Raw genomic sequence first — 60948 nt, 5'->3', positions numbered from 1 at the left:
TTCCGCCCATACAGGTCAAATCAAACTCATCTTTTGACACTCACCGTCCAACCATGCAGCCTTCCTCCTCGGCTTCCCTGCTGTACTTGTGTCTGGCGGCTGGCGGTCCCAGGGCATCAGATGTGCCGAAGAACACTGCAGAGGAATACACTGCTATTCCAGATCTCCCTGCTCTGACGACTTCATATCCTGGACTGGCTGCCGTTGAAGACGGGGGAGATGAGGAAATCTGGACGCTGTGAATTCCCTCAAAAGCATCCATGTCTCTCTCAGGCTCCTCGGGAACTTGTAGACGTCTCCACTGAGGTTACAATCAGTTTGTCAAATGCTTTTAGTGGTGTTTAGTGATCCTGATATACCTGCGGGTGCCAAGCACAGACAATTCAGAAGAGAAAGAGTTTCATCCTGGAATTTGGAATCGCACGAAAACTAAAAAAGTTTCACTCAATAAACCTCACAGTCAAAGTCGTTCAGTAGCCAGTGGACGAGTCAAGACCTCTGCAGTGTTTGAATAACTTACACACGTGCCAGAGGAGCTCAGGCTCTTTTATTTGCCGGTTCTCATGCTCAAGGAATGTGTTTCTTTGTGAGATATCCAGTGTAAACATTACTTCAACTTAAGTTAGGACAGTATCATACACGAGAAGCTGCGAGAAACTTAATCCAGGATGATTTAAGGACAGCAAAAATGCACAGAACATACTCACCAAAGTGTTCAAAATTGATCTCTAGTCGTTGCAGGAGCATCACAAATCTGTCAAAACAGCTGAAATCGTGCTTTAATAATCTCAAGATTGAACTCTGTCCGCACTTCTCTCTGCTTTTTGGTCTCCTGGTTAGACAGGAAGGGTTAATCACTAACACCCTCTGGCCAGTTAGAGTACAGCTGTACACATTTCTTCCAGCAGAGAGAGAGGGGGGGGGGGGGGACGACACACAGTCTCACCTGATCAAGAGGTTTCCATGAGGAAAAACCGAATGACACAAAATGAATCAATGTTCCCTGTATAGGTGTGAACTGAAATCAAGAAATGAGAATACGTTCAAACAGGTTGTGTGTTCACCAAAAGCCAGAGATAGTTAACTGGGTGTTCCACCTTGAGTAAACTGCTTTCATAGAGTTATATTTCAAAAATGTCAACACAACTACTCAGCACTCGTGCCTTTCAGCAACCAATTTGTGGCAGTGTGGGCGCTCTGCTGTCCTCAGATTTGTTCAGATTAACAGGACCTGGCCTCACAATGCAGCTTTGTTGCTGAAGCAGATTAACACATCAAGTGACCGGAGGTGTAGGAGTCCCCTGCTCTCTTTTTCTTTCCGGCTTCCTTTTTTTCCCCAACATCATTCCAACGAACGCTGCGGCTACACATCTCGGGCCACAGTGACTCCGATGGACAGACGTTTTCATGTTGCGTGGTAGGTAAAAACTTCACAGCTTTGTGTTTGAGGCCCTCGCATGTTGCATTTGCCTGTTGTAGCCCCGCGAACATCTCCTCAGATGTATTGGTGTATTTCAGATCTATGAAATAAGGGAAAATATTATTTGAAATGGTTATTTAAATGTGCAGAAAAATGGAAAATCAGTATCAGTTGATTAAGAGAAACCAAACATATGGATTAAAGAGTACGTAGAGAAAATATATGTTTTTTTTTTACTTTATCATTTTAGATTTGTGACCAAACTGGCCTTATGAGATCCAGGCTGATCGCTGACGTTGAGCTGAGACGAAGCACAGAGAACACAGCCACACTGGTTTGCTTCATGTCACAACACAGTCACCCAGCAAGTTGGCCAGCAAGCAGCAATGACTGTAACGTACTCTCGCAGGGTTGCCGATGCAGGTCTGGGGACCTTCTTTCACCTGCTTCTGCGTTGGAAGGGCAGCATTTATAAACTGCTCTATAGAGAGCTCATCATCTTCACTCTTCTCTACTACTTCTTCAGCATTGTTTATAGGTACTCTCATAGCAGAACTTCAATCTTCTATATTTTTTTTTACCTAAACATCTTTGTTACGGGTCACTTAGATTTAGTTCATTGAAGAAGTGTGACCGAGGTACTAAGGAGGACATTCTGTAGTTGAAACTTCAAACTACGTAACAGAGACACGGTTTCTAAATAATAATAATTATTTCTTTGGCATTTCTGTACTGAAATTTTGTGTTACTTATCGGCCGATATATACGCCCGATATTGACGATAAGTATCGGCTAATATCAGAACCCGGACCGATTTATCCGCTCCAGTGGCAGCGTTACTTAAAGGCGCTATGTCTACGAGATTGAGAGCATTTCTGTTGCCTCTCAGCGGCTCTAAACATGGCTGAACAATGCAATGTTCTCATTTTAATTTTGAGATCCACTTCATGTTCTACACAAGAGTTTTTGAGTTTTTTATTAAATGGCTTTACTTTATTAAAACAGACAATTTTCTCATTTTGATAACATATGGAAGTCATTACAACATGCCTATGTTACAATGAGAACACATTTTTTGTTTTAATAGGATAAGTTGGTGTGTTACTTTAGCAGTAAATGTTTCTTGTTTGTGATACAACAACATACAAAAATTGATGTAATAAGAAAAGTTTTATGCAAAAACGGATTCATTTGGGATGTTGTATGTTGGACCAGAAAGTGTCACAGGGCTCACCTCCCTGTGTTTTAGTTGTAATGGGCTCAATAGATGTTTCCTTCACCAGGTTTGTGCTTACCGATGACCAGAAGAGGCTGTTTGAGAAGCTGTCGATATACTGTGACCGCTATGCAGAGCTCATCCCGGTGTCTTTTGTGCTGGGTGAGTTGAGGCTGACTGTTTCATGGATCTACATCTCAATCTAAGACCATTCTCCTGGAAACGATCACAGGAGGTTGGCATGCACTTCTGTACTTGCAATGTTCTTTTTTTTTTTGCCAGGCTTCTATGTCACCTTGGTTGTGTCCCGTTGGTGGGGCCAGTTTGAGAATGTCCCCTGGCCGGACCGCTTGGCAGCATTAGTGGGTGGTCATGTTCGGGGAACAGACGAGGCCTCCAGGCTGACCCGACGGACTCTGATGCGATACGCCAACCTCTCTGGTGTGCTCATCTACCGCTCCGTCAGCACGGCCGTCTACAAGAGGTTCCCCACCATGGAGCATGTGGTGCGGGCAGGTACAACGTGGCCACGAAACCACCAAAACTCACTGTCGCTGGTACCAGTCATAAGACAACAACATCAAAATCTGCTGAATCTGTTTGCACTATTTAAAAGAAGAAGAAAAAAGAAGAAAACTGTGTAAGGTGGTCCAGCATGGAACCGGTTGAGACTCAGTGTGTTTCCATCTGATGTGGTTGAACTATTTGTATGCTACATGCTACTGATGTAACGGCTGAGTAAAGAACTACAAACATGGAAACAAACGTCTTAAATGCTTTGTCTCTTCGTGTCATTCCTTTATTTCCATGCCGTGTTTGTGTCTCTCAGGTTTGATGACGTCCGATGAGCTGAGGCACCTGGAGGACTTGCGCTCTCCTCACAACAAGTTCTGGGTTCCCTGCATGTGGTTCGTCAGCCTGGCTCTGAGGGCTCGGATTGAGGGTCGCATCAACAACGACGTGGCTCTCACAGCCATTCTCACTGTAGGTCATCAAGTGCATCTGTCTGCAGGCCGAAAGAGTTGAACATCATCACGTTCTGAAACATTTTTTAAAATTGCTCCCCCCCCCCTCATTTGGCTGTTCTGCTTTTTTCCCTCTGTTCAGGAGTTGAACAGTTTACGGGCAAAGTGCATGAAGCTGTATGGTTACGACTGGATCAGCCTGCCTCTTGTCTACACTCAGGTTTTGTTGATATACTGTGTTGTAACTGAAATATCGTAGATGCATTTGCGATTGAACAAATTGAATGAACAGTTCTTGTGTTGTGATAAATGTGCAATGATTAGGTGTCTAAAAAGAGATAACACTGCTAATGGCGATGTAGAGCTTATATTAGGCTGCTGGTGGGCGATAGAGAATGACATTTAGTGTGTCACTCTAATCCGAATCATCGTGGACCTAAAATCATTAACTCAGTTTGTCAAATTAGAAATCTGACCAAGCAAAACACAATGAGTGCACAACAATAATGCAAAGACTTGACAAGAGACCGTTTCCTCAAAGGGAGTTGTGAAACACGCGTGACTCGTGTTTTTTAACCAGGTGGCCACAGTGGCGGTCTACAGCTTCTTCCTGGCTTGTCTGATCGGTCGTCAGTTCTTGGATCCAGCTCAAGGCTACTCCGGTCACGATCTGGACTTCTACCTGCCCGTGTTCACCCTGCTGCAGTTCTTCTTCTATGTTGGCTGGCTGAAGGTGAGGTTCAAGTCACGCTGATGCTGCACAAGAAATGCTCTTCATTTGTCCTGCCGAGCTGTATTGTGGTGTCTTTCTGCTCGTGGTCTCAGGTGGCTGAGCAACTCATCAATCCTTTTGGAGAAGACGACGACGACTTTGAAACCAACTGGCTCGTCGATCGCAATTTACAGGTTTGGATTCAAACTATTTGCCACTTTCACATCAGCCGCAGACAGAGGCGGTCTTATTCTTCCTGTTTTGATTTGTCTCTCAGGTGTCCTTGCTGTCGGTGGACGAGATGTACGACAGCCTGCCGCTGGTGGAGAGGGATATGTACTGGAATGAGTGTGAACCTCAGCCTCCCTACACTGCTGCCAGCGCTGAACATCGCAAACCCTCCTTCATGGGCTCAGCCCTGGATATCAGGTTCAGTAATGTTTTTACTTTCTGGCAGACAATTCTAAATACCGAGAAATACTCTCCCAACCATATAACCACTTATTTCATCTGAACTAGTGTTCCCAAGGAGGAGATGGAGTTTCAGTCCAATCTGGAGCAAATTAAAGAACACGAGGAAGCCAACTACTCCACCCCGCTGCTCGGAGGGCTGGGTCGTGTCCTCGGTGTCCAGTCCCCTAACTTTCCTCGCTCCTCCCGCGTCTCTCTGCTGCGCCGCCGCCCTGGAGCGCCACTGAGCCGCTTCCCTCTTTACCTGCACCCAGAGGCCTCATTGACTCCACCGCAAAGCCGCCAGCCTCTGAACCACGAGCGAGATCCAGACTATGCCTTCTCCACCATGCCCCTGAATGAGAGACCGGGTTTCTACAGCTGCCCACAAACACCCATCCACTGTGTGCCCCCCGCGGTGCCTCGCCCTCGACCTGCCCGGCGAACTCAGAACGAGTGGAACCGCAGCTGCAGCTCCCTGGCTCCTCAGATGGCGGGCTCACAGCCGCTGCCCCCCGACACCCCCAACCACGTCCCCCCACCGCCGTCCTCTGCTTTCCCCTGGCTGAGTGAGGATGGCGAGGTCCAGAGTGCCCCTATGTTCTCGTTCCCAGACCCTCCGCCTGAACTCAGACCTGAACACAGACCTGAACACGGCCTGCTGTCTCGCCGCCCTCCACCACCGCGCCTTACTCTGGACACCCTCCCCTCAGCTGACAGCCAGCCCGGGCCCCCGAGTGCTCTGACTGCAGGAAGCGGAGGAGAACGGGTGTTCTCGTTCACTCCTCCTTCCCGAACAGCAGCTACAAATCCCCATAATCCCAACAGCAGCTCTGGCAGCATTAATGCAACAAGCACCAACGTGACGGGAAGTCTCTGCAACGGTACAAGTCACACTCATTTTAGTAGCCATGGGAATTTCAGCACCAACATGAGATCAAGCAACGGGGGCACCAATGGTGGGCTGAGCAACAACATGGACACCGTTTCCACTTCGGCGCCATCGCAGCAAGAAACCAATCAGCAACACTCGCCCAATGACTCAGGAATCTCATTGGCTGAAGGAGAGCTGCTGGGCGTTTTGGTGGACGGTGGCGTGAAGAAGGCGGCAGGAGGGAAGGAGCAAGAATGAGAACACAAGGTGTGACAGACCGTGGGTTTTGTATAGATGTGGCATTCAAAGTATTTCACACAAACGCGCACGAATTCATGTTACATCTGAACTGTATTAGTCATCTGGAGCCCTACACACAATAGATACGTATGTGTTGCAAACACAGTAGTTAGGCTCTACTTTGTTAAACTGTTATAGAACAATTAACCTACTTGTAAGAGATTTAACCCTCAACATGTGAAGGAAAAATAAGAAACTAGTTAGGTCTGAAACTCGACAGGAAAATGTGTATATTCTAGTCTTTTCAGCATTGTTTCCATCAGTGCACTCTTTAATAAATCATATGCATTTCATGTTTAGTTAATTTTTTTAATAAAAAAAAAAGTGTAGTCTTGAAATTACTTACTATTTTTATTGGATTATATAAGGAAACGATGTACACATAACAAATAGAGAACCGATGCATTTCTGCTGGAACAATATCGTTATGCATAAGCTAAATGTGGATCATATTTGAAAAATGTGAAATTCAATAGCAGAGGACTTGGACGGTGTATGGAAGAACTTTACAAAATGTGGGAGGGATTTATCATCCCTATTGAAATAGAATGCCTGTGAATAAAGACATTTTGTTTTAGTAATCTCCAAATTTAAAGGGACACAAAAAGCAGTGGGCCAAAAAAAAAGAGCCAATCTGAATCAGGTAAAATAATGTGTAAGTGTGCACTGGCCTTTACAGCGAATAAAATGTTGCGCTGAATAAGCTTTTATTAGGCTTCACAAATAATCAAATCTAAAAACCTACACAAGATTTCTTTTTTTTTTTTGTTCAACCATTTTATTATAATTTATTTATATATAATATATATAATTTACAACAAACAAAAAAAAAAACATAAACAGACATTAAAACAAAGATGAAACTTTATACAGTAATATAATATGTGTATCTGCAGCAGTGTACAGACATCACTTGCCTCCAAAGGGAGGAGAGTGCCACACAGCCGAGCTGGTCCGTTTGAAATAACGAGGCTTGCTCTTGTAAAAGATATTTTCCAGTTTTGGTGGCGCAATTGTTCCAAAGAGAGAGTCTAGATCAGGAGGGTTGAAGTACTGCTTCATCATGTTGTGCTGCAGATTGAGAGCTGGAGGGGAACAAATTAAAGACAATGTTGTGATTTAAGACGACGCATGAGACTGACGGCACACTGTGCAAACCCAAAATAAGTCTGGTAAAAAGTATTAGTGGAATTAACTCAATTTGGAACAAGTCACAATATTACAATTGACTGACCTCAGCAGGCCTGCGGGGCCTAGCTATGGGTGTTAAACTATGATTGGACAACAGAGGACTTGGTCAATTTCAGCTTCGTGCATTACAAAAAATATTACTAAAGTGAATTATAAACAACGCTACAGAAGGCGAGGTAAATAGGTTGATCATCATAATAAATGACCGTGATATTAAATCATCTCTGCCCAGGATGGAACGGGCTTCCTTGGGGCAGACTCGTCATCAGTGGAGTCGTCACTGTTTTGGTCCATCCCGTAATCGTCCCCAAATTTGGGCAACGGTTTGTTGCCGGCCTTTGGAGTGATGGAGTACGATTGTGGCGATCGCTGCAGAGGATAAAACACACGTTTCCATAGTGTTCAAAGACAGGAACAGATTCAAAACATCCGCCAAGAACGCATTATTTAAACTTACCACAAAATCCACTGTCTTATTGAGGTCAGCACCTTTTCCTACAGGCGGGCCCATTACAGAGTGCTGCAAGAATTCGGAAAAGTGGTAAATATGCCCTTCACTGTTGCCTACAGGTTTCTTGCTGATTTTAGAATATTAAACGCTATGAAGCAGTTATTCAATGAGTGGGATCAAGTCCAAATGTAGCCAGTGTAGATTCTTACCTCGATATCCACAGTCACATTCAGGCAAGAAGCCGCCTACAGAGGGGACAATCAAGAGGTACATGTGACTCCACTGGGGATAGAATCGATTCAAGTCTTTGTGTCAACGTTTGCAGGTGTACCTAAAGTAAATGTCCCCCTGTTGGTTTACCTTTTCAGAAGCGGCCTTTTGAGCAGCAGCTTCTTGCTCTTCTGCAGCTTTCTCTTCTGCAGCTAATCGCCGCTCCTCCTAGTGGAACAGAAAGCTTTCAATTAAGCCAAAACTAGTGGTGTCACGGATCAGTTTGGGAGCATTTTGGCTTCCCTGTAAATTATAATGACGGGGTATGGGTGGTAGACAAAACCATTACGGTACATAGGCATTGTTTACAAAGAAAGCCATACGAACACGGCAATACATCGAGCATGGCCACACATTTGAAGCGCCACCATCCTGGTCTATCAGCGACGGCGGGAAAGCCGCAGCAACAAGGTATCCTCGCAGCATTTAAGAAACAGTTTGTGGCAGAGTCAGACCGGGCTAAAGCCATTACAGCATCAAGTGGGGTCTTTATTGCTGCGGACATGAGGCCATACTCAGTGGTAGAAAACAAAGGATTTCAGAATATGCTTAAAGTGCTTGAGCCACGTTACGAAGTCCCCTCACGCAACCACTTCAGTGGGAAGATCGTTCCAGGCCTATATGAAGACGAAAAGATCAAGACGAGTTATCCAAGGCATCCTTTGTTGCCATCACCAAAGACGGGTGGACCTCCAGGGCAACGGAGAGCTACGTGACTGACCGCTCACTTCATCACGGCGGAGTGGGAGATTCATAGTCCGGTGCTGCTGTGAGAGTCACACAGCCACAAACCTGGCACAAGTGCTGACAGAAGCAGCAGCAGAGTGGAAGCTATATTCCAAAAGCAATATTCCAGTCACCACAGATAATGCCAGGAACCAAACAAATGCAGTCATAGAAGCTGGACTGGGACCACAGATACCTTGTTTTGCACATGTGATCAATTTAGCATCACAAAGGGGAATCTCAGTGAACCAGATGGACCGCCTCCTTGGGAGAATCAGGAAAGTAGTTTCATTTTTCCACCGAAGCACAACAGCCACTCATGTGCTTCAGACCAAGCAAGAAATGCTACAGCTACCGTCCCACAAGCTCATACATGATGTCCCAACAAGATGGAACTACACTTATGACATGCTGGAGCGTTATCTTGAGCAGCAGGCAGCTATTTACTCTGCACTGACAGACAAGACGCTGAAGAAAAATATCAGAAACATCGTCACCTTGTCCGATGCTGACGTGAAAATTGCAGAGGATGTCCTCCAGGTGCTCAAACCCCTCAAAACCATTACAACCCTATTGAGCACTGAAACTACACCATCTGTGTCCATGATCCTACCTCTGAAATCCATGGCCCCAAGTGAGGATGACTGCACAGTCACTAGAGATGTGAAGGCTGCCATTAGAGGGGACCTGAACCCCAGATACATGGCCCCCCCTAATCTACAAGACTACCTTCATAGATCTACTGCACTAGATCCAAGGTTTAAGTCCCTGTCTCACCTAGACCCTGCCCTATGCTTGAGAACATACAATGATCTCTCCACTGAGATTATGGCCACTGAAGAGGTAACAAAAAAATGAATGAGAGCGATTTATTTCATTGTAGTCATCCCAATTATAGTTTCATGAAACATGAGATAATTAGTTTTACAGATCAAGTAAGTGCAGGGTCAAGCCACAGAGCACGCATTGACAGGACCAGACTCAGAGGCATCTCCTCCACAGAAGAAGTCAGCCATAGAGGAGCTTTTTGGAGAGACCTTTGCGAGCAAGGATGATGACCGCCACACCTTTGCCAACACGATCACAGAGGAAGTGGCACTCTACAAGGCAGCAACTGGCATTCCAGTGGGGGGTGATCTGCTGGCATGGCGGAAAAGCAATCAGTGTAAATACCCTCACACTGCCATGATGGCAAGACGCGACCTCGCTGTACCTGGCACTTCAGTGCCTAGTGAGAGGGTGTTCTCCACAGCAGGGGGCATAGTGACTGCAAAAAGCTCTACCCTCTCCCCAGAGAATGTAGACAGTCTCATCTTTTTGAAGAAAAATTTAACATTGTAGATCATTTCATAGGAACGGTAGACATTCCACGTTTATTGCAGTGTATTTGAATGGAAGGAAGTAAATATAGACAAATTGTTGCCTCGCAGTTCAGTTCAGTTAACAGTGTAAGCCAGCGCCGGTCTGCTCTGCTTTCTTTTTCACGCTGTAGACATTTGCAGTTTTTTTTCTTTCAGTATTGACTAAAAGAAGAGGGTATCAAGTCAACATAATTCATGTTTCACTTAAACAGAGTTGAGTTTTATTTATTTCATTTTGGATACCATCAATATTTTTGTTTTTATGAGAGGCTATAGCCCAAAGTTTTTTGCTTTCAGTGTTCTTGTACTTATCTACTTAATAAATGGAAAGCAAAGTTACATTTGACTCCTCCCCTTTTCTTTGCTGATCCGAAAAATTATCTGAACTCCTGAACCGTGATCCGAACCGAACGTGATCCGTGACACCCCTAGCCAAAACATTCGGCAAATTTCAAACAGTTTTTAATTTCATTATGGGGTTTTCCAGGAATTAGATGTATTTTGACAATTAGCCTGCCGATGGCCAGATGTTTCAGCTGACATTTAACATACGCTATCTATTAAGAAAGGGCACCACTACTGCATTCTGTGCCCTTCTTTAATGCTGACAGCACTGTGGAGATAGGCTAGAAATATCATGAAGAACATTTCGATAAGAGGTAAAAGGTATTGAGGAATCTTTCCAGATGTGAAGTTACCCTGACCAGAGACATATACATTTCTACACTTTCTTGCTTTTAAAGCTCTTTTCTACCATCAGATTATGTTGCTCTTTGGCAGTCAGTAGAACATCTGTTTTATTGGACAGTTCTCAGAAGTCAGTGTTTTCCATTTTGTTTGCAGGTGTACCTAAAGTAAAGTAAATGTCCCCCTGTTGGTTTACCTTTGCAGAAGCGGCCTTTTGAGCAGCAGCTTCTCGCTCTTTGGCAGCTTTCTCTTCTGCAGCTAATCTCCGCTCCTCCTCCTAGTGGAACAGAAGTCAGTGTTTTCCATTTTTTTTGGGCTGCTAAATCAAACACCGTTTGACACGCGTTTAAGACATTCAATTTCTCACCAGTCTTTTCAAACGTGCCTTTCTTTTCTCCTCCAGTTCTCGCCTCTCTTTCTCTTTCGCTGCTCTCTCCACTTCCTGCTGCAGAGCAAGAGCTTTTTCTTTTTCCACTCGCTCCCTGAAAAACAGACATTAAGTCAGGAACTGTTTTATTGCTTTCACCAATGCAGCTTTCAGTTTAATCCACCTTTACCGTGTTGAAAAGCTAATCAGATTACTTGGTGTATAAAGCAGCTGGTATGGTACTATTGATAGGAGTATTGAAGGCCACCAATAACCTTTCAGCAGCAGCTAGGCGCTCTCTCTCCAGCTCCAGCGCTCGGCGAGCTTCAGCCAGCTTACGAGCTCGCTGGTCCTCCTCCTCGGCCTTCTTAGCCAGTAACTCCTGCTGCCGCTTCTCTTCCTCCTGGAGTTAAAACAAAACGCGTACAACATTTAAAAAAAAGGCTGATTGCAAACCGAAGATTATGTTACTTTATAAAAAAGAAAAAAAAGAAGAAAAAAAACTTCCCGCTACATGACAAGATGAAAAGTTGTACTTTGGACACAAACTGAACATTTTGTTGCAACGTCTCGAAAAATGCACCTAAACGGTCACAATGCGACAGCCTGCTATGCGCCATGTAGTTCTCAGCTAAATTCTTTGCAGTCACACAGACTTGATATACGGCACCAAACTAAGCCCAACACAAATGACAGGAATGAATAAGACGGCGCCGTCTCACCGCTTGCTGAATCTTCTTCCTTTTAGAGTCTTCCTCCAACTTCCTCTTCTGCTCCAGGTCGTCTTGACGTTTAATGGCCTCCTTCTTTTTGGCCTTGTCGTCTGCCAGACGCTGCACCAAGAGACCCAACACCAAATGTTAGATATGGGGTTCAATCTTTTTTGGAGGTGAACAAATAGAGTGAAGTTGCCAAATACCTTATCATTCTTCTCATCAATCTGAGCCATCTTTTGCTCAATCTTCTTTTTCTTCTCCACCTCCTGCTGCTCTTCTTTTACTTTGGCCTCAAACACTCTTCTCAGCCTCTCATCTCTCTTCCTGGACCACAAAAATTAAAAGTCGAAGCACAAGAACAAACTACGGTTCAGTCAGAGGGAGTAAAGATGTGGAGCGTTAACCTTTTGAGATTGTCTCGTTTCCTTTTCTTCTCCTCATCCATTTTCTTCATCCTTTCTTCCTCCAGCTCCTGCTTCTTCTTAAGTGCTTCCAGTTTGTAACGCTCCTTCGTCTGAGAAAAGAGAAGACAAGGTTTAAGGAAATGTGTGTTGTCAGAAATCAACTAATTCTAACACATTGTTAATAGGCAGCAAATGTCAAAGGAATACAAGGAGCAGGTGGAGCGCATGCATGTGGAAAAAGATCACCATACCAGTGAAGCAAAAATCCACCGTGACAGACTGATTTATTTCCACCGACTTAAAGAAGTTTGTGCTCACACTGCTGGACTGTGACCATTAGTCTCTGTGCAGACAATTCAACAGAGCAAGTGTAGAGAAAGGCCGCGCTGGAAGTTGCCGTTAAAATAAGAAGCGCTCTTTAAAGACGGCTGTTAACGGATGAGTGATACGCAAGAAGACAGATCTTGTGTCTATTTTTAAACAAGCTATATCACAAAGCAATAGTTTGCTACCATCATGTCTCCGGTTTCTATTTATTTAAATTGTTTATTTGACACAAAGCAGAGAAACAGAGTCAGACACTCTGTACACTACGACAAGTGTAGCTGGATGTCATGTGATCACGAGAACAAATCATTTGTACAACAAGACCCAAACCCCAAAAAGTGGACAAAGACATTAATTCCAGTGTGATCTTCTCACCCAATAAATCACAATCCGCTGACACGAGTTTTAAGAACAAATAGTGTCACGGCGTCTGGTTCAGATGGATTTTTACTTCGGATTAAATTCATTTTACAAAGTCAAACGGTGAAGCTACCAAAGCTGTTTTATAGGATTGTTGGTTCAAAAGTTCAGAGACACCATCGACTAACTAACACATGCCGTTTGGGTTGTTGAAAGCGGCTCATCTAAGGTGCATGTTACATGAGGAGACATTGAATCAAGGTCCACTATGGGATGTTAGACACCACAGAATGCCCACAAACAGTCAGTACTTCCACACTACACTTACCACTATACCAACGCTCAACTGAGGAGCGAAAACACATCCAAACAAAAGAGGATGTCAGCCACAATATTTCAAAAACAATTGCAATTCAATTTGTAACACGTTTTCCTAGTTTATTTGTCCAACAAGATTTGGGCTTCAGGAGACACAACTGAGATTGTAATTCAGTTCCCAAGGAGAGTTATGCACGTATAAAACAATGTGTTTTCAATTCACTGCAATACAACACGCGTGTTTAGCTAATGCGTTTACAGTAAGAGATGTGTCCGGTATCGCCGCAAATCCAAACACATTTTAATTACGACTGCAGTCAAAGATAATCTTAATCGACTGAAATTCTACCTACACCTCAACCAATCGATTGGGATCTGCATGTTAAAAAAAAAAGCTATTCGAAATATTGATACCCCCACAACGCCGTCCCGCAGAGCACCCACCCTCCGGTTGCCCCTCTGGTAAACACCGTTAGCTACGAGCTCAGGCATCGCAGTCCTGAGAATCATTGAGAGGCAGTCAAAATGCCCCCACTCTTGTATCCTGCGCCTTTAAAGTAAAACTAGTGATTGTTCGACCAAACAGAATTTGGTTGGACAAGATCATATCAGCCAAACAACGAGACGGTGTCGGCTCTAGTTTTAATGGATCGTATCGGCGATAATAAAGCAGATCAAAATCTGATGCTTTCTTCACTGAACTAGTGTGTTTTGTCCAGCTCAGCCTGCTACCAGTGTATGACAGAGTTGAGGTGTACAGCTTACCTTGGGGTCAATCCTCAGAGGAGCGACTTGTCTAATGAAGGACTTCATGACAGCAGTCTGGCCGAGGGAAGTTGGAGTCATCATCAGCATCTGATTCCTCTGCACAGTGTGGCGAAAAGACTTCATGTTGGGTCTTATTGCCTATGTGTTCATAAGAAAAGAGAACAAGTTCCAACATTTGAGCCACTTATTATTTTAACACTTGGCAAAACCTCTTTTTTTCTTCCATCTTACACTTTTCTTGGGACGAGAGGGCCTCTTTGTGGGACTTTCCACGACAGTATCTGGTGCTTTGCGTTTGGTACTCTGGCGTGACCTTCTCACAGACACACAAGAATTGATTTAACAACAGGTTGACCAGTGCAGTTATTAAGTGCAACACACACACAGCACTCACATGCGACCTGACTGGGAAGTCAGCTGCTTCTCAATAACTGAAACACAAACAAACATGTATTTAGCACACACAAGTACCATTACATATCAATTCACGTTTATGTTCAACAACAAATCAAACAAAATCGAATTCATCAAAAATATATATATGAAATGCTCAGTTTCCACACCTGTTCTCTTGTTGAGAGTGTTGACTGTTGACGGGGGGGCCAGTGTGGCAGAGTTTGCAGCCACAGATCGAGTGATGCGTCCAACAGATGGACGGAAGCTCTGGTTAATCTGGAGCTACATTTGTTTCACAAAAAAAATAAAAGCAAAACAAAGACATTAGTTGAATAACAAATACAAATTAAATGAGTTTCACACTTAAACAGACAAAGACATGTATTCATACCTCCGGCATTTCCGTCCATTCTTCAGCTGCAGCATTATCCTCAGAGTCTGCACTTACATCTACCGGTAACAAGCTACAGCAGTGAAGACATTTAAAAACATATAAAGAACATTCAATTCATGTACAGTCACGTGTGACTGAGTAATTAACCAGTCACCGTTACCAATAGTTTAAATTATAGATTCAAACACATGATTTTTTTTACCATTAAGACAATATAATCACCTATACACACAGACAAATGTCAGTCATTACTCACACTGCGCTGTCCCATGCAGAGTCCACACAAGAGTCATCTGCAACCACAAACATGATATCCAGATTAACAACAGAGTGTGATGTCTAATGGTTGGTATTTTGTTATTATAAACCAAATACGGGTCATTTCTCACCATCAACATTGCTGCTACATGTGGAGTTGCCCATGCGAGCCACCTTCCTCTTAAGCATGGAGCGGCGCGAGGCACGGCGCACAGACTCCTGAGTCATACTGTGCCGTAGACCGGCCAGCGAGTGACGCAGCTTGCGGGAGCATCGCACGGAGCTTCTCCGCGAGCTTCGCGCTGCGCCAGCGATTGCAATTTTAGCAGCTGTGCGGCCGGGAGAAGGCAGCGGATCTTTAGCACACTCGGCAGCCAATTGGTCCGAGGAAGCGATTCTGACGACGATCCCGGGCGAGGGTATCGTGGGTGGGGACGGGGCGAGGTCCAGCTCGTCTTCTGCATCGTTCACCTTGTTATTTTTGGCCATCTCTTCCTCCTGTGGCTTCTTGTTCTGCTCCTCCACGGTCTTCAGACTTCCACATGACTGGCTCGCATCCTCTGCCGCCTCAGACACCGTTTGTTTGTTTTTACGGGTGGTGCGTTTGGGCCGTGCAGTAGAGCCGGCGTCAGAGGTGGACGCGTCGGGAACGGTCTCTTCCTCAGCGATGAAGTTCAGTGATTTGACAGAGGGGCCACGGAGGTTACTACGCCTTCCCTTTGAAGATCTGGACAGGAAGAGTCAGAAGCACACTTTAAAACCCCGTCACAATTAAAATGTGAAACTTTTACTTACTAATGAAAGCAACAAACCTTCGTCTGGCTTGATGTTCTTCTTGATGCCCCGTGGACATACGCTTCCTGCGCCTTTTCTGTGATGGTGTTTTTGGCATCAATTCTGGCTCAGCAACGAAATCTCTGAAATATAAAGAAACAGCTTCACTTGTAAAACCGTAAAGATAATTTTAGAGACAAAACTGATTTCTAAAGATCGAATCTTGTGGAAACAAATAATAGAGCAAACATGTTTTATATTCCTTCAAACCTACCCTGAAAACATGCGGTTGGCCTCTTGTTGGATCTCCACAAGCCACACCATGTGGTCAGTCTCGATCTCACTGGTGAACTCTTTTAATTTGCCATCTAATTGTTGCTTGAGGGACTGGACAGATGACCGGACGGTGTTCATGTTGACGGCTTGAGGGAAAGATTGCACTGTTAAACCAGGAGAAGCTGGATCAGACTTGAGATGGAAGTAAACAATGATTATTTGAAGCGTCGCCATAAAGACTCAACTAGCTGTCCATGTTTTAACAGTCTTTATTTTCCTTTTAGCATAACCATATCAGATACATTTTTCACTCGTCTGTGTAAAAGCAGCTAAATGGTGCACATGCGCAGTGTCTTCTATTCTCGCGGTCGAGTTGGGTTGCACAAAGTAGCTATTCAACAACAATGTGGTCCACAAAGGAAAACGCTTACAGTTTTGTTATTAAAATGAGCTGCGTGGTCAAATTAGCCCAACACAACCGTTAGCTTAGCTAACATGAAACACGAACAACGAACATGCAACACCAAAACGTGCTAACCTAACTTTTTTTACTGTGGTAACCACTAACGTACTGGAAGAGTTACGTTATTCAAACTTAGTTGGTAACAATGTTATAGTTCATAACTGCTTTGCAATGTTTTAAACGGCTCGTGCTACGATGTTAGTCAGCTAACGTTAATTTAGCTAACACTAGTCTTGGACGTCAAAATAAATGGCGTTACCTTCGATGTCTGAATCTCTGAAAGGGGAATCCGATGATCGTTGCTCCGCTTGTTTTAACAGCTAAATCGATCGCATACTGAGGTGGAGGTAAATGTGCTAAAATAACGGCGTTATTATGTGTAAACTCTAAACAACCTGAACCTAACCGCCGTCCTCTGACACTGACCCGCTGAAACCGTTTCAAACTTTATCAGCCAATCACAAGGCGTAGCTCAGTGACGTTAGAGAGGGGTTGTTCGATTTGTTGTTTAGGATTATCCGCAAGGGCGGGCCCTGCGGATCGGAACAATAGAGAGCAATGGCTCGAGGCAGGTAAACCGCCAACATGTGAAGACAGATCGAGCGAACCCAATGAAAAGTTTAGGGCGGAGTTACAGCGTTGATCAGATTTAAATCAACCAACCGATATTTGGCAGGATTTGCGCCGCCCCGTCTGTGATACTCAAACACATGTTTGACAGCTTTATCTCCCGTTCTTTAGTCATTTCAGTTTGAGGGACACAAACAGTTTTTATGTAAGAAAAATTAGCGTTTTTTTCTGTTCTTTGTCACACCCTCTCCTGCACACTGTAGGACTGCTAAACAAAGACACCGGATATCAGAATCAAACATGATATTTTAAGTCAAACAACAAAGGTTTTTTTAGATCCAGCTCACCAAGGTGAACATTCTCAAGAGATGGAAAGCAAAAGGGACAATTAAGCTTTGCACAAAATGTAGTTTTATTTGAATATAACTCATTTACAATACAACATTGGTTTTATAACACCGATGGCATATCATGAAAATAACACTAAAAATTTCATACATTTTGTCCATGATTACTAATGCTCGAGTGAATGGAAACATACAACTTAACGGCAGGTTAGATATGAAATAACTTGCTCAACATATTTTTAATTGCTGGTAAATGATGAGGAGGGTCATGGCCATTGTTTCAGAGAGGCCAACAGGAATACGCCGAGACCAGTTTACAAACACACCCGGGCCCTCGAGGAAAAGTAACCGGCTTCCCTGAAAATATAGATGTATATTAGTAAATCAATGATAATCTGTTACTGCATCAGTGCCATTTAAAAAATATGAGATCTGAAATCAAGGAGCAAAGTGAAGATAACACAGTACTAAATAAAATCACATGAGACTTGATGCAACATATTAATTAACAGAAAAATACATGCACATGAATTCAAACAAATAGGCTTGTAGAGGATTTGTTTGGTCATTTTCGGTCTTCCCTCTGTTGAAATATATCATGTATTATGGATTGGGGTGGAGTTTACACTGGAGTGTATTAATCAATAGCATCTTGGCAAATTATTGAGAAACGGAATTCCTCTGAGTATGAATTGGTTTTGCAAACCAGAAGCGTCCTATCATCCTCCAGTGTGCAACATCTGCCACCACAGTCTCCAGATTCACTCCAACATACAGTCGACTGAAATCACATTGTCTTATTCTGACAAATGGTATGTCACTTTCGATTACTGACCAACTCTGGAGCCACTATTTTTGTAAGCATTATGGGAGGTATGATACCAAAGAGGGAGTGTGAGCTCTCGCAGGTATTTTCTCCCTGGATCAGAGGGATGGTGCCATTTCTGGAGTTGTAAAATATGTCATGCATGCAGTTTAAGACTGAATTTTCCTCATTATTGCACTCTTTCTTACTTTGTAACTCAAATACTGTGCCATACCTATTAACTAATGTACTACTGTTGTTATCATTATTTTGTATTGTATCATTTTCATATTCACCATTTGTCTGTAGTTTGGAAGACTAAGTGTGTTTTTTAATATGCAGCACATTTAAGGATGAATATCCTTGTACTAAAAACTAAAATCTATTTTTGCTTGTGTGTGTGTGTGTATCACCTGGCGTTAGAGGGATTGTAGTTCCTGATGCCTTCAGGACAACCTGCAGATCACAGGACTTAATGTTGCCAGCACTGTTGGCCTGTTCCCTCAGTATGATACAAACTTCATCTTTCCTCAGCAGCCAGTCCATCTGACTGCCCAGGTAGTTCACACCACGGACGCAGAGCTCAGAAATGTCATTGGGAAGAAGTGGGGAAAAGGCCAAGCATTCCTTCTGAACTCTAGAAGAAAAACACAGCATGTCACTCTCTGTATCGCTGCCTACATGCTGTGTACATATTGAGGTGTTTTTCATTGTGAACTGACCTAAAGCCAGTATAACCAAACAGCACGGCTTGCAGGAATCCCCCCATCCCTGTGAGAAAGTTGACTGCACCAGAGCCATCTGCTGATTCACTCCATACCTGTGAGGGGAGACAATCACACATTCACAGGATATCCAGTAAACAGGCATTTACTAGCATTATGTGGCTGTGTGAGTCAGAAGGACACCTGGAACGGCCCCTGGATGTTTTTGTAGCACTTCTCAAGTAAACGTTGAGCTCTCTCAGCCTCGCCCAGTTCCAGCCAGCCGATTGCAAACATACCCTTACAATGGAAAGCAAAAGCATTGGTATAAACATACACTTATTAAGAAAGAAGTATCAGCAACAACAGGCTTTTAAATCCAATACAAGGAGACACTGTAAAACATATAATTATGTGCACTACAGGCAACTAATACAACTAAAAAACCAAACCAATTTACATGACAGCTGTTGATACTAGGTCATTTGCATTTGCGTAATTTGGTTTTACAAAATCTGTGATGAGCTATTAAAATAGTTGTTACAGATTAAAACACCAACAGTCTAAAGTAGACAAAAATGAACTCCACCTCTAGCAGTTATATTTGGTAATAATCAAATCCAATCCAATAAAATGCTGACGGATATGTACTTTGAGTACATTTTGCAGTAAATACTTGTACTTTAAAGCTGCATTTGTGTGTTTTTTTGGATAAACACTGACATCATCACCTTATGAAGTTGATGTGACTAACGTGTTAGCAAACAGTTGCCTTTGTTCACATTCAGCATTTACAGAGCAACATTAGCATATTCACACTCTTTTATCTCCACCTTCACAAATATGGCCTAATTTGAGCTTTAAGTAAGATTATGAATGCAAGACCTTCAATTGTGTATTTTTTACATTGTGGTTTGGCTACTCTTATATATACTTTAGTAAAGGATCTGAACACTTCTTTAAGTGCATTTGGCAATAAATCTCTGATACAGTCACATGCAACATGCTGTGTCTTACCCACGTCATGGCCGGACCATTAGGGTCTGTTACTGGTTCATACGCTTCCAGGTCATTTCTCCTGATCTCTGGGGACATCAGCAGTCCAAGAGGATAGCCCAACATCACCGTGTCTGCCTGTTTCACTGGATGACCTGTGAGAAGTACAAATTATATTCCCACATCGTGGACATGATTATCTTATGAAGGTCAGTGTCCAAAAGAAACAAAAAGTAACCTTTGACGTAGCCATCGAACTCAGGATGGTACTGGGATTCCTCGTCAAAAGGTATTTTGAGGTGTTCGGCCACTTCCTGCCATTCTTTCGGTGCCGGATGTTGTAGGAGGTCGGCCAAATCTACAGCGAACTGGAGACTGATGAATGAGAAACGTTCTGTGTTATTGGTAATCACCAGTTAATATCCACTGCAGGAAAATATTCAAATACCAGTACCTGAATTTGGCCACCGCGTTTGTGTACACAGAGTTGTTGACATCGTAGTAATACTCATCAGGTGGCATGACACCTGAACGGGAAAAAAGGGAAATGCTTCATGCTATTTTAGTTCTACTTTGTTACGTTTTGTGTGATTTGTGTTTTTCCGTGGAAGATGAGAGAGGTCAGATGTCTTTAATTTAACTTCTATTGACTCATTTGCCTGTTAATCATGTAAAGCTGAATGTATTCTGTATAATAATCCTTCTAATCATGTTCTTTTTACCTAAGAGGTGATACTTCTGGTCCTCGAGGTTCCATGATGCTCTAGAAACCCAGTAATCTGCCACACCGTAGATCACCTCTCTGCCCTGGCCCTCTGTGAACATGGACAGATCCTGCAACAAAGAGCTGAGTTGATATCCTCACACAGGCCCGGGTGAGACACTATGATGAGTGGGGATAAAAGAGTATACCTCAGTGAGGTAGAGATAGTGTTGGAAGGCCAGGGTGACATCTCCATTTATGTGAATCTCTTGTTGTCCATAAATGTCCTCTGGACACACCTCCCTCCCTGACACAGCACTCTCCCATGGGAACTTCAGTCCCTGTATTGGTAACATCTTTTCTTTAGAAGACTCAGTCGCAGTTTCATGGTTATTGTTAAAATGTAGAACAAGAGCACGCAGAAAAAGAGTAACAGTATCAGCCCTAAATTATACACAACACTGTTACCACCAGTCTGTTTCCATCCCTCAGCAACTTAACTGACACGAATATGATATCAAACAACAACGCTCTCGTTTACTCTTATCTGCAGATACTCTATTTGTTACAGCTATTAAAGACGCTTGAGGCTAAAGTGTTGCTAGTACAACATTCTAGGTAAAGTTAACTGTAAATGTTGAATTACTGTTGATGTAATGTAGCTCGTTTTGATCTTTTGTAGACTTTATTTTTTAGTTTTACAAGCATAATTATTTTTGTTGTATTTCCAATGGGGACTTAAAGGAAAAGTTTAACATTTGGGTAAAATACACTTTTTTTTGCCGAGATTTAGATCAGAAGATCGATACAACTCTCGTGTGTGTATGCTCATTTAAAGAATAGAGCTAGATGTTCAGCCTAGAATAAAGACCTGAAGCTAGTCTGGCTCTGTTCAAAGGTAACAAAATGCATGCATATACCTATAAAGCTTACTGATTCACATGTTGCATCTTGCCAGGTTAGCTCTTTCCCGCCTTGCTGCTCGTCTTTCGCTAAATGAAGCTGCTAAGCTAAGCTAACCTGTTCCTGGTTCTGCTTCTGGACTAAATTCATTGTTACAACACACATGCTCTAACTTTTGTGGATTGCATCGCATCCTTTTCTGATTTGTTACTACCATTGAGTTTCTCATGTGTTGTCCTAAAGTTTTCAGTTTCACATCTGCTCCCAGTAAAAAAAAAGCTACAAAGACCAAATGTTCTCTTCAACTTTGTTAGGAATGTGTTTAGCTCACTGCATAGCTGTGCACTCATAGTCAGTGAGGGAAGAAGAGCTGTGATGGTGATGGAGTATCCCACTGATGATCATACCTTGAAGCCCTGCTTTTGGGCATTGTCTTTTGCCCCATCCATAGTCCCCACCCGGTACTCCAGCACAGATCGGGCTAGCTTTGGATAGAAGAGGGCTATGGCAGGATACATCCAAATGTCCTGTCACAGGAAGGTGGGATCATTGTGTGATACATCATACAACCCAAACCAACAACATCCAAACAACATAGCTAGCCATCAACGGACACCATGCCTTACCTGGTCCCAGAAAATGTGTCCCCAGTAGTCCTGACCATCCCCACCATTAGACAGTCCGCCTGGACTGACTCCACCAAAGGAGCTGGAGGTGTCATGTATGGAGGGGAAGGTGCTAAGGAGGTAAAACATGCAGCCTATCAGAGCCTTGCAGAGGCCCTCTGACCCTGCCACCTCCACCTTGCTCTGCAGCCACAGTTCTTTCCAGGCCTTCTCGTGAGACGGACGCAGGTCACCAGAGGCTATCAGATTCAGGCCCTCGTCATAATTGGCCTCAGCTGTGTCTAAACTGTTGGCCACAACCAGGATGAAGGCCCAGCGAGCCTGGCTCTGTCCTGGAAGCAGTGTCAGGGTGGGGGGTTTGGGGGTCCAGATAAGGTGCACTGACGGACAGGAACCTCCTGGGAACTCAGCAGTGGTCACCTTTCCTTGGACGTGACTGAGGGAGAGTGGGATGTAGACTGTGTGAGGCATCATATTCATACTGCAGTTCAAAATGCGCATTTTACAGATGTTTTTGTGAAGCGTACCTTCCTCCTTTGTAATCAGGACAAGACTCGAAAACAATGTCTTTGCTTTGAGGTGTGAATGAGCTGACCAGATTCACAGTGATTGTCTCCTCTGAGGTCACCTGACGCACCATCAGAATCTCCATCACCATCAGGTTAGGGTAGTATCGGTGTGAATACAGAGACTGTGAGACCGTTACACTTGCTGAGCTCAGGCTGTGGGTGAAAATACCTGAAAATACCATTAGTCGTCATAATTCTTCACAACACAGATTCCTGCAATCAGACGGTCAAATACTGCAGAGACTACCTGTGCGGGTGTCCAGGCTGCAGGTGTGCTGGGCTGGTGCGTCCATCTCAACCTTCACAGCAAGAGGACAGGGGACATCCGCACGGTGACAACGTCCACCCTCCCCGTTATACACCCCCCCCATGTGCATGGTATTGTTGTACACCCTCCATCCCAGCAGCCCATTGGCTAGTGGAGGGAGGAAGCGGCGGTCAGTGGGTAGAGCGTCAGTGGTGAAGATGTAAGGGTCTTCATCATAGGACATGGTGGTGTTCAGTTGGAAATCTGGTTTCCCCAATGCAGTCAGGGTTCGTTGAGAGGGTCCCAGCTCTTCAACAGTGAATAATTATTTCACATAATACAAGTTAGCGTGGTCTGACAACATCTATATTTTGAAATCAGTTCTCAATGGGAATAACACACTGCCTCATTGAGATTATTATGGTTATGTGCTGTATTTATGCAAGCTTACGAAACTAAAATATCTCAGTTTGCATGGGTATGAGGCACGAGATCACTGCTGGAAACGTTTACTGTGGAACCAAACACACACTCTTCACAGGTTCCTGCCTGCACAGGCTATTTGTGGAATGTGTACTTTGACACTTTTGTGTCACAAGACATGTGCCATCCAAAGACATCATGAAGCAATGATGTGAACAGAAAGTTTAAAAAGGAGCCACTCATCCAACAAAACAAAAACAGACTCAAATTCCTCAGTAATTAAGCATTGAAGTAGTAATTACATTGAAGGCAAATAAATAAACATACAATGTCAGAGCTTAAGCTAAACCACTCCTGAAAGTTAATCAAAGGTGTTGCATTCAACAGCCTGCATAAATAATACCCAGCATACATCCTTTCAACATACATTAAACGGGAAGAAACATCTGTTTCTGCAACAAAGAGGAATGCTGAAAAAGCTAATTGAAGATAAAACCTGCAGAAGGTCCCAAAGCGCTCGTCCTTAACTATTTAACCAACAAAAAACAAAGAGCTCATGTGTTGTAGTTCCTTTTGGAGTCCATGTGAAAGCAAAGGACTCAAATGTTGTTGATAAAGTGGGTTGAAGTTAGTAATGTCGTGCTGAGGACTGGAGGAGGCCATGCAGCCTTCTGTGCTGCAGAGAAAACCTGGACATGATTATGGGTCTGCTGGAAAACATGGCATGGATTTAATGTCGAGGATAAAGCAGAGTATGTGTAAACCCAGCAGTGCAGTTTTCACTGGATCAATATAGATCACCACTCGATTTTAACATGCTCATTAGATTTTCAGTGAATGTCAAGAACACAAGTATTTATGTTGTCAACTCCCAGCTTGAAGAAAAAGGTCTTAACGACATAAAGATACACTTTAGTTACAGTTGGTCAGTCTTGTTACAGGCTGTAACTACTGCCACATGTGCGCACATATTCACAATTAAAGCATCAGGACCACTTGGCTGAGACTGTGAAAATACTCTGAAGGTCACCGTTACAGTGTTTACATTTCCATCCCATCTCTTCTAAGAAGTATCACGTCACTCTCTCCAAACTAAATCATGCCATCTCCCCTCTGCTCACCAGTCGCTCTAAACTCCCTTCTTACCTTTTTGCTGTTCGCTCTTTTATTTTACATCTCACTCAACCAATTTACACGATCATTTGCCAACCAAGAAATGCAACATCCTCTGTTTGCAGATGTAATTTCTCTCTTTACCCTCATTTCTCTACTGTAAAGGCAAAAATTGTTCAGGAAATGATTATTGTTATTTGTAATGGGATAAAAGCCACGGTACAGCCTATTAAGAGACGTGGGCCCCTGGTAAACCTGCTAGAAGGCCGCGATTGAGGGTCTCTCTGATGAACACCACCCAGTATTCCTGTACCCAGTACTCACTTCCGGTCCCAGGTGGACGTTTGAGCGCTCTACCAATTTTACACATAAAAGCCAGTTTGTCAGTCAATTTGTGACAGAAAAGGATACAAAATATGAATGTGGTTTGAAAGATTAGTGCATCGAACAGACAAGAAAGGTTTAATAAAAGACTTGGTTGCATTGTGGGAATTGTAGGACCTGGCATTTGTAAGGCTTAGCACATACCGTTTCACCTTATGAGCCTTTCTCTTGATCCAACAAGATGTTCTGCCTCACTCGCAGCTCAGCTGTAGCATTTCACGAGTTTCACCACTTGGTTGCGCTGAGGAGCTGTTTGTGTAACATCTGGCAACATGCCGGGGGTCAGAGCCACAAACCCTGGGAAAAGAAGTGCTTTGTCCATATAAGGCTGCAATCCATCCGCTTCCCTTCCTCTGTCTTTCTCAGACCTGAGGGATATTTACAGAGAGAGCCTCGGCCAGCCTGCCCTTCCTTATTAGGAGCGCAGCTTGTTGTCAGTACTTGTACCCTGCAGGACAGTGGTCCATCGCTCTGCTCTCAGATGAGACAAACAGATGGATGACTGGTGTTAACTACACTTTAGTCCAAACGGACAAGAGCTCAAAACACAACGGGAGTCTCACAGATTTTTACCCAGACGTCTACTGAGCACTCATCCAGCATTTCTATCATGTCAGTGAAGCAAGTGATGAACTGTCCACCTGGGAGCATCAGTAGATGAATGGACCAGTCCAAACATACTGTAAATACATCTGTGTTGCCCTGTTTCCTCTGCTATGCTCACTGTGTTGCAGCTGTTCTGTTCCTCTTCTTTTTTTTTCTCCCCAGTGATGAACATCTGGCTACCAGAACAACTGTAGGCAGGGACGATACAATGTGGGTGAAGCGGGAAAATCTGACGACTCCATCGGTCACAACACATTAATAATACGATGGGAATTAAAGTGGGATTGAGTGTTGTGGAGGGAAACACTGTTCAGGATACATCCTTGTCAAAGAGTAAAGTAACATTGAATGTCTGTGAACAAAGCAGTAGAGGTGAATCTGACATTCACGTGTACACAATAACTAGGAAGTTGCTACAAACACACTTGTTTTTATTAGGGTGCAGACATCCATTCAATATATTAGAAAACCAACATGTGAAGAAAAGCTACATGGAATTTGACTTCAAAGGGGGTATTATTCAAGACGAATATTTATACACATAATATACATCACCACGCTCCACTGCAAGAGAGAAATTGACAATGAAAAACTATGAAAATAATATCTTTATCGATGGTAATATTTAAAACCATCCATAGCATAATAGGCTTTGAGCTGTGGGTAACTTCTCCCTCCACTCACAAGCAAGAGGGTGCTGCTCTGAAACAGGTCCGTCTGTCTGGAGGACGGGCGAAGCGTCGCACATCTTTTATTGCTTTGCAGAGAGTAAAGTGCTGTGGTCGACTGACCTGCTTCTGCGGCCATTTTTTATTTATTTTTTTTAAGAGCATGAAGTGTGTTTGTGGTCACAAAAATAACAATGTATGTGAGGAAGTGCATAGGTGGAGAGGTAGGTGGGTTCAAACACTGGCATGTGGAGACCAAACAACCCAACAGAGTTCTGTGGACTGTCCCCGTCATCAGGACGATGTTGAATGTAGAGACAGAGCCTGAAACGTGAAAGAACTACAACAAAACCTTTACTGCTTGACAACACCTTCGATTTGAACTGCGAGTATTCCCTTTGGCTGCACCTTGTGGCCGTTTATTTCCATCCATACAAAACATACACACATTCACTTCCTGCCACCCTTTAACCCCCTCTGTCACCAGGGTTACGCCCCTTTCCTTAAAGAGGCCCCGTGAATCCGGTCGTTCCCTACAATGTCATGTATTTTTCGCCATGACTCGGCGAGCTACGCACACAGTTACGAACACAAAGCTAAAAGCTAACACATCAGAAAGCACGAAGATTCAACACAGATTCCAGAGATATCTTCAGAATGTCTCTCCGTGAAACCATTACAGAGCTATCAGCCAACAAGCACCAGCACCATAAACCGCTTTATCAATAATAATCATAAATGCACCATACCGTGAGCTGATTTCGTGAAGAGAACAGATAAATTCCTGGTTATTTCTATTCAAATATGTGTTAGACGTATATCCTGTTTGTCATTGAACTGTTTCCTTGAAGAAAGGGGGGTCAATCTAGCTTAGGGGAGCTGGGGGTGGGGATTTTACTTTCGGCGTATTGGATTTTACGCTTTGCGAGGGACGGCGCGGTTTTGATTTTGACTGGCTAACGATTCTGTCAATCAATACAACGTTGTCCCAGCTCAATTCTATGGACTGATGCATCGAAGGAGGGTTCATTCACTGAAATCGACCAATGCTGAGGTAGGTCTCCACAGACACAGAGAAACTGCAGTCAGACGAGACAACTCCATAGATTACAGACACAAACGGGGCTCAGAGAGGATTATGGCTCTCAAAATGAAGCCACACTGCTGTATTTGGATAGATTGAACACTATTAGTGATAAAACAAGTGGAATATATAGTTATATAGGATATAAAATTACAATGGAACAGCTGGTTCCAAAATGACAATTTCGTGAACTCGCCTGACCTCTCTGCAAATTCTGACTTTGATAAAGTGAAGCAGGACAAAATTAGAGAGGTTTTAGTACAGAGAGACTGTTCATATACTGTGCTATGATTTGGAAGAGGTTTGAACTTTCAGCTGCATTATTCAAAAGACATAATCATGCTTTCATGCTTTTTTTTCAGGCGAACCTGAAACTTTTCAATTTGAGCTGTGTGCCATCTTCATTTACTCTTAACCAGTAACATATACAAAAAAACAAAACTGCAATCTTCAAAGGATAATCCCTGAGAATATTTCACATCCGATTTTCTGATCAATTTAAATTAGTATGTGCTTGTAATTGTACATTTTGGCTGACGTAAATTTGTATCACAACCTCTCGAAATATGATTTCGTCAGAGTACGATTTCATTGAAAGACGATCAATGTTGAAATATTGCCCCTAATGTGTGCTAGTTGTTTATTAATTACTGCATGGTCTAGTCCTTGGATTCATTTGTGATCTGTCCCCATACCTCACTGCTGAAACTACTGGAACCTCAAGGTATTGTCCTTTTTTGGTTTGAGAGAAAAAGGTTAATGTTAAACTTTAGCTGCACCATATTTACAGCACCCATCCCCTACACCTTTACTCCCGTGTATTTCACTTCTTGTTTTAACTGTATGCACTCCGTTGGGAGTGTGAATGCGGGTGTGCTCAGAGTGTCAGGTTGGCAAACCTTTTCATTTTTTACGTTTCCAGTTTTCGTAGTACCCTGATTGACCTGAAGATATTTTTTGCTGCCATGGAGTTTGTTAAAATGCTTATTCACAACCGTTGCCGTGATTGTATTCAGTGGTTTTCGGGTTTTCAGTAGTCCGAGCATGCTATTGATTGGAGGTAGAGAGAGCCATACTGAGACATACTTGCCATCTTCGAGGCTTAACAGAACATCATCTTGGTATGTGAGCCATGCTCTGGTCCTGTCTCACATTGCCAGCAGCTCAGAGTTGGACTCAACAGGTAACTATCAGTCTGAAATTGAGATAAATGGCCCGCAAATCTGGAGGTAGATCCAGAGATCATTAGTGCAGGGTTAAAAGAAGGTACCATCCCAAAACAACAAAATGCAACAACATCGAAAGATTTTGGAGTTTGTAAAATCAGCCGCTATATAATGGAATGTATTCTGTCTTCCAGACAGCGACTGTCTTAATCATAGTAACAAAATAGGAGTGGGAGGGACGTTAGCGTTCAAATCAACGTAGCTGGATGGTCAGACCGGCGGCCATTTGAATGTGTTCCTTTCATAGACTGAATAAGAAGTGGAGGCAGTCATCGGGATGCCACTCATTGGTTTGTGGACTACCGTTTTAAAGTGCAGTTGTTGCCAAGTTGTTTCTTTCTCAACAAAAGAACAGATGTCACCATATTTAGAATGTGGAGGAGTGACATAGAGACGCAGGCAGCGACCCTTTATGGTCTGTTTGACTCTAAATGGACCATAATGTACGAAGTGAACATCATGCTGTATTGAAGACTACTTTAAACTAGAGATTGAGACCATAAACTCATGTTTACAATGTTTACTGAGGTAATAAATCAAGAGAGAAGTAGAGTAATTTTCTCATCGACTTCTATACAATTCTTTTAGCAAACAGAGGAGTCGCCACCTGCTGGTCTGTAGAGAGAATGCACGTTTTAAGAAACTGCTGCATCAGCTTCACTCGCAGAACCGGTGATTGCCGCCTGGTCCGTTGCCATTCAGCCCGCTTTAGCAAGCTAACTTCTGTATAAACTCAACTGACTTACGGAAAATCACAGACTCACTTAGGTGAGGATTTGCAATAACGACTAAAATGAGCAGTGGAGTAGTAACATTAGCATCGAGAGTCAGAGTAAATAAGTAAAATTGAATAACTTAATACTTCCTGCGTAAGCTCTCTTCCCAGCAAGCTGCGACACTTTACGTCCCCTCTGATGTGGTTGTCGCCATAACAACAAACAACATCTGACCTTTTCTTTTGTAGTCAAATGACCTCGGAACAGTTCACAAGACAATGAATTGAAACAGGTTCCTCAAAAGACATTTGTATCATCGAGCTCTGTTTCATCACCGTCTGAAAGTTAAAAGGCTATAAAACTAACTTCATAACTTGATCTAGTTCAGCTGGGCCTTCCAGGCTATCAAAGTCCTGTCTCTCTTCCTTCAGCTGACATCCACCCTGCATCGTTTGCTTTTGCACCTTCAACACTTTCGCAGCACACATGCCACACATCCATGCATTGGTTTCATGCTTTCATGGCTAACATTGCTGATTTCCACACCGTGTGGTGTGTAATGTAATACATTACAGACAGATGGCTGATCCAAATCTGCCTGCAGGAGTTCACAGCTCACATGCTCGACTTAAGTTTTAAACTAAAGCGAAAGCCTTTTTTTCGACTTCATCTAATTGATACCATAAATGAAAGGTAATTGGCTTTTACATGCATTTACTCTCCACTGCAGCTCTGCTCACCAGACTTGGGAGGTCACCCTGGAGAGAAATAGAAGGTCTATGTTCATCCTTTAGTCCTACCCAGATTGATCATCTTGTCGATAGTGCTACAAGCTCACTGAGAAGGACACTAGACTCTATTGCTCCTTTAAAAAAGAAGTTAGTCAAACAAAGGAGGTTCGCTCCATGTTATAACCCTGAAACCCGCAAATAAAAGCAAACATCGCGAAAACTTGAAAGAACATGGCATTCCACTAACTTGGAAGAATCTCGGCTAGTCTGGCGAGACAGTCTTAAAACGTATAAGAAGGCCCTCCGTAATGCCAGAGCAGCTTATTACTCATTGTTAATAGAGAAACATAAGAACAACCCCAGGTTCCTCTTCAGCACTGTAGCAGGCTGACAGGGAGTCACAGCTCTGTTGTGCCGAGTATCCCTATAGACCTCAGTAGCAATGACTTCATGAACTTCTTTAATGATAAGATTATAATTATTAGAGAGAACATTAATAATCCCCTGCCCTCGACAAGTACCGATCTTTCCACAAATAGAGTAACCTTAGCTCTGGTAAAAATAATTAATGACCTTTTAATCATCATTTAACCTCACCTCATTTAAATCAAGATTGAAGACTTTTCAGTTTGCTGCTGCCTTTAATTGAACCACATTCAATTAATATATTAATCAATTTCCTGCATTTCTGCATTTTACTACTGTATTTTATTTCTTACACTGTTCTTAATTGCTGTTAAATCTCCTTTTCTTTTGCCTTATGTTTTGATGCTTTTAATGGTTTTAAAAAGGACTGCACAATATATCGCCATTTCCTCCGGGACCGAGTTCGTGCAAGGCGTACACTATAAAACGCAGATCGGCAGAGATCTTTTCCAGACGTGGTTTGTGTGTTAGTAATTGCAGAATTGCGGCAGTGTATGGTTGATTGCGTGCAGCGCAATGTCTCAAGGAGACATCGATTCATATTTAGAAAGTGCACAATATGTCGGCATTTCCTCCGGGACCGAGTTCGTGCAAGGCGTACACTATAAAACGCAGATCGGCAGAGATCTTTTCCAGACGTGGTTTGTGTGCGAGTAATTGCAGAATTGCGGCAGTGTATGGTTGATTGCGTGCAGCGCAATGTCTCAGGGAGACATCGATTCAAAAAAGCGAGTGTCTCTCCACTCCGGTTCTGCCCTTTACGCACCGGTCACATGACAGCGCATCCACTCCCAACGCCCTCACCGACAAAACCCGGGCCGGTCCTCTGCCCGAGCACAACAGTGCGCACCGCACAATAACCTCGAGCCAACATCCACAGTAAACCAACACCTGATACGCGTACCTGTTTATCTGTAAGTGGGAGCACGTGCGGCTCTAACAGTTAACCCCTTCGGGAAACGAGGGGGGTGAAGCCCTAAACATTGTTCAGTAAACAAAGAATCATTTCAAAGTGGAGTACCGTGGCCTGATTGTCCTGCTGAATCTCTAAGGAAAGAAATGTGGCGCTGCACCACTGTTTGTGCATTATGTACAGTTTTTCTTTACTTTCTATGCTGGAATACCTGGCGTCAAACCTGCTGTCTTTAAGTATGAAACATATAAACAGAAGCACATTAGGCCTACTAAATAAAAAGGAAAATGACTGAGGGATAATCTTCAAGACAGGGGTCTAGATTGAGTAAAAAAGCAGGAGCAACTTTCAGGCCCTGTCATTTCAGATGATATAATGTTTAATTAAAGCATAAATAACACACAGTAAAGCCCAAGTTTAGTTCCCAGCTTTGCACAATTGGAGGTCCAGCCTACAGAGTAAATGTATCGTTTAAAATAAATGGTTTCTATCGTTTCCATGTTTTATTTTTGCAAACTAATTCCTTGATAATACACATAAAATAAAAAAGATGTAGTGCAATCATGCAGCATCACTAAAACTAAAAGCACAAAATATATTATAATTTATCTGTTGCCTACAGCCAGAGGCCTTTGTTTCACATCATCCTTCATCTCTTTCTCGTCCCTCATTTCCTGTCAGCTCTCCACTGTACCCTCTAATAAAGCAACAAAAATACAATTGAAACAAATCCTGATCTGACCTGCAGGAGACCCACGGACTGAAAACCTGAATGTGTGCTGAACGTGCTGCATGGAGTCTGATGGCTGTAATGCAGAATAAGACTTCATGCGAAACAAGCCTTAGACGACATCATGTGTTGTTGGAGTTAAAGTAATAACTACATAGTTTACATATGTAGTCATTTGACTTCACCACATGGCTGCTACCTAAATGTGATGGACACCATTCTAAAAGAATCAATCTTCACGATGTTCCACTTCACATCATGTCTAATTGAACCACATGTGGGAAGTTTTGTTGTACTTGTTGGCTACATAAGATAATCATCTCGTCTGTATCTAAAGGTGGTACCAACAAGGCAGAGAGGGAAACACTTGAATCCTTTACCGCCATTGTGCTCAGCTTTACAGGGAGCTCGTCAGAAGTGAAACGATCTAAAACGACGCTTAAAAAATAAAATTTAAACCAATCGTGTTCCGCCCATACAGGTCAAATCAAACTCATCTTTTGACACTCACCGTCCAACCATGCAGCCTTCCTCCTCGGCTTCCCTGCTGTACTTGTGTCTGGCGGCTGGCGGTCCCAGGGCATCAGATGTGCCGAAGAACACTGCAGAGGAATACACTGCTATTCCAGATCTCCCTGCTCTGACGACTTCATATCCTGGACTGGCTGCCGTTGAAGACGGGGGAGATGAGGAAATCTGGACGCTGTGAATTCCCTCAAAAGCATCCATGTCTCTCTCAGGCTCCTCGGGAACTTGTAGACGTCTCCACTGAGGTTACAATCAGTTTGTCAAATGCTTTTAGTGGTGTTTAGTGATCCTGATATACCTGCGGGTGCCAAGCACAGACAATTCAGAAGAGAAAGAGTTTCATCCTGGAATTTGGAATCGCACGAAAACTAAAAAAGTTTCACTCAATAAACCTCACAGTCAAAGTCGTTCAGTAGCCAGTGGACGAGTCAAGACCTCTGCAGTGTTTGAATAACTTACACACGTGCCAGAGGAGCTCAGGCTCTTTTATTTGCCGGTTCTCATGCTCAAGGAATGTGTTTCTTTGTGAGATATCCAGTGTAAACATTACTTCAACTTAAGTTAGGACAGTATCATACACGAGAAGCTGCGAGAAACTTAATCCAGGATGATTTAAGGACAGCAAAAATGCACAGAACATACTCACCAAAGTGTTCAAAATTGATCTCTAGTCGTTGCAGGAGCATCACAAATCTGTCAAAACAGCTGAAATCGTGCTTTAATAATCTCAAGATTGAACTCTGTCCGCACTTCTCTCTGCTTTTTGGTCTCCTGGTTAGACAGGAAGGGTTAATCACTAACACCCTCTGGCCAGTTAGAGTACAGCTGTACACATTTCTTCCAGCAGAGAGAGAGGGGGGGGGGGGGGACGACACACAGTCTCACCTGATCAAGAGGTTTCCATGAGGAAAAACCGAATGACACAAAATGAATCAATGTTCCCTGTATAGGTGTGAACTGAAATCAAGAAATGAGAATACGTTCAAACAGGTTGTGTGTTCACCAAAAGCCAGAGATAGTTAACTGGGTGTTCCACCTTGAGTAAACTGCTTTCATAGAGTTATATTTCAAAAATGTCAACACAACTACTCAGCACTCGTGCCTTTCAGCAACCAATTTGTGGCAGTGTGGGCGCTCTGCTGTCCTCAGATTTGTTCAGATTAACAGGACCTGGCCTCACAATGCAGCTTTGTTGCTGAAGCAGATTAACACATCAAGTGACCGGAGGTGTAGGAGTCCCCTGCTCTCTTTTTCTTTCCGGCTTCCTTTTTTTCCCCAACATCATTCCAACGAACGCTGCGGCTACACATCTCGGGCCACAGTGACTCCGATGGACAGACGTTTTCATGTTGCGTGGTAGGTAAAAACTTCACAGCTTTGTGTTTGAGGCCCTCGCATGTTGCATTTGCCTGTTGTAGCCCCGCGAACATCTCCTCAGATGTATTGGTGTATTTCAGATCTATGAAATAAGGGAAAATATTATTTGAAATGGTTATTTAAATGTGCAGAAAAATGGAAAATCAGTATCAGTTGATTAAGAGAAACCAAACATATGGATTAAAGAGTACGTAGAGAAAATATATGTTTTTTTTTTACTTTATCATTTTAGATTTGTGACCAAACTGGCCTTATGAGATCCAGGCTGATCGCTGACGTTGAGCTGAGACGAAGCACAGAGAACACAGCCACACTGGTTTGCTTCATGTCACAACACAGTCACCCAGCAAGTTGGCCAGCAAGCAGCAATGACTGTAACGTACTCTCGCAGGGTTGCCGATGCAGGTCTGGGGACCTTCTTTCACCTGCTTCTGCGTTGGAAGGGCAGCATTTATAAACTGCTCTATAGAGAGCTCATCATCTTCACTCTTCTCTACTACTTCTTCAGCATTGTTTATAGGTACTCTCATAGCAGAACTTCAATCTTCTATATTTTTTTTTACCTAAACATCTTTGTTACGGGTCACTTAGATTTAGTTCATTGAAGAAGTGTGACCGAGGTACTAAGGAGGACATTCTGTAGTTGAAACTTCAAACTACGTAACAGAGACACGGTTTCTAAATAATAATAATTATTTCTTTGGCATTTCTGTACTGAAATTTTGTGTTACTTATCGGCCGATATATACGCCCGATATTGACGATAAGTATCGGCTAATATCAGAACCCGGACCGATTTATCCGCTCCAGTGGCAGCGTTACTTAAAGGCGCTATGTCTACGAGATTGAGAGCATTTCTGTTGCCTCTCAGCGGCTCTAAACATGGCTGAACAATGCAATGTTCTCATTTTAATTTTGAGATCCACTTCATGTTCTACACAAGAGTTTTTGAGTTTTTTATTAAATGGCTTTACTTTATTAAAACAGACAATTTTCTCATTTTGATAACATATGGAAGTCATTACAACATGCCTATGTTACAATGAGAACACATTTTTTGTTTTAATAGGATAAGTTGGTGTGTTACTTTAGCAGTAAATGTTTCTTGTTTGTGATACAACAACATACAAAAATTGATGTAATAAGAAAAGTTTTATGCAAAAACGGATTCATTTGGGATGTTGTATGTTGGACCAGAAAGTGTCACAGGGCTCACCTCCCTGTGTTTTAGTTGTAATGGGCTCAATAGATGTTTCCTTCACCAGGTTTGTGCTTACCGATGACCAGAAGAGGCTGTTTGAGAAGCTGTCGATATACTGTGACCGCTATGCAGAGCTCATCCCGGTGTCTTTTGTGCTGGGTGAGTTGAGGCTGACTGTTTCATGGATCTACATCTCAATCTAAGACCATTCTCCTGGAAACGATCACAGGAGGTTGGCATGCACTTCTGTACTTGCAATGTTCTTTTTTTTTTTGCCAGGCTTCTATGTCACCTTGGTTGTGTCCCGTTGGTGGGGCCAGTTTGAGAATGTCCCCTGGCCGGACCGCTTGGCAGCATTAGTGGGTGGTCATGTTCGGGGAACAGACGAGGCCTCCAGGCTGACCCGACGGACTCTGATGCGATACGCCAACCTCTCTGGTGTGCTCATCTACCGCTCCGTCAGCACGGCCGTCTACAAGAGGTTCCCCACCATGGAGCATGTGGTGCGGGCAGGTACAACGTGGCCACGAAACCACCAAAACTCACTGTCGCTGGTACCAGTCATAAGACAACAACATCAAAATCTGCTGAATCTGTTTGCACTATTTAAAAGAAGAAGAAAAAAGAAGAAAACTGTGTAAGGTGGTCCAGCATGGAACCGGTTGAGACTCAGTGTGTTTCCATCTGATGTGGTTGAACTATTTGTATGCTACATGCTACTGATGTAACGGCTGAGTAAAGAACTACAAACATGGAAACAAACGTCTTAAATGCTTTGTCTCTTCGTGTCATTCCTTTATTTCCATGCCGTGTTTGTGTCTCTCAGGTTTGATGACGTCCGATGAGCTGAGGCACCTGGAGGACTTGCGCTCTCCTCACAACAAGTTCTGGGTTCCCTGCATGTGGTTCGTCAGCCTGGCTCTGAGGGCTCGGATTGAGGGTCGCATCAACAACGACGTGGCTCTCACAGCCATTCTCACTGTAGGTCATCAAGTGCATCTGTCTGCAGGCCGAAAGAGTTGAACATCATCACGTTCTGAAACATTTTTTAAAATTGCTCCCCCCCCCCTCATTTGGCTGTTCTGCTTTTTTCCCTCTGTTCAGGAGTTGAACAGTTTACGGGCAAAGTGCATGAAGCTGTATGGTTACGACTGGATCAGCCTGCCTCTTGTCTACACTCAGGTTTTGTTGATATACTGTGTTGTAACTGAAATATCGTAGATGCATTTGCGATTGAACAAATTGAATGAACAGTTCTTGTGTTGTGATAAATGTGCAATGATTAGGTGTCTAAAAAGAGATAACACTGCTAATGGCGATGTAGAGCTTATATTAGGCTGCTGGTGGGCGATAGAGAATGACATTTAGTGTGTCACTCTAATCCGAATCATCGTGGACCTAAAATCATTAACTCAGTTTGTCAAATTAGAAATCTGACCAAGCAAAACACAATGAGTGCACAACAATAATGCAAAGACTTGACAAGAGACCGTTTCCTCAAAGGGAGTTGTGAAACACGCGTGACTCGTGTTTTTTAACCAGGTGGCCACAGTGGCGGTCTACAGCTTCTTCCTGGCTTGTCTGATCGGTCGTCAGTTCTTGGATCCAGCTCAAGGCTACTCCGGTCACGATCTGGACTTCTACCTGCCCGTGTTCACCCTGCTGCAGTTCTTCTTCTATGTTGGCTGGCTGAAGGTGAGGTTCAAGTCACGCTGATGCTGCACAAGAAATGCTCTTCATTTGTCCTGCCGACCTGTATTGTGGTGTCTTTCTGCTCGTGGTCTCAGGTGGCTGAGCAACTCATCAATCCTTTTGGAGAAGACGACGACGACTTTGAAACCAACTGGCTCGTCGATCGCAATTTACAGGTTTGGATTCAAACTATTTGCCACTTTCACATCAGCCGCAGACAGAGGCGGTCTTATTCTTCCTGTTTTGATTTGTCTCTCAGGTGTCCTTGCTGTCGGTGGACGAGATGTACGACAGCCTGCCGCTGGTGGAGAGGGATATGTACTGGAATGAGTGTGAACCTCAGCCTCCCTACACTGCTGCCAGCGCTGAACATCGCAAACCCTCCTTCATGGGCTCAGCCCTGGATATCAGGTTCAGTAATGTTTTTACTTTCTGGCAGACAATTCTAAATACCGAGAAATACTCTCCCAACCATATAACCACTTATTTCATCTGAACTAGTGTTCCCAAGGAGGAGATGGAGTTTCAGTCCAATCTGGAGCAAATTAAAGAACACGAGGAAGCCAACTACTCCACCCCGCTGCTCGGAGGGCTGGGTCGTGTCCTCGGTGTCCAGTCCCCTAACTTTCCTCGCTCCTCCCGCGTCTCTCTGCTGCGCCGCCGCCCTGGAGCGCCACTGAGCCGCTTCCCTCTTTACCTGCACCCAGAGGCCTCATTGACTCCACCGCAAAGCCGCCAGCCTCTGAACCACGAGCGAGATCCAGACTATGCCTTCTCCACCATGCCCCTGAATGAGAGACCGGGTTTCTACAGCTGCCCACAAACACCCATCCACTGTGTGCCCCCCGCGGTGCCTCGCCCTCGACCTGCCCGGCGAACTCAGAACGAGTGGAACCGCAGCTGCAGCTCCCTGGCTCCTCAGATGGCGGGCTCACAGCCGCTGCCCCCCGACACCCCCAACCACGTCCCCCCACCGCCGTCCTCTGCTTTCCCCTGGCTGAGTGAGGATGGCGAGGTCCAGAGTGCCCCTATGTTCTCGTTCCCAGACCCTCCGCCTGAACTCAGACCTGAACACAGACCTGAACACGGCCTGCTGTCTCGCCGCCCTCCACCACCGCGCCTTACTCTGGACACCCTCCCCTCAGCTGACAGCCAGCCCGGGCCCCCGAGTGCTCTGACTGCAGGAAGCGGAGGAGAACGGGTGTTCTCGTTCACTCCTCCTTCCCGAACAGCAGCTACAAATCCCCATAATCCCAACAGCAGCTCTGGCAGCATTAATGCAACAAGCACCAACGTGACGGGAAGTCTCTGCAACGGTACAAGTCACACTCATTTTAGTAGCCATGGGAATTTCAGCACCAACATGAGATCAAGCAACGGGGGCACCAATGGTGGGCTGAGCAACAACATGGACACCGTTTCCACTTCGGCGCCATCGCAGCAAGAAACCAATCAGCAACACTCGCCCAATGACTCAGGAATCTCATTGGCTGAAGGAGAGCTGCTGGGCGTTTTGGTGGACGGTGGCGTGAAGAAGGCGGCAGGAGGAAAGGAGCAAGAATGAGAACACAAGGTGTGACAGACCGTGGGTTTTGTATAGATGTGGCATTCAAAGTATTTCACACAAACGCGCACGAATTCATGTTACATCTGAACTGTATTAGTCATCTGGAGCCCTACACACAATAGATACGTATGTGTTGCAAACACAGTAGTTAGGCTCTACTTTGTTAAACTGTTATAGAACAATTAACCTACTTGTAAGAGATTTAACCCTCAACATGTGAAGGAAAAATAAGAAACTAGTTAGGTCTGAAACTCGACAGGAAAATGTGTATATTCTAGTCTTTTCAGCATTGTTTCCATCAGTGCACTCTTTAATAAATCATATGCATTTCATGTTTAGTTAATTTTTTTAATAAAAAAAAAGTGTAGTCTTGAAATTACTTACTATTTTTATTGGATTATATAAGGAAACGATGTACACATAACAAATAGAGAACCGATGCATTTCTGCTGGAACAATATCGTTATGCATAAGCTAAATGTGGATCATATTTGAAAAATGTGAAATTCAATAGCAGAGGACTTGGACGGTGTATGGAAGAACTTTACAAAATGTGGGAGGGATTTATCATCCCTATTGAAATAGAATGCCTGTGAATAAAGACATTTTGTTTTAGTAATCTCCAAATTTAAAGGGACACAAAAAGCAGTGGGCCAAAAAAAAAGAGCCAATCTGAATCAGGTAAAATAATGTGTAAGTGTGCACTGGCCTTTACAGCGAATAAAATGTTGCGCTGAATAAGCTTTTATTAGGCTTCACAAATAATCAAATCTAAAAACCTACACAAGATTTCTTTTTTTTTTTTGTTCAACCATTTTATTATAATTTATTTATATATAATATATATAATTTACAACAAACAAAAAAAAAAACATAAACAGACATTAAAACAAAGATGAAACTTTATACAGTAATATAATATGTGTATCTGCAGCAGTGTACAGACATCACTTGCCTCCAAAGGGAGGAGAGTGCCACACAGCCGAGCTGGTCCGTTTGAAATAACGAGGCTTGCTCTTGTAAAAGATATTTTCCAGTTTTGGTGGCGCAATTGTTCCAAAGAGAGAGTCTAGATCAGGAGGGTTGAAGTACTGCTTCATCATGTTGTGCTGCAGATTGCGAGCTGGAGGGGAACAAATTAAAGACAATGTTGTGATTTAAGACGACGCATGAGACTGACGTCACACTGTGCAAACCCAAAATAAGTCTGGTAAAAAGTATTAGTGGAATTAACTCAATTTGGAACAAGTCACAATATTACAATTGACTGACCTCAGCAGGCCTGCGGGGCCTAGCTATGGGTGTTAAACTATGATTGGACAACAGAGGACTTGGTCAATTTCAGCTTCGTGCATTACAAAAAATATTACTAAAGTGAATTATAAACAACGCTACAGAAGGCGAGGTAAATAGGTTGATCATCATAATAAATGACCGTGATATTAAATCATCTCTGCCCAGGATGGAACGGGCTTCCTTGGGGCAGACTCGTCATCAGTGGAGTCGTCACTGTTTTGGTCCATCCCGTAATCGTCCCCAAATTTGGGCAACGGTTTGTTGCCGGCCTTTGGAGTGATGGAGTACGATTGTGGCGATCGCTGCAGAGGATAAAACACACGTTTCCATAGTGTTCAAAGACAGGAACAGATTCAAAACATCCGCCAAGAACGCATTATTTAAACTTACCACAAAATCCACTGTCTTATTGAGGTCAGCACCTTTTCCTACAGGCGGCCCATTACAGAGTGCTGCAAGAATTCGGAAAAGTGGTAAATATGCCCTTCACTGTTGCCTACAGGTTTCTTGCTGATTTTAGAATATTAAACGCTATGAAGCAGTTATTCAATGAGTGGGATCAAGTCCAAATGTAGCCAGTGTAGATTCTTACCTCGATATCCACAGTCACATTCAGGCAAGAAGCCGCCTACAGAGGGGACAATCAAGAGGTACATGTGACTCCACTGGGGATAGAATCGATTCAAGTCTTTGTGTCAACGTTTGCAGGTGTACCTAAAGTAAATGTCCCCCTGTTGGTTTACCTTTGCAGAAGCGGCCTTTTGAGCAGCAGCTTCTTGCTCTTCTGCAGCTTTCTCTTCTGCAGCTAATCGCCGCTCCTCCTAGTGGAACAGAAAGCTTTCAATTAAGCCAAAACTAGTGGTGTCACGGATCAGTTTGGGAGCATTTTGGCTTCCCTGTAAATTATAATGACGGGGTATGGGTGGTAGACAAAACCATTACGGTACATAGGCATTGTTTACAAAGAAAGCCATACGAACACGGCAATACATCGAGCATGGCCACACATTTGAAGCGCCACCATCCTGGTCTATCAGCGACGGCGGGAAAGCCGCAGCAACAAGGTATCCTCGCAGCATTTAAGAAACAGTTTGTGGCAGAGTCAGACCGGGCTAAAGCCATTACAGCATCAAGTGGGGTCTTTATTGCTGCGGACATGAGGCCATACTCAGTGGTAGAAAACAAAGGATTTCAGAATATGCTTAAAGTGCTTGAGCCACGTTACGAAGTCCCCTCACGCAACCACTTCAGTGGGAAGATCGTTCCAGGCTTATATGAAGACGAAAAGATCAAGACGAGTTATCCAAGGCATCCTTTGTTGCCATCACCAAAGACGGGTGGACCTCCAGGGCAACGGAGAGCTACGTGACTGACCGCTCACTTCATCACGGCGGAGTGGGAGATTCATAGTCCGGTGCTGCTGTGAGAGTCACACAGCCACAAACCTGGCACAAGTGCTGACAGAAGCAGCAGCAGAGTGGAAGCTATATTCCAAAAGCAATATTCCAGTCACCACAGATAATGCCAGGAACCAAACAAATGCAGTCATAGAAGCTGGACTGGGACCACAGCTACCTTGTTTTGCACATGTGATCAATTTAGCATCACAAAGGGGAATCTCAGTGAACCAGATGGACCGCCTCCTTGGGAGAATCAGGAAAGTAGTTTCATTTTTCCACCGAAGCACAACAGCCACTCATGTGCTTCAGACCAAGCAAGAAATGCTACAGCTACCGTCCCACAAGCTCATACATGATGTCCCAACAAGATGGAACTACACTTATGACATGCTGGAGCGTTATCTTGAGCAGCAGGCAGCTATTTACTCTGCACTGACAGACAAGACGCTGAAGAAAAATATCAGAAACATCGTCACCTTGTCCGATGCTGACGTGAAAATTGCAGAGGATGTCCTCCAGGTGCTCAAACCCCTCAAAACCATTACAACCCTATTGAGCACTGAAACTACACCATCTGTGTCCATGATCCTACCTCTGAAATCCATGGCCCCAAGTGAGGATGACTGCACAGTCACTAGAGATGTGAAGGCTGCCATTAGAGGGGACCTGAACCCCAGATACATGGCCCCCCCTAATCTACAAGACTACCTTCATAGATCTACTGCACTAGATCCAAGGTTTAAGTCCCTGTCTCACCTAGACCCTGCCCTATGCTTGAGAACATACAATGATCTCTCCACTGAGATTATGGCCACTGAAGAGGTAACAAAAAAATGAATGAGAGCGATTTATTTCATTGTAGTCATCCCAATTATAGTTTCATGAAACATGAGATAATTAGTTTTACAGATCAAGTAAGTGCAGGGTCAAGCCACAGAGCACGCATTGACAGGACCAGACTCAGAGGCATCTCCTCCACAGAAGAAGTCAGCCATAGAGGAGCTTTTTGGAGAGACCTTTGCGAGCAAGGATGATGACCGCCACACCTTTGCCAACACGATCACAGAGGAAGTGGCACTCTACAAGGCAGCAACTGGCATTCCAGTGGGGGGTGATCTGCTGGCATGGCGGAAAAGCAATCAGTGTAAATACCCTCACACTGCCATGATGGCAAGACGCGACCTCGCTGTACCTGGCACTTCAGTGCCTAGTGAGAGGGTGTTCTCCACAGCAGGGGGCATAGTGACTGCAAAAAGCTCTACCCTCTCCCCAGAGAATGTAGACAGTCTCATCTTTTTGAAGAAAAATTTAACATTGTAGATCATTTCATAGGAACGGTAGACATTCCACGTTTATTGCAGTGTATTTGAATGGAAGGAAGTAAATATAGACAAATTGTTGCCTCGCAGTTCAGTTCAGTTAACAGTGTAAGCCAGCGCCGGTCTGCTCTGCTTTCTTTTTCACGCTGTAGACATTTGCAGTTTTTTTTCTTTCAGTATTGACTAAAAGAAGAGGGTATCAAGTCAACATAATTCATGTTTCACTTAAACAGAGTTGAGTTTTATTTATTTCATTTTGGATACCATCAATATTTTTGTTTTTATGAGAGGCTATAGCCCAAAGTTTTTTGCTTTCAGTGTTCTTGTACTTATCTACTTAATAAATGGAAAGCAAAGTTACATTTGACTCCTCCCCTTTTCTTTGCTGATCCGAAAAATTATCTGAACTCCTGAACCGTGATCCGAACCGAACGTGATCCGTGACACCCCTAGCCAAAACATTCGGCAAATTTCAAACAGTTTTTAATTTCATTATGGGGTTTTCCAGGAATTAGATGTATTTTGACAATTAGCCTGCCGATGGCCAGATGTTTCAGCTGACATTTTCCTTAACATACGCTATCTATTAAGAAAGGGCACCACTACTGCATTCTGTGCCCTTCTTTAATGCTGACAGCACTGTGGAGATAGGCTAGAAATATCATGAAGAACATTTCGATAAGAGGTAAAAGGTATTGAGGAATCTTTCCAGATGTGAAGTTACCCTGACCAGAGACATATACATTTCTACACTTTCTTGCTTTTAAAGCTCTTTTCTACCATCAGATTATGTTGCTCTTTGGCAGTCAGTAGAACATCTGTTTTATTGGACAGTTCTCAGAAGTCAGTGTTTTCCATTTTGTTTGCAGGTGTACCTAAAGTAAAGTAAATGTCCCCCTGTTGGTTTACCTTTGCAGAAGCGGCCTTTTGAGCAGCAGCTTCTCGCTCTTTGGCAGCTTTCTCTTCTGCAGCTAATCTCCGCTCCTCCTAGTGGAACAGAAGTCAGTGTTTTCCATTTTTTTTGGGCTGCTAAATCAAACACCGTTTGACACGCGTTTAAGACATTCAATTTCTCACCAGTCTTTTCAAACGTGCCTTTCTTTTCTCCTCCAGTTCTCGCCTCTCTTTCTCTTTCGCTGCTCTCTCCACTTCCTGCTGCAGAGCAAGAGCTTTTTCTTTTTCCACTCGCTCCCTGAAAAACAGACATTAAGTCAGGAACTGTTTTATTGCTTTCACCAATGCAGCTTTCAGTTTAATCCACCTTTACCGTGTTGAAAAGCTAATCAGATTACTTGGTGTATAAAGCAGCTGGTATGGTACTATTGATAGGAGTATTGAAGGCCACCAATAACCTTTCAGCAGCAGCTAGGCGCTCTCTCTCCAGCTCCAGCGCTCGGCGAGCTTCAGCCAGCTTACGAGCTCGCTGGTCCTCCTCCTCGGCCTTCTTAGCCAGTAACTCCTGCTGCCGCTTCTCTTCCTCCTGGAGTTAAAACAAAACGCGTACAACATTTAAAAAAAAGGCTGATTGCAAACCGAAGATTATGTTACTTTATAAAAAAGAAAAAAAAGAAGAAAAAAAACTTCCCGCTACATGACAAGATGAAAAGTTGTACTTTGGACACAAACTGAACATTTTGTTGCAACGTCTCGAAAAATGCACCTAAACGGTCACAATGCGACAGCCTGCTATGCGCCATGTAGTTCTCAGCTAAATTCTTTGCAGTCACACAGACTTGATATACGGCACCAAACTAAGCCCAACACAAATGACAGGAATGAATAAGACGGCGCCGTCTCACCGCTTGCTGAATCTTCTTCCTTTTAGAGTCTTCCTCCAACTTCCTCTTCTGCTCCAGGTCGTCTTGACGTTTAATGGCCTCCTTCTTTTTGGCCTTGTCGTCTGCCAGACGCTGCACCAAGAGACCCAACACCAAATGTTAGATATGGGGTTCAATCTTTTTTGGAGGTGAACAAATAGAGTGAAGTTGCCAAATACCTTATCATTCTTCTCATCAATCTGAGCCATCTTTTGCTCAATCTTCTTTTTCTTCTCCACCTCCTGCTGCTCTTCTTTTACTTTGGCCTCAAACACTCTTCTCAGCCTCTCATCTCTCTTCCTGGACCACAAAAATTAAAAGTCGAAGCACAAGAACAAACTACGGTTCAGTCAGAGGGAGTAAAGATGTGGAGCGTTAACCTTTTGAGATTGTCTCGTTTCCTTTTCTTCTCCTCATCCATTTTCTTCATCCTTTCTTCCTCCAGCTCCTGCTTCTTCTTAAGTGCTTCCAGTTTGTAACGCTCCTTCGTCTGAGAAAAGAGAAGACAAGGTTTAAGGAAATGTGTGTTGTCAGAAATCAACTAATTCTAACACATTGTTAATAGGCAGCAAATGTCAAAGGAATACAAGGAGCAGGTGGAGCGCATGCATGTGGAAAAAGATCACCATACCAGTGAAGCAAAAATCCACCGTGACAGACTGATTTATTTCCACCGACTTAAAGAAGTTTGTGCTCACACTGCTGGACTGTGACCATTAGTCTCTGTGCAGACAATTCAACAGAGCAAGTGTAGAGAAAGGCCGCGCTGGAAGTTGCCGTTAAAATAAGAAGCGCTCTTTAAAGACGGCTGTTAACGGATGAGTGATACGCAAGAAGACAGATCTTGTGTCTATTTTTAAACAAGCTATATCACAAAGCAATAGTTTGCTACCATCATGTCTCCGGTTTCTATTTATTTAAATTGTTTATTTGACACAAAGCAGAGAAACAGAGTCAGACACTCTGTACACTACGACAAGTGTAGCTGGATGTCATGTGATCACGAGAACAAATCATTTGTACAACAAGACCCAAACCCCAAAAAGTGGACAAAGACATTAATTCCAGTGTGATCTTCTCACCCAATAAATCACAATCCGCTGACACGAGTTTTAAGAACAAATAGTGTCACGGCGTCTGGTTCAGATGGATTTTTACTTCGGATTAAATTCATTTTACAAAGTCAAACGGTGAAGCTACCAAAGCTGTTTTATAGGATTGTTGGTTCAAAAGTTCAGAGACACCATCGACTAACTAACACATGCCGTTTGGGTTGTTGAAAGCGGCTCATCTAAGGTGCATGTTACATGAGGAGACATTGAATCAAGGTCCACTATGGGATGTTAGACACCACAGAATGCCCACAAACAGTCAGTACTTCCACACTACACTTACCACTATACCAACGCTCAACTGAGGAGCGAAAACACATCCAAACAAAAGAGGATGTCAGCCACAATATTTCAAAAACAATTGCAATTCAATTTGTAACACGTTTTCCTAGTTTATTTGTCCAACAAGATTTGGGCTTCAGGAGACACAACTGAGATTGTAATTCAGTTCCCAAGGAGAGTTATGCACGTATAAAACAATGTGTTTTCAATTCACTGCAATACAACACGCGTGTTTAGCTAATGCGTTTACAGTAAGAGATGTGTCCGGTATCGCCGCAAATCCAAACACATTTTAATTACGACTGCAGTCAAAGATAATCTTAATCGACTGAAATTCTACCTACACCTCAACCAATCGATTGGGATCTGCATGTTAAAAAAAAAAGCTATTAGAAATATTGATACCCCCACAACGCCGTCCCGCAGAGCACCCACCCTCCGGTTGCCCCTCTGGTAAACACCGTTAGCTACGAGCTCAGGCATCGCAGTCCTGAGAATCATTGAGAGGCAGTCAAAATGCCCCCACTCTTGTATCCTGCGCCTTTAAAGTAAAACTAGTGATTGTTCGACCAAACAGAATTTGGTTGGACAAGATCATATCAGCCAAACAACGAGACGGTGTCGGCTCTAGTTTTAATGGATCGTATCGGCGATAATAAAGCAGATCAAAATCTGATGCTTTCTTCACTGAACTAGTGTGTTTTGTCCAGCTCAGCCTGCTACCAGTGTATGACAGAGTTGAGGTGTACAGCTTACCTTGGGGTCAATCCTCAGAGGAGCGACTTGTCTAATGAAGGACTTCATGACAGCAGTCTGGCCGAGGGAAGTTGGAGGCATCTGATTCCTCTGCACAGTGTGGAGAAAAGACTTCATGTTGGGTCTTATTGCCTATGTGTTCATAAGAAAAGAGAACAAGTTCCAACATTTGAGCCACTTATTATTTTAACACTTGGCAAAACCTCTTTTTTTCTTCCATCTTACACTTTTCTTGGGACGAGAGGGCCTCTTTGTGGGACTTTCCACGACAGTATCTGGTGCTTTGCGTTTGGTACTCTGGCGTGACCTTCTCACAGACACACAAGAATTGATTTAACAACAGGTTGACCAGTGCAGTTATTAAGTGCAACACACACACAGCACTCACATGCGACCTGACTGGGAAGTCAGCTGCTTCTCAATAACTGAAACACAAACAAACATGTATTTAGCACACACAAGTACCATTACATATCAATTCACGTTTATGTTCAACAACAAATCAAACAAAATCGAATTCATCAAAAATATATATATGAAATGCTCAGTTTCCACACCTGTTCTCTTGTTGAGAGTGTTGACTGTTGACGGGGGGGCCAGTGTGGCAGAGTTTGCAGCCACAGATCGAGTGATGCGTCCAACAGATGGACGGAAGCTCTGGTTAATCTGGAGCTACATTTGTTTCACAAAAAAAATAAAAGCAAAACAAAGACATTAGTTGAATAACAAATACAAATTAAATGAGTTTCACACTTAAACAGACAAAGACATGTATTCATACCTCCGGCGTTTCCGTCCATTCTTCAGCTGCAGCATTATCCTCAGAGTCTGCACTTACATCTACCGGTAACAAGCTACAGCAGTGAAGACATTTAAAAACATATAAAGAACATTCAATTCATGTACAGTCACGTGTGACTGAGTAATTAACCAGTCACCGTTACCAATAGTTTAAATTATAGATTCAAACATGATTTTTTTTACCATTAAGACAATATAATCACCTATACACACAGACAAATGTCAGTCATTACTCACACTGCGCTGTCCCATGCAGAGTCCACACAAGAGTCATCTGCAACCACAAACATGATATCCAGATTAACAACAGAGTGTGATGTCTAATGGTTGGTATTTTGTTATTATAAACCAAATACGGGTAATTTCTCACCATCAACATTGCTGCTACATGTAGAGTTGCCCATGCGAGCCACCTTCCTCTTAAGCATGGAGCGGCGCGAGGCACGGCGCACAGACTCCTGAGTCATACTGTGCCGTAGACCGGCCAGCGAGTGACGCAGCTTGAGGGAGCATCGCACGGAGCTTCTCCGCGAGCTTCGCGCTGCGCCAGCGATTGCAATTTTAGCAGCTGTGCGGCCGGGAGAAGGCAGCGGATCTTTAGCACACTCGGCAGCCAATTGGTCCGAGGAAGCGATTCTGACGACGATCCCGGGCGAGGGTATCGTGGGTGGGGACGGGGCGAGGTCCAGCTCGTCTTCTGCATCGTTCACCTTGTTATTTTTGGCCATCTCTTCCTCCTGTGGCTTCTTGTTCTGCTCCTCCACGGTCTTCAGACTTCCACATGACTGGCTCGCATCCTCTGCCGCCTCAGACACCGTTTGTTTGTTTTTACGGGTGGTGCGTTTGGGCCGTGCGGTGTTCATGTTGACGGCTTGAGGGAAAGATTGCACTGTTAAACCAGGAGAAGCTGGATCAGACTTGAGATGGAAGTAAACAATGATTATTTGAAGCGTCGCCATAAAGACTCAACTAGCTGTCCATGTTTTAACAGTCTTTATTTTCCTTTTAGCATAACCATATCAGATACATTTTTCACTCGTCTGTGTAAAAGCAGCTAAATGGTGCACATGCGCAGTGTCTTCTATTCTCGCGGTCGAGTTGGGTTGCACAAAGTAGCTATTCAACAACAATGTGGTCCACAAAGGAAAACGCTTACAGTTTTGTTATTAAAATGAGCTGCGTGGTCAAATTAGCCCAACACAACCGTTAGCTTAGCTAACATGAAACACGAACAACGAACATGCAACACCAAAACGTGCTAACCTAACTTTTTTTACTGTGGTAACCACTAACGTACTGGAAGAGTTACGTTATTCAAACTTAGTTGGTAACAATGTTATAGTTCATAACTGCTTTGCAATGTTTTAAACGGCTCGTGCTACGATGTTAGTCAGCTAACGTTAATTTAGCTAACACTAGTCTTGGACGTCAAAATAAATGGCGTTACCTTCGATGTCTGAATCTCTGAAAGGGGAATCCGATGATCGTTGCTCCGCTTGTTTTAACAGCTAAATCGATCGCATACTGAGGTGGAGGTAAATGTGCTAAAATAACGGCGTTATTATGTGTAAACTCTAAACAACCTGAACCTAACCGCAGTCCTCTGACACTGACCCGCTGAAACCGTTTCAGACTTTATCAGCCAATCACAAGGCGTAGCTCAGTGACGTTAGAGAGGGGTTGTTCGATTTGTTGTTTAGGATTATCCGCAAGGGCGGGCCCTGCGGATCGGAACAATAGAGAGCAATGGCTCGAGGCGGGTAAACCGCCAACATGTGAAGACAGATCGAGCGAACCCAATGAAAAGTTTAGGGCGGAGTTACAGCGTTGATCAGATTTAAATCAACCAACCGATATTTGGCAGGATTTGCGCCGCCCCGTCTGTGATACTCAAACACATGTTTGACAGCTTTATCTCCCGTTCTTTAGTCATTTCAGTTTGAGGGACACAAACAGTTTTTATGTAAGAAAAATTAGCGTTTTTTTCTGTTCTTTGTCACACCCTCTCCTGCACACTGTAGGACTGCTAAACAAAGACACCGGATATCAGAATCAAACATGATATTTTAAGTCAAACAACAAAGGTTTTTTTAGATCCAGCTCACCAAGGTGAACATTCTCAAGAGATGGAAAGCAAAAGGGACAATTAAGCTTTGCACAAAATGTAGTTTTATTTGAATATAACTCATTTACAATACAACATTGGTTTTATAACACCGATGGCATATCATGAAAATAACACTAAAAATTTCATACATTTTGTCCATGATTACTAATGCTCGAGTGAATGGAAACATACAACTTAACGGCAGGTTAGATATGAAATAACTTGCTCAACATATTTTTAATTGCTGGTAAATGATGAGGAGGGTCATGGCCATTGTTTCAGAGAGGCCAACAGGAATACGCCGAGACCAGTTTACAAACACACCCGGGCCCTCGAGGAAAAGTAACCGGCTTCCCTGAAAATATAGATGTATATTAGTAAATCAATGATAATCTGTTACTGCATCAGTGCCATTTAAAAAATATGAGATCTGAAATCAAGGAGCAAAGTGAAGATAACACAGTACTAAATAAAATCACATGAGACTTGATGCAACATATTAATTAACAGAAAAATACATGCACATGAATTCAAACAAATAGGCTTGTAGAGGATTTGTTTGGTCATTTTCGGTCTTCCCTCTGTTGAAATATATCATGTATTATGGATTGGGGTGGAGTTTACACTGGAGTGTATTAATCAATAGCATCTTGGCAAATTATTGAGAAACGGAATTCCTCTGAGTATGAATTGGTTTTGCAAACCAGAAGCGTCCTATCATCCTCCAGTGTGCAACATCTGCCACCACAGTCTCCAGATTCACTCCAACATACAGTCGACTGAAATCACATTGTCTTATTCTGACAAATGGTATGTCACTTTCGATTACTGACCAACTCTGGAGCCACTATTTTTGTAAGCATTATGGGAGGTATGATACCAAAGAGGGAGTGTGAGCTCTCGCAGGTATTTTCTCCCTGGATCAGAGGGATGGTGCCATTTCTGGAGTTGTAAAATATGTCATGCATGCAGTTTAAGACTGAATTTTCCTCATTATTGCACTCTTTCTTACTTTGTAACTCAAATACTGTGCCATACCTATTAACTAATGTACTACTGTTGTTATCATTATTTTGTATTGTATCATTTTCATATTCACCATTTGTCTGTAGTTTGGAAGACTAAGTGTGTTTTTTAATATGCAGCACATTTAAGGATGAATATCCTTGTACTAAAAACTAAAATCTATTTTTGCTTGTGTGTGTGTGTGTATCACCTGGCGTTAGAGGGATTGTAGTTCCTGATGCCTTCAGGACAACCTGCAGATCACAGGACTTAATGTTGCCAGCACTGTTGGCCTGTTCCCTCAGTATGATACAAACTTCATCTTTCCTCAGCAGCCAGTCCATCTGACTGCCCAGGTAGTTCACACCACGGACGCAGAGCTCAGAAATGTCATTGGGAAGAAGTGGGGAAAAGGCCAAGCATTCCTTCTGAACTCTAGAAGAAAAACACAGCATGTCACTCTCTGTATCGCTGCCTACATGCTGTGTACATATTGAGGTGTTTTTCATTGTGAACTGACCTAAAGCCAGTATAACCAAACAGCACGGCTTGCAGGAATCCCCCCATCCCTGTGAGAAAGTTGACTGCACCAGAGCCATCTGCTGATTCACTCCATACCTGTGAGGGGAGACAATCACACATTCACAGGATATCCAGTAAACAGGCATTTACTAGCATTATGTGGCTGTGTGAGTCAGAAGGACACCTGGAACGGCCCCTGGATGTTTTTGTAGCACTTCTCAAGTAAACGTTGAGCTCTCTCAGCCTCGCCCAGTTCCAGCCAGCCGATTGCAAACATACCCTTACAATGGAAAGCAAAAGCATTGGTATAAACATACACTTATTAAGAAAGAAGTATCAGCAACAACAGGCTTTTAAATCCAATACAAGGAGACACTGTAAAACATATAATTATGTGCACTACAGGCAACTAATACAACTAAAAAACCAAACCAATTTACATGACAGCTGTTGATACTAGGTAATTTGCATTTGCGTAATTTGGTTTTACAAAATCTGTGATGAGCTATTAAAATAGTTGTTACAGATTAAAACACCAACAGTCTAAAGTAGACAAAAATGAACTCCACCTCTAGCAGTTATATTTGGTAATAATCAAATCCAATCCAATAAAATGCTGACGGATATGTACTTTGAGTACATTTTGCAGTAAATACTTGTACTTTAAAGCTGCATTTGTGTGTTTTTTTGGATAAACACTGACATCATCACCTTATGAAGTTGATGTGACTAACGTGTTAGCAAACAGTTGCCTTTGTTCACATTCAGCATTTACAGAGCAACATTAGCATATTCACACTCTTTTATCTCCACCTTCACAAATATGGCCTAATTTGAGCTTTAAGTAAGATTATGAATGCAAGACCTTCAATTGTGTATTTTTTACATTGTGGTTTGGCTACTCTTATATATACTTTAGTAAAGGATCTGAACACTTCTTTAAGTGCATTTGGCAATAAATCTCTGATACAGTCACATGCAACATGCTGTGTCTTACCCACGTCATGGCCGGACCATTAGGGTCTGTTACTGGTTCATACGCTTCCAGGTCATTTCTCCTGATCTCTGGGGACATCAGCAGTCCAAGAGGATAGCCCAACATCACCGTGTCTGCCTGTTTCACTGGATGACCTGTGAGAAGTACAAATTATATTCCCACATCGTGGACATGATTATCTTATGAAGGTCAGTGTCCAAAAGAAACAAAAAGTAACCTTTGACGTAGCCATCGAACTCAGGATGGTACTGGGATTCCTCGTCAAAAGGTATTTTGAGGTGTTCGGCCACTTCCTGCCATTCTTTCGGTGCCGGATGTTGTAGGAGGTCGGCCAAATCTACAGCGAACTGGAGACTGATGAATGAGAAACGTTCTGTGTTATTGGTAATCACCAGTTAATATCCACTGCAGGAAAATATTCAAATACCAGTACCTGAATTTGGCCACCGCGTTTGTGTACACAGAGTTGTTGACATCGTAGTAATACTCATCAGGTGGCATGACACCTGAACGGGAAAAAAGGGAAATGCTTCATGCTATTTTAGTTCTACTTTGTTACGTTTTGTGTGATTTGTGTTTTTCCGTGGAAGATGAGAGAGGTCAGATGTCTTTAATTTAACTTCTATTGACTCATTTGCCTGTTAATCATGTAAAGCTGAATGTATTCTGTATAATAATCCTTCTAATCATGTTCTTTTTACCTAAGAGGTGATACTTCTGGTCCTCGAGGTTCCATGATGCTCTAGAAACCCAGTAATCTGCCACACCGTAGATCACCTCTCTGCCCTGGCCCTCTGTGAACATGGACAGATCCTGCAACAAAGAGCTGAGTTGATATCCTCACACAGGCCCGGGTGAGACACTATGATGAGTGGGGATAAAAGAGTATACCTCAGTGAGGTAGAGATAGTGTTGGAAGGCCAGGGTGACATCTCCATTTATGTGAATCTCTTGTTGTCCATAAATGTCCTCTGGACACACCTCCCTCCCTGACACAGCACTCTCCCATGGGAACTTCAGTCCCTGTATTGGTAACATCTTTTCTTTAGAAGACTCAGTCGCAGTTTCATGGTTATTGTTAAAATGTAGAACAAGAGCACGCAGAAAAAGAGTAACAGTATCAGCCCTAAATTATACACAACACTGTTACCACCAGTCTGTTTCCATCCCTCAGCAACTTAACTGACACGAATATGATATCAAACAACAACGCTCTCGTTTACTCTTATCTGCAGATACTCTATTTGTTACAGCTATTAAAGACGCTTGAGGCTAAAGTGTTGCTAGTACAACATTCTAGGTAAAGTTAACTGTAAATGTTGAATTACTGTTGATGTAATGTAGCTCGTTTTGATCTTTTGTAGACTTTATTTTTTAGTTTTACAAGCATAATTATTTTTGTTGTATTTCCAATGGGGACTTAAAGGAAAAGTTTAACATTTGGGTAAAATACACTTTTTTTTGCCGAGATTTAGATCAGAAGATCGATACAACTCTCGTGTGTGTATGCTCATTTAAAGAATAGAGCTAGATGTTCAGCCTAGAATAAAGACCTGAAGCTAGTCTGGCTCTGTTCAAAGGTAACAAAATGCATGCATATACCTATAAAGCTTACTGATTCACATGTTGCATCTTGCCAGGTTAGCTCTTTCCCGCCTTGCTGCTCGTCTTTCGCTAAATGAAGCTGCTAAGCTAAGCTAACCTGTTCCTGGTTCTGCTTCTGGACTAAATTCATTGTTACAACACACATGCTCTAACTTTTGTGGATTGCATCGCATCCTTTTCTGATTTGTTACTACCATTGAGTTTCTCATGTGTTGTCCTAAAGTTTTCAGTTTCACATCTGCTCCCAGTAAAAAAAAAGCTACAAAGACCAAATGTTCTCTTCAACTTTGTTAGGAATGTGTTTAGCTCACTGCATAGCTGTGCACTCATAGTCAGTGAGGGAAGAAGAGCTGTGATGGTGATGGAGTATCCCACTGATGATCATACCTTGAAGCCCTGCTTTTGGGCATTGTCTTTTGCCCCATCCATAGTCCCCACCCGGTACTCCAGCACAGATCGGGCTAGCTTTGGATAGAAGAGGGCTATGGCAGGATACATCCAAATGTCCTGTCACAGGAAGGTGGGATCATTGTGTGATACATCATACAACCCAAACCAACAACATCCAAACAACATAGCTAGCCATCAACGGACACCATGCCTTACCTGGTCCCAGAAAATGTGTCCCCAGTAGTCCTGACCATCCCCACCATTAGACAGTCCGCCTGGACTGACTCCACCAAAGGAGCTGGAGGTGTCATGTATGGAGGGGAAGGTGCTAAGGAGGTAAAACATGCAGCCTATCAGAGCCTTGCAGAGGCCCTCTGACCCTGCCACCTCCACCTTGCTCTGCAGCCACAGTTCTTTCCAGGCCTTCTCGTGAGACGGACGCAGGTCACCAGAGGCTATCAGATTCAGGCCCTCGTCATAATTGGCCTCAGCTGTGTCTAAACTGTTGGCCACAACCAGGATGAAGGCCCAGCGAGCCTGGCTCTGTCCTGGAAGCAGTGTCAGGGTGGGGGGTTTGGGGGTCCAGATAAGGTGCACTGACGGACAGGAACCTCCTGGGAACTCAGCAGTGGTCACCTTTCCTTGGACGTGACTGAGGGAGAGTGGGATGTAGACTGTGTGAGGCATCATATTCATACTGCAGTTCAAAATGCGCATTTTACAGATGTTTTTGTGAAGCGTACCTTCCTCCTTTGTAATCAGGACAAGACTCGAAAACAATGTCTTTGCTTTGAGGTGTGAATGAGCTGACCAGATTCACAGTGATTGTCTCCTCTGAGGTCACCTGACGCACCATCAGAATCTCCATCACCATCAGGTTAGGGTAGTATCGGTGTGAATACAGAGACTGTGAGACCGTTACACTTGCTGAGCTCAGGCTGTGGGTGAAAATACCTGAAAATACCATTAGTCGTCATAATTCTTCACAACACAGATTCCTGCAATCAGACGGTCAAATACTGCAGAGACTACCTGTGCGGGTGTCCAGGCTGTAGGTGTGCTGGGCTGGTGCGTCCATCTCAACCTTCACAGCAAGAGGACAGGGGACATCCACACGGTGACAACGTCCACCCTCCCCGTTATACACCCCCCCCATGTGCATGGTATTGTTGTACACCCTCCATCCCAGCAGCCCATTGGCTAGTGGAGGGAGGAAGCGGCGGTCAGTGGGTAGAGCGTCAGTGGTGAAGATGTAAGGGTCTTCATCATAGGACATGGTGGTGTTCAGTTGGAAATCTGGTTTCCCCAATGCAGTCAGGGTTCGTTGAGAGGGTCCCAGCTCTTCAACAGTGAATAATTATTTCACATAATACAAGTTAGCGTGGTCTGACAACATCTATATTTTGAAATCAGTTCTCAATGGGAATAACACACTGCCTCATTGAGATTATTATGGTTATGTGCTGTATTTATGCAAGCTTACGAAACTAAAATATCTCAGTTTGCATGGGTATGAGGCACGAGATCACTGCTGGAAACGTTTACTGTGGAACCAAACACACACTCTTCACAGGTTCCTGCCTGCACAGGCTATTTGTGGAATGTGTACTTTGACACTTTTGTGTCACAAGACATGTGCCATCCTAAGACATCATGAAGCAATGATGTGAACAGAAAGTTTAAAAAGGAGCCACTCATCCAACAAAACAAAAACAGACTCAAATTCCTCAGTAATTAAGCATTGAAGTAGTAATTACATTGAAGGCAAATAAATAAACATACAATGTCAGAGCTTAAGCTAAACCACTCCTGAAAGTTAATCAAAGGTGTTGCATTCAACAGCCTGCATAAATAATACCCAGCATACATCCTTTCAACATACATTAAACGGGAAGAAACATCTGTTTCTGCAACAAAGAGGAATGCTGAAAAAGCTAATTGAAGATAAAACCTGCAGAAGGTCCCAAAGCGCTCGTCCTTAACTATTTAACCAACAAAAAACAAAGAGCTCATGTGTTGTAGTTCCTTTTGGAGTCCATGTGAAAGCAAAGGACTCAAATGTTGTTGATAAAGTGGGTTGAAGTTAGTAATGTCGTGCTGAGGACTGGAGGAGGCCATGCAGCCTTCTGTGCTGCAGAGAAAACCTGGACATGATTATGGGTCTGCTGGAAAACATGGCATGGATTTAATGTCGAGGATAAAGCAGAGTATGTGTAAACCCAGCAGTGCAGTTTTCACTGGATCAATATAGATCACCACTCGATTTTAACATGCTCATTAGATTTTCAGTGAATGTCAAGAACACAAGTATTTATGTTGTCAACTCCCAGCTTGAAGAAAAAGGTCTTAACGACATAAAGATACACTTTAGTTACAGTTGGTCAGTCTTGTTACAGGCTGTAACTACTGCCACATGTGCGCACATATTCACAATTAAAGCATCAGGACCACTTGGCTGAGACTGTGAAAATACTCTGAAGGTCACCGTTACAGTGTTTACATTTCCATCCCATCTCTTCTAAGAAGTATCACGTCACTCTCTCCAAACTAAATCATGCCATCTCCCCTCTGCTCACCAGTCGCTCTAAACTCCCTTCTTACCTTTTTGCTGTTCGCTCTTTTATTTTACATCTCACTCAACCAATTTACACGATCATTTGCCAACCAAGAAATGCAACATCCTCTGTTTGCAGATGTAATTTCTCTCTTTACCCTCATTTCTCTACTGTAAAGGCAAAAATTGTTCAGGAAATGATTATTGTTATTTGTAATGGGATAAAAGCCACGGTACAGCCTATTAAGAGACGTGGGCCCCTGGTAAACCTGCTAGAAGGCCGCGATTGAGGGTCTCTCTGATGAACACCACCCAGTATTCCTGTACCCAGTACTCACTTCCGGTCCCAGGTGGACGTTTGAGCGCTCTACCAATTTTACACATAAAAGCCAGTTTGTCAGTCAATTTGTGACAGAAAAGGATACAAAATATGAATGTGGTTTGAAAGATTAGTGCATCGAACAGACAAGAAAGGTTTAATAAAAGACTTGGTTGCATTGTGGGAATTGTAGGACCTGGCATTTGTAAGGCTTAGCACATACCGTTTCACCTTATGAGCCTTTCTCTTGATCCAACAAGATGTTCTGCCTCACTCGCAGCTCAGCTGTAGCATTTCACGAGTTTCACCACTTGGTTGCGCTGAGGAGCTGTTTGTGTAACATCTGGCAACATGCCGGGGGTCAGAGCCACAAACCCTGGGAAAAGAAGTGCTTTGTCCATATAAGGCTGCAATCCATCCGCTTCCCTTCCTCTGTCTTTCTCAGACCTGAGGGATATTTACAGAGAGAGCCTCGGCCAGCCTGCCCTTCCTTATTAGGAGCGCAGCTTGTTGTCAGTACTTGTACCCTGCAGGACAGTGGTCCATCGCTCTGCTCTCAGATGAGACAAACAGATGGATGACTGGTGTTAACTACACTTTAGTCCAAACGGACAAGAGCTCAAAACACAACGGGAGTCTCACAGATTTTTACCCAGACGTCTACTGAGCACTCATCCAGCATTTCTATCATGTCAGTGAAGCAAGTGATGAACTGTCCACCTGGGAGCATCAGTAGATGAATGGACCAGTCCAAACATACTGTAAATACATCTGTGTTGCCCTGTTTCCTCTGCTATGCTCACTGTGTTGCAGCTGTTCTGTTCCTCTTCTTTTTTTTTCTCCCCAGTGATGAACATCTGGCTACCAGAACAACTGTAGGCAGGGACGATACAATGTGGGTGAAGCGGGAAAATCTGACGACTCCATCGGTCACAACACATTAATAATACGATGGGAATTAAAGTGGGATTGAGTGTTGTGGAGGGAAACACTGTTCAGGATACATCCTTGTCAAAGAGTAAAGTAACATTGAATGTCTGTGAACAAAGCAGTAGAGGTGAATCTGACATTCACGTGTACACAATAACTAGGAAGTTGCTACAAACACACTTGTTTTTATTAGGGTGCAGACATCCATTCAATATATTAGAAAACCAACATGTGAAGAAAAGCTACATGGAATTTGACTTCAAAGGGGTATTATTCAAGACGAATATTTATACACATAATATACATCACCACGCTCCACTGCAAGAGAGAAATTGACAATGAAAAACTATGAAAATAATATCTTTATCGATGGTAATATTTAAAACCATCCATAGCATAATAGGCTTTGAGCTGTGGGTAACTTCTCCCTCCACTCACAAGCAAGAGGGTGCTGCTCTGAAACAGGTCCGTCTGTCTGGAGGACGGGCGAAGCGTCGCACATCTTTTATTGCTTTGCAGAGAGTAAAGTGCTGTGGTCGACTGACCTGCTTCTGCGGCCATTTTTTATTTATTTTTTTTAAGAGCATGAAGTGTGTTTGTGGTCACAAAAATAACAATGTATGTGAGGAAGTGCATAGGTGGAGAGGTAGGTGGGTTCAAACACTGGCATGTGGAGACCAAACAACCCAACAGAGTTCTGTGGACTGTCCCCGTCATCAGGACGATGTTGAATGTAGAGACAGAGCCTGAAACGTGAAAGAACTACAACAAAACCTTTACTGCTTGACAACACCTTCGATTTGAACTGCGAGTATTCCCTTTGGCTGCACCTTGTGGCCGTTTATTTCCATCCATACAAAACATACACACATTCACTTCCTGCCACCCTTTAACCCCCTCTGTCACCAGGGTTACGCCCCTTTCCTTAAAGAGGCCCCGTGAATCCGGTCGTTCCCTACAATGTCATGTATTTTTCGCCATGACTCGGCGAGCTACGCACACAGTTACGAACACAAAGCTAAAAGCTAACACATCAGAAAGCACGAAGATTCAACACAGATTCCAGAGATATCTTCAGAATGTCTCTCCGTGAAACCATTACAGAGCTATCAGCCAACAAGCACCAGCACCATAAACCGCTTTATCAATAATAATCATAAATGCACCATACCGTGAGCTGATTTCGTGAAGAGAACAGATAAATTCCTGGTTATTTCTATTCAAATATGTGTTAGACGTATATCCTGTTTGTCATTGAACTGTTTCCTTGAAGAAAGGGGGGTCAATCTAGTTTAGGGGAGCTGGGGGTGGGGATTTTACTTTCGGCGTATTGGATTTTACGCTTTGCGAGGGACGGCGCGGTTTTGATTTTGACTGGCTAACGATTCTGTCAATCAATACAACGTTGTCCCAGCTCAATTCTATGGACTGATGCATCGAAGGAGGGTTCATTCACTGAAATCGACCAATGCTGAGGTAGGTCTCCACAGACACAGAGAAACTGCAGTCAGACGAGACAACTCCATAGATTACAGACACAAACGGGGCTCAGAGAGGATTATGGCTCTCAAAATGAAGCCACACTGCTGTATTTGGATAGATTGAACACTATTAGTGATAAAACAAGTGAAATATATAGTTATATAGGATATAAAATTACAATGGAACAGCTGGTTCCAAAATGACAATTTCGTGAACTCGCCTGACCTCTCTGCAAATTCTGACTTTGATAAAGTGAAGCAGGACAAAATTAGAGAGGTTTTAGTACAGAGAGACTGTTCATATACTGTGCTATGATTTGGAAGAGGTTTGAACTTTCAGCTGCATTATTCAAAAGACATAATCATGCTTTCATGCTTTTTTTTCAGGCGAACCTGAAACTTTTCAATTTGAGCTGTGTGCCATCTTCATTTACTCTTAACCAGTAACATATACAAAAAAACAAAACTGCAATCTTCAAAGGATAATCCCTGAGAATATTTCACATCCGATTTTCTGATCAATTTAAATTAGTATGTGCTTGTAATTGTACATTTTGGCTGACGTAAATTTGTATCACAACCTCTCGAAATATGATTTCGTCAGAGTACGATTTCATTGAAAGACGATCAATGTTGAAATATTGCCCCTAATGTGTGCTAGTTGTTTATTAATTACTGCATGGTCTAGTCCTTGGATTCATTTGTGATCTGTCCCCATACCTCACTGCTGAAACTACTGGAACCTCAAGGTATTGTCCTTTTTTGGTTTGAGAGAAAAAGGTTCATGTTAAACTTTAGCTGCACCATATTTACAGCACCCATCCCCTACACCTTTACTCCCGTGTATTTCACTTCTTGTTTTAACTGTATGCACTCCGTTGGGAGTGTGAATGCGGGTGTGCTCAGAGTGTCAGGTTGGCAAACCTTTTCATTTTTTACGTTTCCAGTTTTCGTAGTACCCTGATTGACCTGAAGATATTTTTTGCTGCCATGGAGTTTGTTAAAATGCTTATTCACAACCGTTGCCGTGATTGTATTCAGTGGTTTTCGGGTTTTCAGTAGTCCGAGCATGCTATTGATTGGAGGTAGAGAGAGCCATACTGAGACATACTTGCCATCTTCGAGGCTTAACAGAACATCATCTTGGTATGTGAGCCATGCTCTGGTCCTGTCTCACATTGCCAGCAGCTCAGAGTTGGACTCAACAGGTAACTATCAGTCTGAAATTGAGATAAATGGCCTGCAAATCTGGAGGTAGATCCAGAGATCATTAGTGCAGGGTTAAAAGAAGGTACCATCCCAAAACAACAAAATGCAACAACATCGAAAGATTTTGGAGTTTGTAAAATCAGCCGCTATATAATGGAATGTATTCTGTCTTCCAGACAGCGACTGTCTTAATCATAGTAACAAAATAGGAGTGGGAGGGACGTTAGCGTTCAAATCAACGTAGCTGGATGGTCAGACCGGCGGCCATTTGAATGTGTTCCTTTCATAGACTGAATAAGAAGTGGAGGCAGTCATCGGGATGCCACTCATTGGTTTGTGGACTACCGTTTTAAAGTGCAGTTGTTGCCAAGTTGTTTCTTTCTCAACAAAAGAACAGATGTCACCATATTTAGAATGTGGAGGAGTGACATAGAGACGCAGGCAGCGACCCTTTATGGTCTGTTTGACTCTAAATGGACCATAATGTACGAAGTGAACATCATGCTGTATTGAAGAAGACTTGAAACTAGAGATTGAGACCATAAACTCATGTTTACAATGTTTACTGAGGTAATAAATCAAGAGAGAAGTAGAGTAATTTTCTCATCGACTTCTATACAATTCTTTTAGCAAACAGAGGAGTCGCCACCTGCTGGTCTGTAGAGAGAATGCACGTTTTAAGAAACTGCTGCATCAGCTTCACTCGGCAGAACCGGTGATTGCCGCCTGGTCCGTTGCCATTCAGCC

At 43.2% G+C, this 60948-nt stretch overlaps 5 protein-coding genes and 1 pseudogene across 18 annotated transcripts; 2 read left to right on the top strand and 4 right to left on the bottom strand.

Moving 5' to 3' along the window:
* The first annotated feature begins 1771 nt into the window (after positions 1-1771).
* LOC306780130 (bestrophin-4-like) lies at positions 1772-6114 on the top strand. Its single transcript, XM_079272348.1, has 9 exons — positions 1772-1958; positions 2704-2798; positions 2919-3152; positions 3466-3620; positions 3744-3821; positions 4182-4334; positions 4427-4507; positions 4591-4742; positions 4833-6114. The coding sequence occupies exons 1-9, from the start codon at positions 1807-1809 to the stop codon at positions 5893-5895; spliced, it is 2163 nt and encodes a 720-aa protein (XP_079128474.1). The 5' UTR covers positions 1772-1806; the 3' UTR covers positions 5896-6114.
* LOC306780069 (inner centromere protein A-like) lies at positions 3601-16886 on the bottom strand. Of its 8 annotated transcripts, XM_079272263.1 has the most exons (21): positions 16704-16885; positions 15980-16127; positions 15744-15848; positions 15063-15658; positions 14930-14966; positions 14671-14743; positions 14447-14561; positions 14278-14314; positions 14115-14196; positions 13881-14021; positions 12111-12220; positions 11910-12030; positions 11713-11823; positions 11266-11393; positions 10991-11105; positions 10820-10900; positions 7940-8017; positions 7789-7824; positions 7586-7648; positions 7335-7497; positions 6323-7022 (listed from the first exon to the last, which is right to left on the bottom strand). In XM_079272263.1, exons 2-20 carry the CDS (start codon positions 16117-16119, stop codon positions 7342-7344), a joined length of 2325 nt encoding a protein of 774 aa, XP_079128389.1. In that variant the 5' UTR covers positions 16120-16127; positions 16704-16885; the 3' UTR covers positions 6323-7022; positions 7335-7341. The 8 variants fall into 8 exon arrangements, with proteins under 8 accessions (XP_079128395.1, XP_079128389.1, XP_079128390.1 ...); XM_079272264.1 differs by having other exon boundaries at positions 6336-7497; positions 10820-10897; XM_079272262.1 differs by having other exon boundaries at positions 6337-7497.
* Positions 16887-17402: 516 nt separating this feature from the next.
* LOC306779949 (protein-glucosylgalactosylhydroxylysine glucosidase-like) lies at positions 17403-26963 on the bottom strand. 4 transcript variants are annotated; one of them, XM_079272076.1, is made up of 15 exons: positions 26858-26940; positions 24979-25131; positions 22915-23223; positions 22626-22836; positions 22099-22534; positions 21880-21999; positions 20779-20910; positions 20589-20700; positions 20321-20393; positions 20105-20241; positions 19888-20021; positions 19075-19170; positions 18889-18986; positions 18580-18803; positions 17403-17718 (listed from the first exon to the last, which is right to left on the bottom strand). In XM_079272076.1, the coding sequence occupies exons 3-15, from the start codon at positions 23156-23158 to the stop codon at positions 17642-17644; spliced, it is 2094 nt and encodes a 697-aa protein (XP_079128202.1). In that variant the 5' UTR covers positions 23159-23223; positions 24979-25131; positions 26858-26940; the 3' UTR covers positions 17403-17641. The 4 variants fall into 4 exon arrangements, with proteins under 4 accessions (XP_079128202.1, XP_079128199.1, XP_079128201.1 ...); XM_079272073.1 differs by lacking the exon at positions 24979-25131 and having other exon boundaries at positions 26858-26963; XM_079272075.1 differs by lacking the exon at positions 26858-26940 and having other exon boundaries at positions 24979-26813.
* Positions 26964-34172: 7209 nt separating this feature from the next.
* On the top strand, positions 34173-39219 carry LOC306785774 (bestrophin-4-like). Its single transcript, XM_079280254.1, has 9 exons — positions 34173-34359; positions 35105-35199; positions 35320-35553; positions 35867-36021; positions 36145-36222; positions 36583-36735; positions 36828-36908; positions 36992-37143; positions 37234-39219. Exons 1-9 carry the CDS (start codon positions 34208-34210, stop codon positions 38294-38296), a joined length of 2163 nt encoding a protein of 720 aa, XP_079136380.1. The 5' UTR covers positions 34173-34207; the 3' UTR covers positions 38297-39219.
* A 179-nt stretch (positions 39220-39398) lies between these two features.
* On the bottom strand, positions 39399-48694 carry LOC306785773 (annotated as a pseudogene). The gene is made up of 18 exons (XR_013773211.1): positions 48530-48694; positions 47453-47971; positions 47320-47356; positions 47063-47135; positions 46839-46953; positions 46670-46706; positions 46507-46588; positions 46282-46413; positions 44512-44621; positions 44311-44431; positions 44114-44224; positions 43667-43794; positions 43392-43506; positions 43224-43301; positions 40339-40416; positions 40188-40223; positions 39986-40047; positions 39399-39897 (listed from the first exon to the last, which is right to left on the bottom strand). The product of XR_013773211.1 is annotated as an uncharacterized misc_RNA (transcript).
* A 534-nt stretch (positions 48695-49228) lies between these two features.
* Positions 49229-58788, bottom strand: LOC306790211 (protein-glucosylgalactosylhydroxylysine glucosidase-like). Of its 3 annotated transcripts, XM_079286356.1 has the most exons (15): positions 58683-58768; positions 56805-56957; positions 54741-55049; positions 54452-54662; positions 53925-54360; positions 53706-53825; positions 52605-52736; positions 52415-52526; positions 52147-52219; positions 51931-52067; positions 51714-51847; positions 50901-50996; positions 50715-50812; positions 50406-50629; positions 49229-49544 (listed from the first exon to the last, which is right to left on the bottom strand). In XM_079286356.1, exons 3-15 carry the CDS (start codon positions 54982-54984, stop codon positions 49468-49470), a joined length of 2094 nt encoding a protein of 697 aa, XP_079142482.1. In that variant the 5' UTR covers positions 54985-55049; positions 56805-56957; positions 58683-58768; the 3' UTR covers positions 49229-49467. The 3 variants fall into 3 exon arrangements, with proteins under 3 accessions (XP_079142482.1, XP_079142480.1, XP_079142481.1); XM_079286354.1 differs by lacking the exon at positions 56805-56957 and having other exon boundaries at positions 58683-58788; XM_079286355.1 differs by lacking the exons at positions 56805-56957; positions 58683-58768 and adding an exon at positions 55591-56784.
* Positions 58789-60948: the final 2160 nt, after the last annotated feature.

Source organism: Melanostigma gelatinosum, assembly GCF_949748355.1.
Source record: "Melanostigma gelatinosum genome assembly, chromosome: 1".
Classification (NCBI taxonomy): domain Eukaryota; kingdom Metazoa; phylum Chordata; class Actinopteri; order Perciformes; family Zoarcidae; genus Melanostigma; species Melanostigma gelatinosum.
The sequence above is the reverse complement of the archived record's forward strand: the minus strand, read 5'-3'. Positions and strand labels throughout refer to the sequence as shown.

Bases quoted from the DNA above. Each gene is read 5' to 3' on its own strand.
- LOC306780130 (XM_079272348.1), top strand. From the start codon at position 1,807: ATGACTGTAACGTACTCTCGCAGGGTTGCCGATGCAGGTCTGGGGACC. The intron at 1,959-2,703 runs GTACTCTCATAG...TTCCTTCACCAG, and splicing joins TTCTTCAGCATTGTTTATAG to GTTTGTGCTTACCGATGACC. The intron at 3,822-4,181 runs GTTTTGTTGATA...TTTTTTAACCAG, and splicing joins TGCCTCTTGTCTACACTCAG to GTGGCCACAGTGGCGGTCTA.
- LOC306780069 (XM_079272263.1), bottom strand. From the start codon at position 16,119: ATGAACACCGTCCGGTCATCTGTCCAGTCCCTCAAGCAACAATTAGAT. The intron at 14,967-15,062 runs GTGAGAAATGAC...TTGTGGTTGCAG, and splicing joins ATGTAGCAGCAATGTTGATG to ATGACTCTTGTGTGGACTCT. The intron at 11,824-11,909 runs GTATTTGGCAAC...CTCTTGGTGCAG, and splicing joins TTGATGAGAAGAATGATAAG to CGTCTGGCAGACGACAAGGC.
- LOC306779949 (XM_079272073.1), bottom strand. From the start codon at position 23,158: ATGTCCTATGATGAAGACCCTTACATCTTCACCACTGACGCTCTACCC. The intron at 22,837-22,914 runs GTAGTCTCTGCA...TGGTATTTTCAG, and splicing joins CAGCCTGGACACCCGCACAG to GTATTTTCACCCACAGCCTG. The intron at 20,394-20,588 runs GTAAAAAGAACA...TTTCCCGTTCAG, and splicing joins CCAGAAGTATCACCTCTTAG to GTGTCATGCCACCTGATGAG.
- LOC306785774 (XM_079280254.1), top strand. From the start codon at position 34,208: ATGACTGTAACGTACTCTCGCAGGGTTGCCGATGCAGGTCTGGGGACC. The intron at 34,360-35,104 runs GTACTCTCATAG...TTCCTTCACCAG, and splicing joins TTCTTCAGCATTGTTTATAG to GTTTGTGCTTACCGATGACC. The intron at 35,554-35,866 runs GTACAACGTGGC...TGTGTCTCTCAG, and splicing joins GGAGCATGTGGTGCGGGCAG to GTTTGATGACGTCCGATGAG.
- LOC306790211 (XM_079286354.1), bottom strand. From the start codon at position 54,984: ATGTCCTATGATGAAGACCCTTACATCTTCACCACTGACGCTCTACCC. The intron at 54,663-54,740 runs GTAGTCTCTGCA...TGGTATTTTCAG, and splicing joins CAGCCTGGACACCCGCACAG to GTATTTTCACCCACAGCCTG. The intron at 52,220-52,414 runs GTAAAAAGAACA...TTTCCCGTTCAG, and splicing joins CCAGAAGTATCACCTCTTAG to GTGTCATGCCACCTGATGAG.